The sequence below is a fragment of the Microchirus variegatus genome, assembly GCF_963457635.1.
Source record: "Microchirus variegatus genome assembly, chromosome: 2".
NCBI lineage: Eukaryota > Metazoa > Chordata > Actinopteri > Pleuronectiformes > Soleidae > Microchirus > Microchirus variegatus.
In genome coordinates this window covers 26594473-26666561 of record NC_139803.1, presented here as the reverse complement: position 1 = coordinate 26666561, position 72089 = coordinate 26594473, and the positions used below count along the sequence as shown (strand labels likewise).

Here is a 72089-nt window from a genome sequence, read left to right as displayed (position 1 = left end):
TATATGTGTATGTTGATAAGATGCTGGGGGTGGCTGGGGTGATGTTGACCATGGCAAATGCCTTTTAGACCCTGGGGTTGTACCCCAGTTTGTGATTACACGCTCATCAGAGTCCAAAGCAGCGCTAATTCACATGATGTGCTCTTGGACTGCGGGTTGCCAGTTCGGCACAGTCCTATAGCCTTGTCATGTCAGGCGAAGCCAGTTTCCCCGGGCTTCATATTTATTAGCCATGATGTGTGTGAGCTGCCGTGCGGCGTGATCAGCCGAGCGAAAGCGCAGCGGACGTAAACCATGCTTGACGTGGCCATCTCATGTGGAAGCCAAAAGTAAATAAAATTCCGGCAGGAAGTGAAATGTACAATCATTGCCTGGGAACTGAGTCAGCCCATTTTAGGATTCATTCAAACCTAAGTGAGCACCTGCTAAAACTCTTAACTGAGCTAAAGTCCAGTTAACCATTCCTTGGTGGTTAAGAATTGACTCGAGGAATGTGCCTGATCGATCTACTGCAGCAGCTACGTTAGAATAGACCTACATTCGGTAACTTAGACCATCGCAGGCTGTGCCTGGAAATCCACCACTTTCCTCCTCCCTCCATTTCTAAATGTCAATCTCTTCTATATCTCCCTCATACAGAAATGCTGCCCTTCAGCATGACTGAATTCTCTCCGGGAGAGATGTGAAAAGACACAAGGAAATTCACTGCTATCAATAGAAAAGTCTCCTGTGTTATTACAACACTGCGCGCACTCGAGTACAGGCTATAACTTAATCTTCGTGAGCAAATGGTGTTTGGGGCCTGGGAAAGAAAGGTAATTTGCAAGTCAGAACAGTCACTTTATTAGAGGACTTGAAACGAGGTTACTTGATATCGAAGAAGTCTAAAAAATCTTGTCTCTCAGCTATCTTGTATGAAGACCGTGCATGACTTAAAATAGCCAGCGGAGTGGCCAATCATAATACTTTATTTTGAGAATGTAATTTTCTCATGCCTTGCCAGTAATTAACCTCCACACAATAAGGTATTGGAAGCACCACAGACACAATTCCAGCCCCCACAGTTTGTTTAAAAGACCAGGCTACATGATAGGCTGTGTGTAACAGGGGAATGAGGAAGAAGGGGAAAAAAGGAGCCAAGATTCGACTTTATCTTCCGCAGTGAGTCTTTTCTTTTGCATTCTCTGACTGGTTTTATTCAAAACTGCTGTTTCTTCACTTCTGCTGAATTGGGTTTTGTTCCTGGCTAATTCCAGCTCGTCTCAGTCCGGGGCTCGTGGGAACTGCCGCGATCGCTTACAATCACTTCAGTCAAACACCTGGGAGATAATTGGCTGGGCTTCGGTCAAACTTGTTTTTTCCCCCCTCTGTCTCTTTCCCTGAGTCTTGACAATAGAGACAAAGCGCATAGGCACAAAAAAGATCAGAATCACTAAATCCATTCCCAGACAAGGCACTGTATAGATGGCCTGAGAGCCAAATTGCCTTGCCCTAGTCTGGGCCAACTCGATGAGAAAATGGTTGAGGGAACAGTTGTGGTTTCTAGCTTGGCTGTCCCCAAAGAGATGCAGTGTTGGAGGACATAACAGTGAAAAACACATCAACAAATGTATTGTCTTTTTCATACCTTAACAAACGCTCCCAGACCTCAATTCCCAAACACACCAAAATTAAACCGCAATCTTTTTGCAACCTGCCATTGGCTGAGGAACAAAGCATTTCCCGTTTTCCCTTTATTTAACCTCATTTACACTATAACACAGTAGGTGTAATTACGTTTGTGTTAAGCAGTGGTACAGCTAGGTTAATGGGGCCCTTTTGTATCTTTGTCATGTATCATTTAATTTATTACCATAAGAACTTAAATGTCACTGGTTGTCAAGGTTGAAAAGTCACATTTTCTTAGATTTAAAAACATTAAGTATGGAAATGAAATGTCCAAAATGTGAGGTTTTTCTGTGCCTGAGATGTTAAAGGGGGAGATTGAGTTAAAGCACTGAAGCCTTTTAAGTACCAGTTCCAGTTGACACCATGTGACAAGGTTTGAAGCGTCTGTTGTTTAGTTTAGTTCCCACTTTAAATGATAGGAGTTGTTAAATGGTCAGTTTTTTTATGTCAGTGATTAAAGAAGCTGCACGGGGAGTTTAAATGCTCGGTGTCTGCTGATGCCAAAAATTAAGGCAGTTGAAATGTTGGCTGATAATAAGTTGGGGGGCTGCATGCACGAACATCAGCAGCATCTCTCATCCCTGAATAACTACAGCCTTGGTGATAATTGGCCACTTCAGTTACCTCGCAGTAATACCATGCTTAGCATTCCCAAATTAGATGGCCTGCACTTCTATTCGGGAAAGAAAAGAAACAAGCTAATAATTTTTGAATTAGTGCATGGCAGCAGCAGGAGCAGCCATTAAAATCACACTGCTATTAGTCATTATACAGTAGTTACACTTTACAGTTTCACTGTTAAACCTAATTGTGTCCTGGTCTCATTATCCATGCATGGTTTTTATTATGAAACAATTCTGCAGTGTGGTCTTATCAGTGCAAACAACTTCATGTTGAAATTCATGTAGTGGACTCGCTAATCTTATTCAAGGTCAGATCCATTATAAATAATATTCATAAAAAAAAGGGAACCTTGTAAACAAAAGTGGACCGAGTTGACTTCTTATCTTGCACTTGGCAGCGTCGTAGTTCTCATACATATAGAACATGATTTATCTTCCGTACCATGTGGCCACCTCCTGATGAGAAATCACATTTTAGCATGGAGGTGGTTATATCCCTGCCCTGTTTACTCCAGCTGCCTGTGGGGCAGAGGGTAAATTGAAGGTAATTATTATTAGGGTATGGAAATGCTGACAGCTTTACATAGCCAAGCCTAGCACACTCATAAAAGTGGCTCACAAGAGAGCATGGTGACAGAGTAACTCCCACCTGTTTATATCGGGAGAGGGACTCCAGCATGGAGTGACTTCACTTTGTTTGGTAGATCTCTGTCGTCCTCGTACATCTGTTCTTTCTCGTCTTTGGACTTTAATGCTACTTTAAGGACAGTGTATCCTTCAATAACAAGCGTGGCCTCATTATCCGTTTATGTAGCTCTTATCCCTTGTGGCTTGGCATGAACACGAGAAAATAATTGCTTATATGACCAGTGTTGCATGACATAACAATGCTCCGACGTTATCAATCCTCAACCCCCTACGATTGCTGTTTTCACAAACGGACTTCCGGATTGAAAAGCGAAGTCCAGGATGTAGGACAGAAATAGTAGTTTGAGTTTGTTGTTTGCAATAAGAACTCGGATTGAATGAAAGTCTCTGGAAAGATTGATCTACTATTTAAATTATAATGTCAGTAAATATTTTCCTGTAGAGTCAATGGTCTCAATTGCTAGTTTCAGGTCTTCTTTGATAGAATATGATGTCAGATTTGGAAATAAAGCATGGCACATATGATCGGACACCAGTGTGATTGACAGTTGGTATCATCTAGTCGGAGCTAGAGGTGAACTTTAGGTTTCCAAAGGGAACATGGCACCGGTGAGATTGCAAATCTTGAGGCTTCACAATGTTGGTTTGTTTTGCACCCATCAGACTTAATGTATTTTTATATGCAGTCTCTGGGGCCACACGTTTGGTGTGGTGGTTAGCACTCTTGCCTTTGCAGCAAGAAGACCTGGGTTCACACCTCTCATCGAAGAGGCTTCTTCAGTTCAGTTTTCTTGGTCTATGGCATTGACCATAAACCAATACCGCTGTCCATAAAATGCTCTGTAGATAAAGTTTAGCAACCTCTCACCCCAGACAATAGCAGAAGAAATGTTGCTATGGGATGAGACGATGCAAGCTGTTCTGCCTGTCCCTTTGAGCAATAATCAAAGTGAGCTCATGTGATCTCTCCCCGTCGTAACCTACTCGGCTTGCAATTGAAAGCAAACATTTATGACTTGCATCTTAGCACTTATCCTTTAACCCCTTGTTACAAGAAGTTCATACAGCAGACATAATGATGTCATGACCGATGCCATTATTGCATGTCCTCCACCTTGTACTGCACTGACAATGCATTGCATACTATGTTGATTGGGTCACCTGTGTTGGATTCTCTTCTCACATCTCATTATTAAAAAAAAAAATTTATAAAAAAATCAATCTATGAATTAATTTATATTGTTTGCCCCCATATGGTCCTTTAAATATAGGTTTGTACCATGATATCCTCATTTTCTTTCTGTCTATATGAGGGAGATATCTTGAAATAAGGGTTGAGATGATTATCTGCAACACAGGTGATGGAACATTAAGTGACTTCCTTTGCATTATCATTTCATTTCAGCTCCCAGTTTGCATCTATCTCAGAGCTATTGACTGCATCCTGGCTCTTCTCATGCAGCCAGGGGCTTTAGCTACTGGAGGAATTTTCTTTTTTTCGCTTTTCTGGCCCTTTATGCTTGACTGGGCCTTGAAGAAACCAAACGTACCTGCCTTAATTGCCGTGTTTTATAGACTGTACACAAGGCTACCCTCACTAAATACAGCATGCTTAGATTAATGGGAGCGTTCAGCGTTAGTGCATTTTTAATGAGGACTGGAGGCTGCAAGACTACTTTTCTATATGACGAGGCACATTTTTCCCTTCGTTTGTGACACTGGCACGATACATCGAGGCGCCCCAGTGCCTGCCAGCTGGTATCCGCTGTGAAACCAGGAGAATACTGGTGTGCCCGGTAAAGTACATCCCACCCAGCAGTGTCAAGCAAACACACACACACACACGACTCCGTGTTTGATGAAATTTTGTGCACGAGGAATTGCGGCTTGACGCGCAATGAGATGTAAATACCCACATGCACGGACACACCCAGTCACACAAATATACACACATACAGAGACTGCACCGTACACATGAACGGTTTTTGGTATTTTTCCATGTTCGCACACAAGGGTGCACCTGTTGTCCCTGCTAACACACACACACACACACAATTATTCAGAGCTTATCAAAGAAAAACAAGAGTTTACAGCGTGATATATTACAGGATCAGGGTGTGACCTCGATTTACATTTGCATGTGGAGTGCAATGAAACACAGAGCGTGGAAACGCCAGAGAAGATAACCCCAAACATTCACTCTAAATATATGCCGGGATCCCATTTCCTCTTACCGAATTAATGCTTTAATCTCTCCCTGTTTGTTGCACATCTGTGCGTGTGTGTGTGTGTGTGAATGAAACATTGGGAGGCAGGGTTTGGGAGATTATATTTCTCAGCAGCCACTGTTTTAGTAGTTCGTTTTGGAATGAAAGAATTTGCCGCCGAAGTCCAGCGCCGGAGAAAATGCACCTTTTTGCCATTTCAATCTTTCCTCGATTCAAAGTCACACCAATAGTCCCCATCAGTTCTGCTGTCTTTGCATTTCCCCCCCACAAAGAAATAGCTAGTATTCTTTAATAGAAGATTACCTTCAAATACAAGCTTAAAAGATTAGGCGCTTTCATATATGTCTTTGAGGTCCATTATTCGATGCAGTTTCTTGAACATCAGTCCTCTCTGTCACTTCCCCATCTCTTCTTCTCCTTTAGGTGTTCACTCATTTATCTGTGTATCTTTAAATCACTTTTTTTTTTTTAATCTTTTCAAACATTCACCTGCTCACATTGTGCGACAAAACTCTTTCTTTTTGCCAGGTTCTGATGTCAAATTGGTGACTACTGCATCTTTGATCCTGCAGCTCCGACAGACCATATTCATAAATTATTCTGTTCTCAAATGAAAACTGAAGCGCGTGCTGCAGAAAATTCTTCTTTTTTTTTTTTTTCCTCCCCTCACTGCCGTCCTGCCACCTGACTCCTTGGTTTATGAATTATTTTGACGATTGGTAATGATGTCCTGTGTTGGTAGGCCATTACAGAAGAGGAACTTAATTCGCCCATTGTTAATTAATTGCTTCATTCTTGGCGGGAGTAATAAAACTGCTATTAAGTAAAATACCTCTATCATTAACCTAACTTTGTTAATATGGGTATCAGTGGGGCTCAATAAACAAAAGCTGTAGTGCCTACCGCCGCACAGGGGTAATTAAAAATGCACTGTCATTAATTATGTTGGATGGAAGATTGTCCAATGAGTTGGAGTCTTGTTGACTATTCACTTTCCGAGCAAAAGCCCCCATCAGGTGCTCAGTGAGAACAGTGAGTTTTTATTAGGCCAGGACGTCCTGCTGTTTATCTGCAGTGCACGAGTCTGCACACATAAACCAAATATATCCTGTTGTTACGCGAAATGATGTACTTTCTGTTCTTTTTAGCAGATTTTTTTTTTTTTTACTACCCTGCAACAGCACATTTGCCTTTTTAATTGCACAACGCCGCAGTTGGAAGGGGTCTGAAATGTGCTGCTATCTCTGTTGTTGATGCTTCACTGTTTAGTCATATCACCACATAACGTCTCTCGCCCTCCGACTTCAATCCGATGAAAGGGAGGAATTGTGCCAACTGCAATAAAATGTGTTTGGTCAAGACGCCATAAAGCAATCGTCAGGTTAAACATCGGCTTGTATAAACAGACATGTTGGTACCACAGGTAGAAAGCCTGCATGGTATTTGCAACACCTGTTGGAATTTGGAATTGGGTACTTTTCCTCAGAGGCATGACGCACACTTCAAATGCAGGTGTTTGATTACTTTAAGAAAAGGAAATGAAGATAACAAAGTCCCCTATGTTTGTACTGGTGAACAAAAGTAATCGGTAAAACATACGGTCTCATCTCTAACGTCAGTAAACACATGCTTTCGGGACGCTGCACTAAAAAGATGTCACATTTGACCTTGCTTTTGCTCATTTGAAAGCCTTATAGCCTCGATTTTAAAGGTGCCATATGTAAGAATGTGGCCAAAAACGGTTACTACATTCAAATTAAAAATACCGAGGTCTTTTAGGTTTCGTTTTTTGACGAAACTGGCAACCCGTGGTTGCTCGGCAGCTGAGACTCTACTGACTGCAATGATTGGTAGACGGCGATAGGTGGCGCCACATGCTAAAACATGATTTCAAAACATAAACATGATTTGCAGTCTGCAAAATATTTTTTTTAATGCAAATATTTTGACTGTACTGTTGTTGTTGGTGAGTTCAGTTTGTTATATGAGCATTATTCCTGAGTCTCTGTGACATATTAGGAGGATTTTATGGCCAATTGCTTTAGATTTATTACATAATGCACCTTTAAAGAGATTTTTCAAAAATGAATATGATATCCACTAATCCAATAATCCACAATTTCAATAATATTACCAGCAAAAATACAACACATCTTCCAAACAAAACAAGCAAGCTCAACACATTTAAAATGAAGAGTTAATCTTATATAAACCTTAATTAGACATAGATTTAATGTTCATAACTTCACCTCAGATTCTGCCGCGTGCAGGCAAATAAATACAAGACGCATAAATGTAATATCAAAAGAAAAAGAAATAGCAGCAGTTGCTCAAATCGTATCCATCCATTTATTTGTTTCCAGTGTCCCAGTGTTGGGTGCACACATTTCCAATTCCTAAGTATTAACCTCTTGAGTACAAGTGATGGAAAATAAAACAAACCAACTCCTTGGATACCTGACTGCACCCTGTAAAACATTTTTAATTCATTAATGTGTGTGTTTTTTTCGTGCAGAATCGAATCTCACACTCTGCGAAACACGCCAGAAAAAGTCAAGTGAATTGCCACGAGAGGCCCCTTTGTTGCGTCAGTGAATTGAGAAGAGGTTTGAGCAATATTGTCAGTGAAGATATTAGCTGGAGAGATATTCTTGTTTATGAGACAGCTATGACAGCAATCACTCGCACCAGGAACAGGCCTTTAGATTAACATTGCCGGGGTTATGTATCTTTGAGCTCAATATTTTCTTCTCTTTCACTATCTCCTTCATCCCCTTGCCGCTCCCTCCACCCCATTTCTGTTTTTTTTTCCCTGCCTGTCTCCATCTTGTCACATTTCTGAAAAACTGGCGGCACAGGCGTGAAATTGATGTGATGAAAAACAACTGGGGATATCTCTATGAGCCATTTGCTTTGCCGTGATGGCCACGCTCTCTCCTCCCAGCGTGGCTCTTGGCTTTCTGTTGCAATTGAAGGGTGGGTGGGGGCATATACAGCAAATTAGCCAGCAGCTATCTGAGGTTAGCAGCCAAGTGCATCACTGACCTTGCTCCTCGCCACGCTCACCCCCTTCGTGGAACCCGGTGTTGGTCCAGACTTTGGTGTCAGGGATGCTGCATGGGCTGTGTTTGTTTATCATTTTAAAAAATTCCCTCAAAACTATTTGGGGAACACATTTGCTTTGACACACCTTTAATAATCCTGAAATAACTGGATTTTATAGAGAAGAGGCAGTGTGGGCTTGGCATACCTAATGTTGCTTCTAATTCAAAAATCCATTTATACTGACAAATGGCTGCAGTTACAGATATGAAGTAATAATAAATAGTCTTGTGTCTTGTGTTTTGCGTTGGAGCTTAGATAGAGTATCATCCAAAAGCCTGCCGGTGGATTTCTCTTTTTTTATTTTTTATCCCAGACATCGCTAACAACAGAGGAAATATAAGGTGCAAGGGCAAATAAGAAAATTCTCTCCTCAGTTATGCTCATCTTAACATCTCCCACATGAGCCATGAAATCAGGCTCTGACTTATCCTGGAGCTTCACGTTTACACGGCGAGATAAGAGCAGTTCAGACCTATTGTTGCAGTCAGCATGACCCTAAACATGAAAGGGCATCTTGGCCATCTCCTATTGTGTGCAGCGACAGTATATATTGAGCGGCATAAACCCATCCTTTTGTGTGAAGTGAAAAGAGAGGGCCCACTTAATTAAGAGGGTGAGAATGCACGGCTTTTCCTGCGCGCATAAATAAATGCTCAGGAAAAGTAACCGTGTCATCCCTGATGTGGATAAATGAATAAGTTGCTGAATGCGAGCCGCAGTAAGTAGGTTAGCATGTAAATAAATGAATAAGTGAGCAAATTAGTGTTTAAGTGTATTAGCATGTAAATAAATGAATAAGTAATTAAAATGTGAGTTTTCAAGGTGAATAAAGACGTTAAAGGAAGCAAGAGTGTCAGAGGAAGTTATTAAAATAAAAGCAAGCCTTTGAGGACACAGTTGTTCAAGCATTGCTTGTTGTGCGGCGGCACAATTAGTACATCTGGCTCGGGCATGTCATATTTCCTCATGTACAGATGACATGCCAATTACTCCTTAATTACACGCGTCATCTGGACCAAAGTGCCCAGTGCCAGCACTGATTAATCTAGTTTATTGTGGCAGCGATGACAGTCCCAGTGGACGCGGAGCAGCACAACAAGGGTCACGGAGAAAGCGGCACGGACAGAATAGCCGGGGCAAGGGTTGAGTGATTGAAAGGCCGTCTCTCTGACTGTTCGTTTTTTCCCCGAGCTTTTAACCGCCGTTGATCTGATATCACAGAAAATAAGCAGTGGAAATGGTTTTTATTGTTTTCCAGACAGTGGAATTCGGCCTGAGGCGTGAAAAAAAAAAAAATTGTGCCTAGTCACTAGGAAAAGCCAACATTGTTGCTCAGCACAATCCGCAACGCGCTTACACGCGCGTTTACAGCGATGGGCGGCTGCCAAGTCGTCTGAATATCAGGTCCGCTTAAAATCACACACATCAAAACCAATTACTTCCTGTCATCTTTGAATCTGCATCTCATCACCCTCCACGACTGCTAACAAGAGGAGGGGGGGGGGGAGAGCATTTGCAAGACGATTTCAGTGTGCAGTGAGGTCATGCTGACAGAGGGAAGGATCTATGTGTGTATATGTGTGTGAAAATCTAGACCTTCCTGTAAATGAATACGTTGCACATGCACGCCCGATACCCATCGTAAGCAGGAAGATCTCAGACCGTGACCGGAATATGCGGGGGTAAGGTTGGGGGGGGGGGGGGGGGGGTGGAGATGTGGTAACCATTAGATTAACACTAAAGATATGTGGTAGAAGCGGCGACTGGGAGTCGAGCGCGGGGACTTGGTTCATCCCCAGCGAAGATGTGGTTTATCTGGAGATGGAACAGCGATGTAGCACAGTGAGGTGCTTTGCTCATCTCCCCGCGGTCTGACCCTTTGTGAAAGCCCACATTTCCTGTCCCCCAATCAGTCCTCCTTGTACTTGCACCTTCCTCTCCTCCTTTCCCTATCTGCCTCTAATTCATGCCCTGTCTTTGTCCAACTCTTTCCATCAGCTCTCAGTGGCTCACTCCCTCTTGCTTTTGTTACTCCATGTCACACTCTCACTCAGCATTAGCTCCATCTCCATCCATCTGCTCCTTTTGTCTCTTTTTTTTTTTTTTGCTCTTTTTCACGAGGTTGCCTTGGCAAAAAATGGGTATTGACTGTGCCTTCTCTTTCCTCTCATCCCTGTTCTGCTTTTTTCCCCCTCATCACTGTGTATTCCAGCAGTACATGCTCCTTTTAGGAGGTGAAGGGAAAAGTAGTAGAAATGCACCATGTAAGGGGAAAAAAAAAAGGTGATGATACAATCAGTTTTATTGTGTCGTAAGGTTTTTTTTTTGTTTTTTTTTTTCAGGCTCATGGTTATACGCCCCGTATGCAGGCTGTATGAAAGAATTGCATTTCGCATGCATTTTCTCTCTCTCTCTCTCTCTCATTCCCTCTTTCCTTCTCTTTTCATTGCTCAAAATAATTAGGCTCCAGTCTGGACTCAGAGGTGTAACGTTTCTGCTTCCACATTACAGGAGTAAAATAAGGAGAAGGGGGGGTAAAAAAAAAAAAAACCTGGTTGTGCTGCTCCAGAAATTTTTACCTATGTACCACCACCACCTTCCTCCCTCTCCCTCTCCGCCTCTCCCTCAGTGATGCAGTTTTAACGTGGAGTTCCACAAGGCACAGTGCACTTCAGCTGACCTAATTCTTCCCTGGCACTCCTCCCGTGCTAAGAGTACATAAGGACTGGCGCTGTCGAGGCATTCACCCCTGCCTCTCTATTATTTTAGAAATCAAGCAACATCTGTTGTGCTCTGGGCTCACGCTCGTGACTCGCAGCGGGTTTTCAGCAGTTTGCAGTTTTGAAGCTGCACCTAAATTTGTCTGTAGCCATGATGAGATATCGTTATTGTAAAGTTTTGTTGCATGTATATATGAACGCGGAGTTACACATCCATGATTCTATTCTATATTATTCTGTCTCTGTTTTATTTGTACAGAAATAAGGGTTCCAAAAGGGCCCTTCTGCAAGGGCTGAGGTTCTACCTGGAACCATTTGCTTCTGAAAAACCCTTTACCGAAGAAAGGGTTTTTCAAGGGTTCTTGGTAACACTAATGGTTCCAGTAAAAACCATTTTGATCCAGAGAACCCTTTAAAACCCCTTTCCTGACTAAAGGGTTTTAAAAGGGTTCTTGGTGGAACCTTTATAAAAAGGTTCTACCTGGAGCCATAAAGGGACAAGCCGAAGAACCTTATGGTTCTACTTAGCACTTTTATTTCTATATGCCGCTTCCTATAACTGACCGAGGGAGCGTTTGTGTGTATACAGTAGCAGATCAGGGGTGGGTGGGGCCAAGTAGCATTTATAGCATCAAACTGCTGAACAACCAGGTTTTACCAGAGTAGGAGAATTAATTTCTGAAACGTTTCATGAACGCTTCCTTTTCTTTGCAGTCGTCTCACTTCACCAGCACAATGTTGTCGTTGCCTCCATCTTTCTTGACCAACCAAATCACTTCCTGTGCACTGCTTTGGAATGCCGCCCGCAATCACTACTATACTGTACCGAGATCAATTGTATGAACTAATTTGACAATTGTGTGAATGAGCATAACGGATCGCAGCGGGTCTGAACAATCCTCCATCTGACCTCGTAATTTCGGTTGGATAATGACAATATAGATAGAACTTCTGCAGCTTAAATAAATGTCTTTGCTTTTACAGACCATATATTTTCATTTACCAAGTTAAAAGTTTAAATAAAACCCCCCAAAGTGTCTGACTGGATATTGGGCATGACAACAAGGGCTGTTTTTGTGCACTTTCATTAAAATATTTTACTATCTCCTCCGCACAAATGCATCTCATTTCCTCCAGTTACATTGCCGGGCATGTGGCATCTGTTGGAATTTTACAGCAATTTCAAAGTTTGGGTTTGTAGCATTTAAAGCACAGGCAAGTCTTGTTTATGTCGGTGTGTTTGCCACCCAAACCCTCATGGTCCATAAATTTTAATATTCCTTGTGAGTGCTATACCCAAGCAAAACACAAAGTGCCTCACAAGTCCCCTGCCCAGAGCGCTAGTTTAGCACGGTTCTACACCAAGACGCATTACACACAAGGCCTGCGCACACTCTTTCCACATGCATCTTGCATGACTCACTGGTGATTTTAAACAAGCCCAATAACAACCCTAACAACACAGTGCTCCTCTGGGAGACGCTAACGTGCATCACCATGTGACCGTGATATTATTCCGCTTTTTCCCCAGCTACTCTAAAACAGAGCTGGAGCAGAGGAAGGGAGGGTGGAGCTGTCGTGTGTTACGCCCCAGGCTCCTTTTTGTGTTTACCAGCCCCTGCATGAGACTGATGCTATTTTCACTTCCAAGGCTCCGCCATGGCTAACTGGCCCTAGCCTCCTCCATGCCATTTGCCTTAATAATGTGGGCCGGACTCTCTGCGGGGAGAGAAGCCGCCATCCTGAGAGTGGCTAAATGACACAGTGGAGTTCATTGATGGAAAGGATTACACGGTCGCACGCAGGGCAGAAAGGCATCGGGTCCTCTGAAGGGCACTACAAACAGAAGTGATGTAAAATCTTCACAGGGGGGGACAATGCACTCGCTTACTGTATGTCGAAGGGCGGACATTGGCATAATTTTTGGTGTCACACTGTTTATCTCGTTGCCAATAACTTTAGAGCCTACGGAGGCCGATTAAATGTATAGTCTGTGTGTGATGTGACTGATACGTGACGGATAGAAATATAGATCATTTAAAAAAAATAATTAATTAAATGCACGGTATGTCTTTTCTGCCACAACAATCACAATATACCTTGTTGAGTGATGCAGTGTGGAGTCATGGGAATCGTTGCCTTTATGGGGTGCTTAGCTGAATTTGATTTGACTTTGATACAAATGTCAGTATAAAATTGAATTAATTATAAATGTGTTGTTTACACCAAATCAGTGTCACTCTTGTTTCTTTTAACCTTAGAGGGCAGTGAAATCACAAAACTGTCCTAATATTTATTTGCGCTTTTGTAAAGTGAAACACTAAGTGTGGTCACAATGAACTAATTAAATAATTAAAAAAAACACTTTGAAGGGGACATATTTTGCAAAATCAACTTTTTAATCATTTAAATCCTTATATTTGTGACTCTAGAGGCCCTATAAGTCAGCACATTGTGAAAAAAGAGGGGACACTCATGTTTTTGAGATAAAACACGCGATGTTGACTTCTGTGCTCACTGGGACGTCACAATTTACTAAATTCCTTGAATTGTTTTCTCGCAGAGCTCCGCTTTGTCCGCAAAATGCAGGCAAGTGCTGGCGAGGGTATCCAAAAACCAGAAGTCCATGAAAAGTTCTATTCTTGGCTCCACAGTGCAGCACAGAGTCCTACACAAACTTCCAGCCTCAGAGGATTTATCTGTCCAGTGGATACATGTTATATATGATGGCAATGTGCCTGCTAGAGCCTGCAAATGATCACTTTTCCAAATGCTAACTGCTGTTAGCTCCCAGTAGAATCTGTGGCTGATGTAAATTTCCTTAAGTTTTGTTTCACTTTTTTTAAGGTGGACCTTAAGATTCTACTAATCAGAGCGTTCTGAACAGGGCTGTTTTGGCAGGGTGATTGAACTGCTGTGGTGCTTCATCCTTATGGTATTTTGACCAAAGCATGTTCATTAGGACACCAGGGAACTAGTTAAACTTGGGGAAATAGGGTATAATATGACCCCTTTAATGACTTTGATTTTTAAAACTTTCGCTATTTACACGGAAAAAAACACAAAATAGTTCACTTATGCATATATTTATATATATTCCTACCTCAATCGACGGGGTTTGCAGTGGAGGTGATAGTGGGGATGGTTAAAGCGGATGATGTCATTAAAAGGTGATTTAAAGAGTGTTTTTAGCTGAAGTAAGTATACTCAACTCACACAGCAGAAATCTTGTATATTTTTTAAGGGCAAGCGAGTTCTATGATGTCATTAGTTCATGAAAGGACACATCTAAAGCCGTCGTCTGAGATAATATGACACTGAATGAGAAGCCTTTATTTTCACTCTGTATCCATTTACATTTCCTGTAGCCAGTTCTGTATGGCATTACATCCTATGTTATTGTAGAGCATTTGACTATTGTGAAATGTGACCACTTCCTCCTTTGTGCCCTAACAAGGCGAAAACAATATGACTTATCAAGTGGAAAAATGACCCATGCGCCAAAGATCTGAGTGCACATCAAATGACGAGCAGGAGCACGGAGCATAAGCTACCTTTTTAACCGTTCTGAACAATACATGAATAGATGTAGCACTCTGTTTTACCTCTGCCCTCAATTAATTCTTCTGAATCCAGCCACCATGTATTAAAATGGCCAGATGCTAGGATAGATTCTGTTGGGAGCAATGACATGCAACAAAGTGATATGAATCATCCCCCCACACTGCCGCAGCACACTCTCAGAGGGCCGGTGACACAATTTATGGGAACGGAAAACAAGACACAGCCACTTAAGTGTGGATGGACTGTCAAAATGGAGACATTAACAAATAAAAGATTATGCTCAATTACAATATGTAACTATAATATCATGAGAAATCCAGCTCTGAACAGGAATGTGCATGTCAGATTTAATCTGAGAACAGGAATGCAAATGGGAGATTCTGTGCCGTGAGTCAGGCTATGTTGAATATTCACACAAAGATAATTATCTGTGGATTAGTCCCATTTTGCCATTTTGTCTTTAAGAACTCCACTTGTCAGCTAACCCTTGGGAGAAATTGTTTAATCATTAAGGCTCTTTGCTTTCTGAGAACTGCCAGCAGCGCAACCCCCGATTCTTCCAAGTGCAGTAGTAGTTTGTCTGCACATGAAACAGGCCATGTTCTTCCCAGAGAGGTTGACACACAGCACCGTTTTTTGTTTTTTTTGGGAGTTGTGAACCATTTAGCAATTAACCAGGGTTCACACTTAATTATTTTTTGGGGGGGGTATTTGAATGATTATTAGAGTATATCCGTTGCCAATGTGAAGCCCTGCAGCTCACGATATTCAATTCCTCAGAGAGGGTTTTGCAGAAGTCCATCAAATGACAACATGCTATGCATCAAACGGGTGTGAGCAACTTTTCACACTTCAGCCTATAGATTCAATCGCCTCGAGATGTGCTATCTATATGAGCGCGTAATGCAGGAGCAGTGTGAAAACAAGACCCAGGGCCAGTCTCGGGAGCAGAATGATCGAACACCCAGTGCTGTCGCCCCCCCCCCCCCCCCCCCTCGAGCTGGCAGTACTTTGGCCTAAATATCTCCTCTGATGTGGGCTACTAAACACTACCTATTCCTCATTCTGCAACAGTGTGTGACAGTCTCCCCACATGTTCAACCTGTTCATTATCACCCAGCTCTCTGTGACTGAGGCAAAAGCTGCGGCATTTCATAGAAACATGGGTTTCTCAATCCTGGTCCTGGAGACCCCACTGCCCTGCGTGTTTTTTTGATGTTTCCCTGCTCCGACACATCTGAATCAAATGGCTCTGCAAAAGCCTTAACCAGGTTTGTTAAAGCATGTTGAGTAACCCTTTTATAGAACATCTATCCCCCCCCCCCCCCCTTTTGATTCATGTATCTTCAAATCTCTACCACTGCATGCATAAATAAATATCCGGCCTTTAGCAAGAACGTGCTTGAAGAAAATAAGAATCAAAGGCCATTCAAGAACATTGTGTCTATATTTAGCTGCCGTTGTCTTAATTGGCATGAAGAGCACAATCAGATAATGCCTTTGACTGTGCCACTTCAGGAGAGGGGGAAAATATAACCAGCGTGTATTCTTGTTCTTCCTCCTTTTTTTGCGTGCACGTCGAGCGTGTCCATTACAGCGGCGTTACTGAACTTGTGAGACCTGTAAGTGCTCCATCTGCAGTTTTCCTACGTCCGTTGAGCGCATAAACACCATGCACGCAGAACAGGGAGACGTCGCTTCGACCAATACCTTCTCATCACAGGCGCGTACAACTCCCTGTTGTCTCTGTGCGTGCGTGCGTCTGTGTGTGTGTGTGTGTTTTTTTTTTTTTTTATATCTCTGCCGCAGTCACAAAGACAGCTTCCACCAGGCTCCATGTCACTCCCATGTCGCCCCTATATTACGGTCTCTGTAGTACTGGTCCATCTGGGCTCTGTGAGGTCACTGCACACGCCACCTGCTCCGATCAGGTTTCGCCGTGCCTTCTGGGTAGAATCTCTGGGCATGCATAGAGAGGCAGATGTATAGATTTAGTGGTACAAATGGCCTCAGATACGTAGGATTTCTTACCGCACGCACTGTGTGCTGGCCTGAATACGGATTGTCTCGAACGTTTTGATTTAAAAATATTCAATCATTTTCTGAGTTCCGTCCCCCCTCAGGCATTCCTTTTACAATTAGGGCTGCGGTTAAACCTCATACAACAATGTTATGATAATTTACACGTAATAGTATTGGTGTTTAATTTGTTATCTGGGGATAGAATGAAAGAGAATTCCTCCAGCAGTGTAGTGTGTCTGCCAGTCCAACCAACTGAAGAACCACTTTGTTTGAAATGTCCACAAAGCTTTTGTTTTCATTTTTTCTGGCGTAGTGTTGCCTATACACGTCCTGTTGACACTGTATACATGCCTGCTACTGCCACCTGTCCCCCCTTTTTTATTGCCTCCCGAATGGACAAAGAAACACTTAGCAGAAGACTGGATTACCTTTCTTTGATATTCTACACGTCAGACATTAGGATTTGAAGTTACGGTCATTAGTGGGGTTAATACAGGAAGGCACAAAAACAATCGAGAGTAACCGTCTTTTGGAAAAGGAAGGATATAATTAGCGATGTAGCAGTCTGTGGTTAGAAGAGAGGTAAACCTGTAATTACACAAGCGATTCTTTAAATGTGATTGACACCCACTTGCCCTTATACATTCCTTTTTTTTAAATTATTATAACAAAACTCCAAGATGATGAGATGATAGACAGTAATTGCGTGACAAATTATGAAGAAGAGCAATGATCCTGAAAGCTGCTTTTCTTATATATGTTCCTGGTATTTTCTAGTTACTGAAACTACAACTTTAGATTTATTCATGAACAAGGTTTCATGATGCAGAGAAAACGCTATTTGTAGAATATATCTATATTTGATAGTAAGATGTGTGATAATGTGTGTCTATAAGGGGATTTGCTGTAGATGTGGCTTTAAAATGGGCATATTTCTTGCAGTGCATGGAGACAGGCTTTTTTACTATGTGCGCAGCCAGACTCCGCCTGCTCAGTGCGCGTCACTGGTGAGTAGTGTGGACGCGGAGTCACTCCCCTGCCTACTTTTAATAGCTTTGTCATGTGATGGAAAGCAGTTGTAAGACAGGTGCCCTCGGTTCATTCTCGGCGAGGGGCAGCAGTTGCCTGTGTGAGAGCGAGTGGGAAACGTGTGTGGATTTCTTTTTTACTTGATTTCTTCCCCCCTTTTTTCTTTTTTTTTTTTCCTTTTCTTTTTTCTTTTTCGGACCGTCATTCAGTGGCTGGATGGCGTGGGACAGGTGTAACCAGGACTCGGTGTGGAGAGAATTAGAGGTGAGCGCATGTAAAAAAAAAAAAACCAAAACCAAAAAAAAAGCCGACTTGTTTCATCTCTCTAGCCCTGTGGACTTTCTTTTTCCTCGCTGGAACGATGGACAGCACTGGTCATTGATTTCCCACATAAGTCGACACTCTCTTCTCCTCTGCTGCTGCTGGTACTGACAGTTTGCGTGTGCGCGTCTTGCTGCATGGACGCTGCTGAAGGATGCGGCGGATATACAACAACGGGGGATATATGACAAGTGGAGGGAATGTGCGGAATCTCAGTTTTCACTTCAGTTAAAGATGTAGTTGTTGGTAACGTGTGTCCGGGACCGTTGCTCTCATCCTCATATAGGATCTCTGTTCAGTCCGGAGCGAGTGTGTTTTGCAAGCCCGGCGGATCATTCTCTTCCAGTCGCTGACTGTACGCGGTCCGGTGCGGAGAAGGTTTTCTTGCCGAAATGTCTCAAAGTCAGGTATTTTTTTTCGCTGACGCATGACGATCATAATCCCTTTTCGTGTGCAGGGGCGGGATAAGCGCATGTTATTTATTAGGAGGAAAGAGCAAAGGTTGTGGCCACAACTGAGAGCCGCTATCTGGCGTTGCGCAGGAGGATACTATCATAATAGTATCGGTGCTGGTCTGCGTGCCAACATCCCGGCGCACCGCATCCAGACTATAGATGCTTCTGCGCAGTTTCATGCATTCGTGCGCTCACATTCGCTCCCTCGTCTTATTTTCTTTTATATGCATTTGCAGTTTAAAAGATTTAAATGCATGCAGATTAAAAGATTAATGGGTTAAATATTCTTGTTCTGGAGTCAACCTGACTCTACTTGGGTATTTGTCTTGCACACGGGAGCTCAGCAATGCTCTAGGGACATTTTCACACCAACTCCATGATGTGGCGATAGTCTGGCTGCACATTATAGTAAGCCTACATGTGCGTATCCGTCGCTGCGTGATGAGATTACGAAAAAGAAAACAAATGTTTTTACTTAACTGTTTGTACCACTTAATCCATGCGTCCGTGCGCGTCTTTACAACAAAGGGTTTTGTGCACCACGTTTTGCGTTTAATGTAATGAATGTGCAAAAAAAAACAACAACAGCAAATAAAATCCGAACAGTTGTCAACAGCGCTTCCTCTAACAATCTCCTGCTGCGTTTTGTGTGTGTGCCATGCGTGCGTAAATCACTGGGGCGCTGTGCTGTGGTGCGCCCTGATTGTCTCTCTGTGGCTGTGCCATTTCATTAGTTCACCAACAAGTCCATAAGATAATTGGACGCAGCCTCAGAACGTCCCAACAGATCTGTTTCATGCAGCGCCTCGTCAGAGTGGATCACCGCAGGAGGGAGAGACGCAGTGTCTGTGTTGCTGTTCCGACATGACGGACTTGTCACATCATACTTTTAAGTCATCGTGTGTTTGTGTTACGCGTTGTTTTTTTTTCTTCTTCCGTGGATGAGTGAACCGTGACACGAGAGTCGGGGTGGGTTTCCTTCTTGGCACAGCATCAGTCCCCCCCAGATTTGTCCTGGGCCGAACCCGACCCCCTCCCACTTAGTCCGCGGGCCAAATGCCTCCTGGCTTCGCCCGAGGATATCCACCTTAAATCCTACACCCTGGCCACGCACTCTACTAGCGTTCATACATCGACAGAGGTGCCTTCAACAAATTTGGAAGCGTGCGGCTTATTAGACACCAGCAATAAAGCTGTTCTCTTAGGCTTGGATTTGCATGTGCACCGGCAGGCACAGAGTGTAAACATGCCCGGAGTCTGTGGGTTTTGCTTTTAATGGTCCCTGCTCAAAGTTGGGCCACCAAACATGCCTGTAATTTCTGTTGCAGATTTGCTTGCACGTTGATCATGGAAATAGATGTTTGTGTCATGAGTATGACATAAAAAAAACAGGGTTTTATGTGATCCAGCTAAATCAGGTGAGGTGTGTAAATCTGTTGCCTCTCTTACATCACCAAATTCCCTGCTTGATTTAGAGTCCGGAGGCTCTCACTGTCTTGCAGCCAGATCAGAGCTGATGATTTGTGCGTGTGTGTGTGTCATTGGGGGGGTGAAAGAAGGAACAGCTGCCACACACAGTACACATTGGCTAGATTATGTAAAAGTGGTTGGTGAATAACAAAATGTCAACAGGCTGCATTAAGCAGCACAAAAGCCAGCAGCGGTACTGACAGTGCTGGAGGGGGGGGGAGAGAGGGAGTGACGGGCGAGAGGACAAAGTGCATTAAAGGTTACACAGAAGAAGCAGAGTGGAAACAGTTTGCAGGTTTTCACATTGCAATGCGAGGCCAAAGGCATTCTGTTAATAATCATTTTGAATAATCGCTGGGTGAGAAATAAAGGATGTGGAACACATATCCGATGTAATCAAATCTGCTGCCGTTTTAAGTAGCTTCGGCTTGAACGAGTTAACTGCTTGTTCTACAAGTGTATTACGGCTTTTAAAAGGACTTTTGACTTGTGTCCAGGTTTTGACTCAGACACAGCAGACGCTTAAGTGTCCGTTGTGCATGTGAATGAGGCGAATTATCTGTCTGACCGCCACTTGTCTTCTCTGTCTCCATGCAGTGCGCTGCCTTGGTTGGTGAAGACCAGCCCCTCTGCCCAGACCTCCCTGAACTGGACCTCTCAGAGCTGGATGTCAGTGACTTAGATGCAGACAGCTTCCTGGGCGGCCTCAAATGGTACAGTGACCAATCGGAGATCATTTCCACTCAGTATGGCAACGAGGCGTCCAATCTATTTGAGGTAAGTAGGTTTTTTGTTTAAAAGGGTTTCCTTGAATTCATGCATTACGTGACAAGACGCTGTTTATAAGCATTATCGTATGGGGGCGATTTCACAAACGCATTCATGAATTCAGAAAAACTACAACCGTTTGCCAGTTTGCAAACATACTTTTACATTGCTCCGCAGTTCAAAAGAGGAGATAACATGAGAAAAGATAAGCCCAGGAGAACCTTGGTCCCCTCGGTGAGATCGTGGATGCGACACGAGGCTCCCTTATCAAAACTCTGTGCATTTATTTCAGCACAGAGTCACTAATGCGGCACACATCTAAAAGAACACTCCAGCAGTAAACTCAGCACATGCCAGCTCTATTGCAAAACCCTTCTCAAAGGTTGGAGTGTAAAACTTTTTTTCTAATCTTTGCCCCCGCAATCCAGTTTTCTCTCTCTCTCTCTCTCTTTATTTCCTCCTATCCGTCTCTTTCTGACCCTTTCTTTCTGCTCTCACCCAGTGACAAACGAAGTCCACAGAGGGTGATGATCTGGCCGAGGCCATAAAGCCATCGGTCTGGGGACTGAGTTCCAGTCCCCAGTTCATTATAAGCCTTTATCAGTGGCAGAGATAGACAAGAAAGACTGAGATTGGATGCTTTCGCCTCGCCTCAGGAGGAAAAACCCTGTCTGAGAAGGCTGTGTGTGTGTGTGTGTGTGTATTAGTGTGTGTATGTTTGTGTGCCTCTGGCCCTGTCATGTCGTCACGTTTTCAGGGTCTTGGCTCTGTGTGTGTGTGTGTGTGTGTCTCCTCAGTGGTCTTGCAGGCAGCAGTTGATAACAGTCTGAATTCTTTCCACATTTAACCTCACCAACACTGCCACCAGTTCTTTTTTTTTTTTTGCAGCGTCTCTTTATATCAGCACACATTCTACCTCTTTGGACCACCCCAACACACACACACACACACACACACACACAAAAGGGGGTTGGGGAGCCTTTAAGTACTCGCTGGTGTGACCGAGGCTCCTCTGTTGTCTGAGAGTGATATGGCTTGAAGCCAGCGAATGGCTCTGGGGATGGATAAAAATACCAATGAAAGTGTAGGCATGTGCCTGTGTCTGTGTACGTGAAACATGATGGAAGTTAGCACCCACTGAGAACCGTAATGAGGGGACTGAGCTCGGCACAAGGAGCCATGCGTTACGCGTTCAGTATAGGAATCAGCATCTATCTGCGCGCCGTGCATACCTGAGCGAGTTTGCATCTGCACCGGTACAAAACATCGCGGGTGATGTTTTCACCCCCTCGACAAACCACCACTGATTGTGTTATGCTCGGGATATGGAAAGGCTTCCGTTCATCATATGGCAGGACCCAGCTAATCCTACTTAATCTGACAGGGGGAAAGTTTGCTGCGCGGCAAGGATCAGAGGGTGAGGGCTGTAGCTCTGCTTCCTGTAACCCTCTGCTTGGCCTGCACACCGAGCAAGAGGAGCGTTCAATAAAAAAAGTTGAAGATTAAAGGACGCGTTAATAACTGGCCAGATTTACAGCCTGTGAGCGTATTCTTTGTTGTTGTGTGTGCGTCCACTTAACAAATCAGTGTGTGTGTGTGTGTGTGTGAGCAGGTAGTGGATTATTAAAGCTGCTCTGAGTAACATGTGTAACAGCTGGGTGCAGCTGTCACACAGAGGGGGCCCTTCTTTTTAATCTCCCCATCAAACAACACGCTCTTGGGAAGTTTGAACCAGCTTGCATTAGTTCCACTCTACCGTTGAAATGATTTGCGGCTCCGACGAAAAGACAAACACGCACCTTTTTCTTGTTTTTCTTGTACCCCGGCGCTTTTATCCAGATTACAGTTCCATGTGACAGGTGCTATAGCAAATAAATAAACAGAGTTGGAATTGGTTATAAAGTAAGGTTGGGACCGGAAACTATTGCTGTCACATCGGAGAAAATCTTATTCGGGCTTTAAGGGAGCAATGGAAATAGTTCACATGCTCAAATCGTAATCAAGAGTGTGTGTTTCTGTCTGTGTATGTGTGTGTGTGTGTGTATGGAGGGGTTTGTGGGTCTGTTCCTTAAGCAGCAAACAATCTTTGATCACAAGCTGTCCCCTGGCTGGCCTTTTGCTCCATTCCCTGCCACTGTCCCTGACATGAAATGTGGAGAATGACACACACACACACACACACACAATAATACAAATAACAGCTATTGCTCCTGGCACCGTGTGGTTGACACCTCTTCAAAATGGCCCGACTGCGAAAGTCTATTTTGGGTTGCAGTCGTTAAGGGCTGGCTACTCCGATGAGTTCCCAGTGTACTGCCAAAGATAACAGCACCAACGTGTGACCCAGTGTCCTTTTAACCACAGGTCCCCGCTCAGGTTACATGTCAAGCGTCAACCAGTTGATTGATGGAGACGCGTCTCATTGGTCTCGGGTTTATTTGGATTGCGGTGGCTCGTGCTCGGGGGCCGCGTGGCGCGTCACATGTTTCGAAGATAAGCGCATTTGCATTTGTTGCAGGGCTGTGTGATGTCGACATTATGCAAGACTACTTCGTACAGCGTTGACCTCCTGACATATTATTATAGATGATGAATGGACAGGTCGGGGAGGGGTGGGGGGGACAGGGACACGGGTTTGATAAAGTGAAAACAAAGGACGGTGCAAGGACAGACAGACAGAAAAGACCAGACAACATGACAGACAGAGGGACAGATGGCATAGTGAAAGAGACAAACATTTAAACCAGTGGACGCTTGGACGTGTGCCATCCACTTTAAAGCCCATGGATTGGAAATAAAAGGTTGTGGGCTTTGCAGGTAGTAAAATAAGATGCCAAGGCTTAAAGCATCACTCTGATATTAGAGACGTGCTGTAAGTGTATGCACGTGAGCATACATACTGTATGTGTTATGTCTTTATAATACTCAAGCGAGGATTCAGTGTGTGCTTACATCAGTCCTCCAAAGGCATTATATGGTGTTTTGTTTTGCTTGGATGTGCCTTTTTGGACAGATGCTCAGGTGCTTGTTCTTGACTAAAGGCAGATTAGATTGTCTGGGTCATCTTAGGCAGGCTTTGATAAAAAAAAACAAAAAACATGTTGTGATAAAATAAATGAATGTTTCCCTCGTGCAGCTCTTTCTTCTCCCCGCACACACACACAAGCGTAGATTATCTCAAACACTTGTTGTGGGGGCGATAGTCCCTCCCGTGAGCTGAGACAGGAGTGCGCGCACGAACGCAGACCCTGTGAGAGGAACTGTCACGCCCACACACACACACACACACAAGTGCACAAACACACAGACAGCAGAGGCCCTTATTGTCCCTGTTCTGACTCCCTGCTGAATACTGGTTACGTTTATTTTGCAAATTTATGCTGACATTTGAGAGTACACCACCCGTACCAGTTCACCGCTCCACCAAAGGGTGTAGGAATTATCATATCCCACTGTATAATATGATTTTCTCAAGTGAGGACTTATTAGAATACACCATACTTTCCTTATCTCAAGCTCCCTACTGTTTTTCTTTTTTACTTCATGGATACACTGTTTGCACTGTCTCCTGGAAGAAATCCTCCATCACTGTCAAACCAAAGGAAAACAGCATTTTCAGAGCAGCAACTATGCTGTTTCATGGTACACAAATGAGAGCGAGTGTGGACAAGCTTGCACAGACGTATGGTAGAGAGATGCAGGCTTAGGCTGTCCAGGCCTGTGTCATCTCGGAGCGTCTGTCAGATCCACTCCACAACAAGAGCCCACAAACCACTGTCAAACAACACTGTGGGCTGTGCCGTCCTTTTCTGTCTTGCTCTTCCTTCTGTCTTTTTTTTTTTTTTTTTTTTTTTCTTTTGCTCCTCCCAAGGCGAAGCATTTGTTCTTGGCTAATGGGAAGTTGAAGCTGCAGCAGCTAAACAAATATATTCTGGCCTCCCAACAGTCGCCTCTGGAAAGAGAGGTGGCAAGGAGGAAGGGAGCAAGTAGGGATGAAAAAAAAATAAAAGGATGGGGGAGCGGGGGGATGGATATGTAAAAAAAAAAAAAAAAGATAGTTCCCTCAGGTTATGTTCTGTAAAAGAGGAAGGGAACATCTTTTGGTCTGGTGGTGACTTTCATACTCCCTAAACACACATACGTAAGCAGACAAAGTACTGTTCCCATGACTTCCGAGGACATTGCGTTGACTTACATCTCATCAGCATGTATATTTTCTTAAAGGGCATCTTAAAACCTGCCTGTCCATACAATGTGTATAAAAATGAACGTGTTCTTCTGGTTTTGATATTTGTCAGTTTTTGAAAGTGAACATTTGCCGACGTCGCTTGCAACCAGGCACCTGTTGGACAATGCCAGCTGTTTCCACTAAAGTGCCATGCTTTGGGCTTTACTATTTTCTTATACTGTCTGGGCTTGACTTTTGAGGACTACAGCCACTTTCAAACACAGTCAATTAATGATTTCCGTCATGAGGACTTGGTTTTTTCGTCCCCCATAGGGAGGAAACTTCCTATAATCCATTTAGGTCCCTGCAATGTGAGTAATACCTCGATCGCAGATGCATACACACACTTACACACCAAGCCCATATTCCCAGTAGGCTGCTGCTGCTGATTGAGGCATGGTTTGGTGTTCCAGCCCCAGCTGATCCCCTGCCCCCAGTGGATATCCTTCTCTCTCCTGACAGCGGAGCCACCAATGTGCTCCGTGTGCATGTACATCTCTTGTGTAATTGAGACACCCCGTACAAGGATCAGATAGTGGTCTTTTCTGTCTCGACACAACACATCATCTCTTTCTCTTTGGTGTTTGTGTGTGTGTTTGGTGGAAATGGCTATTTTTAGTACCTGGGGTAATCTCCACTAAGAGCTTTTAATGGCTGTTTCACTTTAACCTGGCCAAAAACACTAAGCCAATAATCCACCATCAAACTCAACTTTTTGCCACACATAAAACGCACTGCAACATTTTGCCACGCTGTCAAGCGATAAGACCGTTAGCGTTCTCTCTGTGGTTGGAGGAAGGCATAAATATCACACTATTATCCATTTTCTCTTATGCAAAGAGAAATCTGAGAGAAAGTTGTGTTTGCATACAGAGATGCAGGAATGAGCGGATCAGAGGGAGAGGTGCATGAAAGAGTGAAGATAAACGCCAGTTTGAGAAAAAACAGTGTGAACATGAAAGAACAGAGAGAGGGAAGAGGATGAAGGCAGAGAGGTCTTCAATCAGTGAGTGTTTTGATTCATGGAGAATCAGTTTTGAGTGACGGGCTCCTTCCTCTCCCCCAGGTAATGCAAATCGATCCCAGTTGCGTGTATGTCCACGTGTCTTTGTGTTATTGTTTAACTGTTAAATAGCAAAAGTTCACCAAACTTTCAAAGATTCGGTAAAAGAGAAAACCGTGTTGACCTTTTGCCGAGCAAATGTGTGGTGCAGAACTCGGCAATAGCTGTTGACGCGTGGTGGTGTTTCGTAGCTCCTTCCATTTACCGTTCCTCGTAATTTTTGCTTCCTGCACGACATTGTAGTTTTCTCATCAGTCCACGCATAACTGCTATCAGGTATATCGACTTTTTCTGCTACTTCTCGTATCTACCTGATGCACCAACTTTTCCAAGCGTAAAAACTTTAATTCGGTATTTCAAGACCTTTCAAATGTTCTGGTTCCATTCAGGTGTTTTTTATGGCTGATGGAAACCCACGTATTGAAACTGCAAATCAAATAGATGGAGTAATAGCATGTATAACTCAAGGTATAGCTGGTAGATATTTAAGAATGACTCGGGTTTTGCTGCCGTATCTGTTTTAAATATTTAAATATTTAAGTGTGTCCTTTTGACCACACCCTGCACCTCACCTCTGTTGTGCTGGTGTACATTTTCAAGTGAACTCTGATTAGCTACTAGTTTAATAATAGATTTGGTGGGGTTTTTTTTGCATATGAACTATGCTAACTAACTATGATTCAGTGAATCAAGTGCATTTGTATATTTGATTAGCGTTTGCCCTTTAGGTAAGTTGGTCAGTTTATTTTTTACACTTCTTAGTCCATGTGCTCTGCAGACCTGTACTGTACATGCAAAGGACTAGTTTTCCCTAGTCGAGAGTCTATTTATAAGAGCTTTGTCATCCATGCAGAAAAAAAAGCCCATTCTCACTAAGCTTTATGATGTGCACTGCATGCATATAGCTCCAGCTTATTTCCCCCCTGAAGCATTTAAGTCTGCACAGGCCTCAAATAGTTCAAGAGGCTCTCTTAGGCTCTGCTGATGCATGAGTGAGTGGATGCTTGGATGACTCACTTGCTGCCCAGTCAGTAGCTTCTGAGTCTTAATCTGAAAGCAGAAGCTCTCTACAGACATTTGATCACTGGAGATAGAGTCCTTCCAATCACATTTTTTGTAAAACAAAATCTTACTTTGGATATATATATATATATATATATATATATATATATATATATATATATATGTGTGTACCCAAAGTAAGAAGGGATTGGAACATAATTCAAATGTTAGACCAAACCTCCAGAAGTGCTTGATTTAAACATCTTTATCTTCCATTGAAGTGTAAAATATTGCCTGAGCAGGTATTTCCAGAATTTTTGAAACCCATTTGAAGCCATTACCACCATTCCCATTGCCAGTGTTTTTTTTCCGCCTCTGCGTCACCTGTGTGTGACCTCACAGTCTTATAAATATGAATAAATAAGTGATGTTGAGTCTCAAGTTTTAAAGCATAAGCAACATAACAAACCCTTCGCAATGTTGGCACAAATAGAGCAGATGGATATGAAATGAATGTGTTCACCCGGGTCTTGCGTTCCCACAGATGCTGATGCTGATGCTGTGTGATATCCATTGTAAATCTGTGCATATATATGCTGTCAACAGCTCTTGTGAATCAGACCATTACTGTTGTCGTCCAAACCTCTTTTCACCTGGCTGTGGGCATTGCTGCGTAATACGTCAATGGGCAGATTGAGGAAGGGCTTTCAAGTGTCGGGGGAGCTTGCCATTGAGTGGTCAATGGTCACCGATCATTCTGCAGATCATTGGCAGACATTGCATAGTCAAGTAGTGCGTTCAGGTGTGGTTGTTATGTTCAGCTCGACGTAGGCTTTGAAAATGTCCAGACACCATGATCAGTATTCCACAGAAAAAAAGATCTGAAATTAAGATGAAATACGGTTCAGCATTCAATATTGATGCTACAAAGAAAGGCCCAGAGAGTTCCTATCCTTTCTTGTAGCATCCCTGCTCTCTCGTCAATGAGTTGGTATCGACTTAAACGCACAGTTTCTTTGATGTGTTGTTGTTTCTTTACTTGCAAAGATAGGCTCGTCGCTATGCTGTTACCCATCACACAACCTGCAAAGGCTTGTGAAGTCCTCCCCCAGTGTTTGGCCACTGCCGGCACATACAGTACACGTATGGCACAGTGTGCAGGATTAAAAAAAAAACACCAACTCTGCTCTGATAACATGTTCACAAAGTCATGACATGGATAAGAGTCACACAGCCTGCTACCAGTAGTGTCAAGGCACCCACCCGTGCACACAGAAGTCAAGGTAAAAGATAATGAGTTTATTTAGTAATCAGCAAATAGCTTTTACCCACTGGGTAAGTGGTGAAGCCTGCGAGGCCTCGATAAGATCGTTTGCTTTCAGGTGTTTCCCTGTCGCACCACGTCTGGCATTGAGAGAAAATTGAATAGGGTGACCTTCTTTGCTGCAGAATCAAATTGACTGCATTTCCCCCCCAAAAGATTCGGCCTTTTCAATTATCATAAATTTGTGATATTGCATCCTCTGTCATACACACAAACATGTGCAGGCAAAGAGAAACACTGAAAAGCTCCATATCTTGTCCACTGTTCCCTGGCCCCCTTTGCATTGGCATCTTTCCGAGGAAGACATTACTGTGACAAATGAAAATTCAACGAAACCTCAATGGGCTTGGCAGGCCCTAAAAGGTCAAGAGCTGGGTGCATGTGTATGTGTGTGTGTGTGTGCGTGCATGTGTGATTGTAAGTACATAAAGGTGGTGTCAGTGGAGGATAACAACATTGAGTCAGCTGTGCAAAAAGTAAGAGCGTCTGCTCTGTTCTGCTTCCCTCGCAAATCTATGTAAATGTCAAAACCAAAGTGACCTGCCCTCCTCCATGAGTGCAATTCTTTTATGGACAGCTACACTTGACTGCTGATGGCATCCCATCGCCAAGAAATGTGACATTGCCTGTTTCAGCAAGATCAGAAAACAATCTCCATGCCTCCTTTTTCTGTCTCTTCCTGTGCACAGTTGGTCCCTTTCCATGTGTGCCTACAACACATTATCAGCACTGTGACGGTATGTTGAAAGGACCCTTGCTTAGTGGTGCACATTCAGAGCTGCCGACTTAAGCAAATAGCTATTTGCATACCATTAGGCAAAAAAAAAAAAAAGAAAGCAGAGGAAAGCACCATTTCTCATCCCATCTCTGCATCTTGCTGAATATTCTTTATGTGAGGCTCCAAATCCCAGTTTTTCTCGCCCTCCTGCTGTGGCCGTCAGAGCAAGTCAGAGGCAGAGCAATCACAGCAATCAGTGTTTTCTCGTGCCAAGCCGATTGGGAAGTCGCTGCCAAAAACAAAAGAGTGAGTGTCCAGTCATTACGATGGTGTTGTGTGATTCTGTGGTGTTAGCAAATGATTGCTTCGTCCATCTGTTGGACGACTGGAGGAGGAAAACAACAGCAGCCTATGGCCTGACTGTAGATTGGGAGGCTCCATCAGGACACACTGATCCCCCCCCTTCCCCTCCCCCCTGTGAAGCTTGTTTGGATAGCGCTTTGAGAATTTGTGCGAGTTCATTCAACACAAGCCTGTGTGTACTACATGTTGTGTTTGGATGGAAGTTAATGAGATTACTTTAATAGAGCAGTCATTGGTTTACATTGTCAACCCTGGCTGTTGTTTGATCATCGGGCTCCTTGGCAAATCTCTCTAGTCGTGTGTGCTTTGGTGGTGTCGTGGAGGGCTGAACTATTTGGGTAAAATATCAAATTGCTATTTAATTAGATCATTAGATTTTATGTACATCACCATCAAAGCATGTGTGTGATTGTGTGTGTGTGTTCTCCAGTTTCCTCCCACAGTTCCAAAAACACGTGGAGGTTAATTAGACAGTCCGATTGCTCATACTGTAGATGTGGGTTTGGCACCAGCAGCCCCAAATGTGAAGGATAAAGCAGTGGATTATGGATGGATCCCCGTCAAAATATGCACTATACTGTAGTTCAAGTGTTTGAATGTTCGAATGTAGAATGTGAGCCTTCATAATTGCATCATCTCAAATTGTGATTTTGATTTTAAAACAATTCACCCCGCGGCCCTACCTGACTGTATGATTTCATTTTTTGGACCATTAGTTTGGACTGACAGGGCCTTGTGGCAGCCTTGGCTAATGTCAGCAGATGTAGTGGTAGCTCTAGGTGGTTCGTTTCAAGCAGTGGTTTACTGGTCAAACGATTATTTTTTTTCCCACAGAGAACTACTGTTAACGTCCCTCGAGTAGGTGTCTCAATTTGATCAAATTTCTTGTAACAACATTTCTCCCTTCTTCACTCCCAGATATCTTCTTCTCTCTCCTTACCGAACCAGCTCATCTGATTGGGCTCTAACAGTCTCAAATGGTTCCCAGGGGAAGCATCATCTCTGTACACACACACGCACATCCTGGTCCTCATTGATAGGTCGAACCCGTTTTTCTTGCTGATTTATAACTCGGGTAGCCTTATAAAAGGAAACAGACATCTGGCACGTAAACAGTCACCACCGCTTACACTTCACTCTGAGAGTTTCCCTTTTTTTGAATTGAGGCACAAAAAGTGAATTCCTGCCAGGATCAAGGCGACTAAAATCAGCTGCTTGGTGCTCAGACTGAACGATATGTTCTGCATTTAGATTTTGCAACAAGTCAACACTCATGATATATATAGTGATTTTGTATTATGGTGATAAAAACATACTGGTACATACTTTTTGATGAAAAACCCTACATTTATTCTCACTAAATTGTTTACTTGGGAAAGTGTGAAGGAAAACTAGAGCTAACAAGAGCTTTTATTTTGCTGCTATATGCTACAAAGCCAGACGCAGCCCTGAGCCCACTGAAGGTTTAAATTTAGTTTAGTCAGACTGTGCCACCGCTGCCTCACACACACACACAAACACAGACTCACACAGGGAGTTAACAGTGTTATGTATGGTTTTGTTGCTCTGAAAAGGCCATAATCACCTTCTCTACATCTCAGTAAGCTCATACTAAATGACCAGACGTCTCTAGCGGCTGCCGTGATTTGTCTCTCGGCCGTGCATCCTACCTTACCCTCCCCGCCTCTCGTTCTTCCCTCCTTCCCTGCTGCCATATGCTGTGCCTGTGTGACCGGCCGACGTGTCAGGCCTGACTAACACCTTAACAGCAAGACTGACTTTGATTTATTTCCTCTGAAATCTGGGGGCTTCGGGTAATAACACAGAATGACATTATTTGTTTATCAAATCCAAGGCTGCTTTTCTTGGCAGAGTCGAGATGTGGCGACTTGATACCACCCCCCACCCCCCCCTCCAATTCTCCACACACACTTATACCCCCACACATTTTCTGATTGTACCATGATTGTGCCATTATTAGAAGGTCTGACTTGCTTAACCTCATCCAAGGGAAGGCTTTTGATATTTGACAGAGCAGAGAGCGGACAAAAAAAAAGGCAAGACTGAGATTAGGAAACGCAATCAAATTGTCACAGCACATATTTAACCCCACAGTGCAATTTAGGGACCAATTTATTTGAATATTTTCTCACTGAAGAGAGACCGAAGGAGTAAAGTAACAACAAACAGTTTTTTAAATACCAGCTTACCAATTTTAATGGAGATATTATATCTTCCCTTTCAATTGACGATAACAGCTGGGCTGTTAATCTGCTTGAACCTCATTTTGATGATATTCAGTGATCAGTTCTATCATTTTCACAACATTTTGTTCCTTTTAGCATGTAAATGACACATTGCCCCAAAAAAGCTTGTTAAAATTTGATCAGGAGCTTGAAATCCTCAAGAAGCAATTAGCAGATTTAATGCGGCTATTTGTTCCAGTGTTCAGAAGTGAGTGTTTGTTTAAACCGGCACCTTCACCTTCCGTTATCAGCTGTGTGAATAGTATCTCCTGGAACACAATGCTGCGCTATGGAACTCAATAAAAAGTCTTAAAGGCAAGGGCAATCTCAAAGACAGCCTGCCTGATAACAAAAGGGGCCCTCACTTGATAATGAACAACTGGAATTGTCTTTCTTTTCTCTGACATGGGGAAGCTGGGGCGAAGGAAAGGAGATGGAAGCTCGACCAGCATTTGCCAGCATGTTTTATGGCTAATTGAAGCATTTGGAATAAAGCAGGCTCAAAATGGCACCCTTTAGAATTGGAGCGGGGTTAATATATTGTGATCCCACAATTAGCCCAGGATTGTTAAGATCTCTTTAATTCGGTGAGGTCCATTAAGCGGGATGGGCAAGAAAGTGTTCCCTGCCGAGACGATTTTTCTCTCTTCTCTCTTTGTGCTTCCTGCCCTCTTTTCCTCCCAGCAGCTGCTCCACTAATCAATATAAGTGGACATGGCAATAAGCAGGTTGCCAGGTTATCCCGCTGTCATCCCCCTTTGTGTGTCATATTTCCTGAAGTCCACCTACATGGAGACTTTGTTTATAAATATACAAGTGGCGAGTGAGTCAGTGGTAGCAGATTGACTTTTTGGTATGGAGTCCCTCAGTTGGCACAGAAAAGCTCATCCACCTGTACTCGGGTAATAGATCATGCTTTCTGCAGAGCAAAAATGATCACTGAGGTTGGCTCTTTACCCCAGTTTCTCAAATACCCACTTGGCCTATGAGTGCCTGCACTAGAGCCATAGCAGTGGATGCAACATAATCGTCACGACTCAGAGTTGGACAAGTGTCTCTTTCAGAATACTAGAGTTCCTTCTGGGTTATCTTCGGGGACACGGTGTGCCTGTGGGAGCTTGCCAAATGGTTAAGGTTTTTTTTGAAACAAGTTTGAAATCCCTACATTTGAGCTTGCCATATTCTCCTATTCCCCCCCCAATCCTTTCCTAACCATAACATAATGAAGCTTGTGTCACACAGAAAGTATTGCCTTGAACTAAATCTCGAGAGGTGAAAAGAACCACACCTCAATACAGCAGTGCTTAGTTGGTAAATTTGGACCGAAATACACTTCTGACATATTTAAGACTCATTTGTGGTCATCTCAAATGACCGTACACGTTTGCGTTATGCTTAGAAAAGGCTCCAGATTTATCAGCGGTTAATACCTCCCCACTTAATGCTCAGGTAATAACTTGGGATGGTGGAAAATGGTGAACATTTCCAGGGTTCCAGCACAGTGGATGTGAAGCTCCTTGCAAGTAATTAAACAGCATGCCACCTCATACAGCGCAATTTCCTGTGAAGAATTTGCTTGCCAGTACAGCATGGCCCCAGTCTATGTCGTGTTATCTCTGTGAAATATGTCCACGTTATCATTTATTTATTTTTTTATTTTTTAATAATGACTGATTGCTCATGTTGTTCGATGAAAATCTACTCAATAAGCATCAGATTGACGTATTCCTCTTTATTAGGCGGCTAACTAAATGTCCAAGATATCCGTCTCTTCCATTACTGATAGTAGGAGGTGGGGAAAGAATTAAAGAGGCCATTATGCCATTGATGAATCCACAATTGTGCCGTCCACGGTGTGTAATTGTGTAAAAACAGTGGGGTAGACGGACACAATTTTTGCGCTTATGGCATTCTGGATCTAGAGATACAAAGAATGGTGGCCACCTCAGCATAATTATGACCACACTCCGTTGCCGAGTGATGATAATCCTGCCGCGCGCATAAAGGGATTTGTTGTTGTCGGGCTGGCCACAGAGCATCCCACTGTGACGACACTGCTTATCTTTCCGCTGCCTTCTTCTCCCCCCTGAGAATTTACGGCCATGGAACTTAAACTTCCTGTTGTCACCTGTCACAAGTCGTCACTTGTTTGTGCAAAACGCACAGCCGTGCGCACGCACTTTGTCACGAGAGCAGGCGTGCCTTTCACTCTTAATATCTGTCTGCTGTTCACTTCTCACCTGCACAGTTATAATCCCACAGTAAACCTCCCAGGTCGACAGCTGGCAGCTCATATCTCTCTCATTCCCCCTCAATCTTCACTTTCCATCTCTACATGTTCATCGCTATGTCTCTTCATTTCTCCGTCACGCACACACATCAAGCATTAAACAGCCAGCTGCAGCAAGAAAACAACTCCAAGTCAGAAAGGAGCTGCATGGCAAGAACAAGCTGTATTTTTGTTCCAAACTTCCCTCCCATTGGGAACATTCGGTGTCATGCCATTTCTAATATATCACACTTTGTTAGCATTAGCTGATGGTAATTCTCCTCATCTGAAGATTGATTGCAAGCATCTTGTCAGCAAACTGATTTTTCATAAGCAAGGGGGGCGTCCACTTCTGCTCATTAATTTTCCTTTTCCCGTCATCCAGCACCCAAATCCATTCCTGTCCTCTGTGGACACTCACTAGCTCTGGGGCTTTCAGAGGGGAGATATAATTTTTGATCCAGTGAACTACGTGTTTAAAATATGAGTGACAGGCTTGACTCAATTTGACACTAACAGAATAGAGCCAGTTCATCTGCAAAAAAAATCTAAAAATATTACCACTGTATTAGAAGTAAAAGCATCTCCCCCAGACTAATATGTCCTATTTTGTCTCTGTCTCCCTGTTTTTCTGTCTCTGTCTTCTCCCTTTTCACCCTCCTAAGAAGATAGATGAAGAAAATGAGGCCAACTTGCTGGCAGTGCTTACAGAGACCCTGGACAGCATCCCGGTGGATGAGGACGGATTGCCTTCATTTGAGGCCCTGGCAGATGGGGACGTGACCAATGCCAGTGACCGGAGCTGTCCCTCCTCCCCTGACGGCTCACCGCGCACCCCAGAGCCTGAGGAGACTTCTCTGGTATGACCAAAAGCTCCTCCTTTTCATTATAATCTCAAGCAACACTCAAAAAGCTGAGACCTGACCTCCATCTTTGACCACACTGTGTGTATTTTTAACCAGTTCATGCCAAACAAGACTGGCACATTTTGACTTCTGTATTTGGCAACGCCTGATCCGCACTCTGCCACATTTGCCTCTATGTACTTACTGGCTCCGTTCAGAATAACAGCCACATTGTTCCGATCAGATTCAAATGTGATCACTTCGGCTGCATTTACACTGCATGGTGCAAGTGACCCAAATCTGATCTTTTCCTCCATGACAGTGTAAGCAAGAAAGAACACATGGATTCAGGTATTGTCAAATTCAGGCCTCATTCGAATGCCGAAATAAATCAGATATGAATCAGATACGAATCAGATCTGTGCATTTGTGTCTACAATGTAAGCGAACAGATCAGATTATTCCCCTGTTGATGTGACTGGCAAATCACATAAATACATGTGTACACTATCTCAAATCAATGGACTTTAAGCAAGTTCACTTCTGTTTTGCAGCCTATTAACCATTTTCAGGTCAGTAACCAAGCTCACGCTGTGGTTTTTGTCCCCAAGAGTTAACCAAAGCAGGCCGTCAAAAAAAAGAAAAAAACGATATTGGTCACAAAAATTGGATTTGGTTCCTTCAGAGATCAGCTTTGATGGTTCACACACATAACCACACGTGTTTTGCATCTGCCCTCATACCTTTTTGCAAGCATCATCAACAATAGAACATGTAATATTTGTGTATGCATTATATACTAGGTAGAATTTTTTTGTCACGATGACGTGGTGTATGGCCATATTTTAATATATGTCCTAATCTATGATTGCAAAAATTGGGTTTGAGTCACTTGGTAATCATAATGTAGCCTATATATGTGTCGTGAGAGCATGCAGGGATGCAGATGTTGGGTGGAGGGAAGTTAATGGGATGGATCAGTGTGTATGCTACTCACTACTAATTATGTAATGTATTATGGCACCAGTTCAATGATATGGATGCTGTGGTGGGACACGCTATGGTTGACACACTGCCACTGGCCCAGAAATCAAGCTGGTATAATGGAAATATGGGTGGAAAATTCTCATCTCATCTACTCTCAGAGGGCATGATCTAATCCTCTGTGCTCATAAACAAAACAACAACAAAAAAAACTTACTTTTGTGCTACCTTTATAATTTTTTTTTACATGTTCTGTTATGTTCTGTTCTAGTCAATTTTATTCCATGCCGGTCCATGCTCGTGTGTGTTTATTCAATCACATTTGAGAAGACTGATTGTGTGTACATAAAAACATGATGAAAAAAAAAAAAAAAACCTTGACTTGTTCGGTCACGTGTTGAAAAAATGTCATCTTTTAGCTGCGTTGGTGATTCTTTCTTCTCTGACCGCAGTCCCAATGTTGTCTGTTTTGTACGCTTACAAAGCACAGGTTGTCTAATTGAAAGCGAATGGTAATTTGCATAACCCACGCTAGCTTCCCTCCCCCTCCTTCACCGCTTTCTCTTGTTCTGTTTGGGTCCATTTGCAGCTGAAGAAGCTCCTTCTGGCTCCCGCAAACTCCCAGCTCAGCTATAATCAATACACAGGTGGCAAGGCACAGAACCATGCAGCCAGCAGCAACCACCGGATCAGACCACCACCTGCCGTCGTCAAGGTAGGGACACACGCACACACACACACACACACACACACACACACACACAAACAAATACATGCACTGCCTTGCTGCTTATTTCACTCATGTACACACATTTGTTTTTGTTAGCATTTGTTTATTTCACTCTCTCTGGATTCTTGCTCTCCTTCCCTCTCATACTTTTCTTGTTTTGGTGGCCGCCTTTAGAAAATGTTAGACTACTGCTCTAGTCTGCTCTCCCCGGGGGACATCCCATAATGAAAACAGGCTGATTGCTGTTGGGCTTTCCAGACGATGCATCGGCACCATTGTCTCATTAGCTCCACCATTTATCCCACATTGGTTTGCTGCCTGTTGGAAAATAAACAGCGACAGTCACTCTTATGGTGAGATTGATGCTGTGCGATGACAAGATCAAAACATTAGACTCGATGCTCGCGTTATTTACATCTCAAAAGGGCCTCTCTTTTTTTTTTCAAGTTAGTCGAGGTTTAATTAAGACATTTAGTGCTTATAGCAATCGATCATTTGATCTTGTCCTGGAAAAATCTGGCTTTCCCCAGTGTTTAAAATCCTCAGGATGTGAGGGGAAAAAAAGCATCTTGATGATGATGTTGTGTGATAAACAAACACAGCACAGACATAGATTTGTGTGATGCACATATCGTGTTTGCATGTGGAGTGCCACACAGTCTTCCTCGCAGAGCCTATTTTCATAACGTGCCTTTGAGCCATCCATTTCTGGAGCACAGCGAATGAGGACTCCCGGAGGACATGGTGAGCGTACAGAGTGCTCGGAGGGCCACGCAATTAAGATGATGGGCGGACCGCACTCCCACCATCTCCTCCCAGACAGTCGGGCAACCACTGTGCTCAGGCTGTCTGAGTCACTCCACAGCCTCCCCCCTGGCTCCGTCTCTGTATTTGTTTTGGTGCCAAATAAAGCACAAAAGTTTTCACAATTAGGTGAGCTGCACTGCACTGCTAACGGTGAGGAAACATGTTATTTAAAGCTGCAGTGTGTGACTTTTTGTGATGATTTTTCTTGTAGATGATTATTTATGTTATTCTGCCTGTTTGGTCTTTGTGAACAGAGACAATGCAACTTTATATATATGTATGCTGCGTCCTTTACCTTGTAAAGGTTCTGTCAAGCAATGCTATCAGACCTGACCGAGGGAGAATTTGTGTGTATACAGTGGCAGCACAGGGGTGGGCGGGGCATGACACCCTAACCCTAGTGTCGCTGCCATCTCAGAGCTTACTGAAAGGATGACTCTAGGTCAGTACTCTGAACCACTCTCTCAACATTTGTTTTGGTATCGCACTGCCTCATGTTTCAGAGAACTGAGGATAATTCCTCAACCTTAAGTTCACTGTTGTAGTTGTTATGCTCCCTTCTATCAGTTGTGATATAAAATGCATCACTCTGTGTCACCACAGTCACAAAGCGCTGTTCAGCTGAGAAGCACAGAGAGCACAGAGAGTCATGTGGAGCTGATAGATTTAATCATCATTGTGTGAACTCATATGACAATGGTTTGACTGTAGCAGACTATGCAAGTTAATATATTTCTCTGTGTTATGCAGACGGAGAGCCCCTGGAATGGCAAAGCAAGAGGGGGTTCCAGCTTACAGAACCGCCCGGTGAGGCGGCCTTGCACTGAGCTGCTGAAATACCTAACGGCCACCGATGACATCCTGCTCCACACCAAAGCCAGTGACGCCAAGAGCACGTGGGGTGGTGCCAGCGGCAGAGACAAGAGTGGCCTGGGTCTCGGCGCCTCGTCCTCCTCCTCTTCGCCGTCCTCGTCCTCCACCTCCTCATTTTCCTCCCTCTCCTCCACCTCCTCATCTTCCTCCACCACCTCCAAGAAGAAGTCAGCTGTGTCGTCTCAACAGCAGCAGCAGCAGCAGCAGCAGCAGCCGCATCACCAGCGAGGTGAGAGCCAGGCTGCAGCCAAGTGTAGTGTGGCTGGTGTTGGGGCTGGGAAGTGGCAGCATTGCACTCACGATGGCGGTATTGAGGAGTCGGAAGGTGCTTCTATCTCTGTCAGCCACAGAACCTCCACCTGCGGCCATGCCTGCCCCAAACTGGAGCGCGGGCCGCCCAGTCAAGAAGGAAGGCCGCCAGGCGATGCGAGCCGCCTGGCCGCTGCTAGGTTTATTAGGTATATGCATTCTTATTCCCTCCCTCCCAGAGAGGTGAGTCACAGCTGTGAGCATTGCCGAGAGGCTGTGGGCACCACTCAGGCTAGAGAGGGATCTGGCAGACAAGGCCGTAGCAAGAATAGTGGTGCTAGCCGTGCGCCACGTAGGCACATCAGAGTGACTATTAAGAAAAGAGATGAGAAGCCAGGGCACCCCTTACTTAGCAAGCTGCTCACCTCCAAACAGAGACCTGTGCAGTATTTGGTCCACCATTCACAACCTAAGATCACTCCTTTGCCCGTCACTCAGGGCAAATTGACAGGTAAGAGGTACGAGAGTAAATCCCGGGCTGGTTCAAAGGTGGAGGTGGAAAAGTTCAGAGGTACCACTGATCTTAAAAACTGTGCAGCAAATCAGGATAAGGAGGCGGACATGGTGCCCATGTTGTCACCTCTTGCCTTAGACTTGGAGAGCTGGGTTAGCCAGTCAGATCCAGGCCTAGACATTGGCTTTGGACTAGAACTGGATTGGCCAATCCAGGGGGGCTTTGGGGAGGATGTTGACCATGATGATGATTATGATGGTGTTGATGGTGTTGATGATGATGACCATGTCAGGAGCAGCCCCACAGCAGGGCTCTCACAGGGCCCAGCAAGCCCACTCTTCCCAGATACTAGAAATGCAGAGCCCACCCCTCCCTGCATCATACAAGGGCAAGGGAACCCACACAGGCAGGCGCTCAGCGAGCACCCCGACGACCAGGGCCACCCGTTGTTAGGTAATCATGACTGCATCCCCCCCACTGGCCTTATCTTTGCTCTCTCTTCTCCCTCTCCTGCTCTAACCACTTCCCAGTTTGACTTCACAACTAACCCCTATTCTAATTCGAATCTAACAGTCATTCTGAGGGCATAAACAACAACAATGACAGCCTGCTCGCCAGTGTTTTTCGGTAGAGGAATCCTTTAAATCCTTTACAGTGAAGTTAAAATAAAGAAGGGGGTGGGAAAAGGGGTGAGCCTTGTCTTGCTACTGTACGTCTTGTTTTCATAAAGTCGACCCTTGAACCATCTTTTGCTGACTGAGCTGAGTGTGCTGACCATGTACATTTCAACTCAGAGCCCGGGTGCTGCTCTTTAGCGTTGTGCTACTAAAGCCACAATTCCTTAGCTGGAGCACAAGATGGCCAGAGCCTCGGGCAACTGCACAAGCTTCCTTGACTCTCCTTTCTTCCTTCCTTCCCCCCCCCCCTTCCTCTGCTGTTGGTGCATGCCATAATGACTTAATTGTCCAGGGAGGGGCTCACCCACTGTCATGTGTCTTTGTTTGTGGCATTGTCTCTTTTACGTCTTTATTCCATTTCAGTCTATTTGTTGTCCAAAGCAGGGTATGTCTGTGTCTAGACACCTGTGAAACATGTACCATCACTTCATCCTGCCTCACAGAGTGAACAGTCCTATCCTAAGAGAATAAAAAGTCAAAGCGGGGTCAATCTAATAACACATGCTTTGTACATTAGTGTCCATAGAAAAACCTAACCATGGATGGATGTTTTATTTTTAGTGATATTTTCATTAAATGGGCAAGTTTGAGATTATAGTTGCAGAATGTGGACCTTTTCTCTTCTGCCATGAGTGTTATACCTAGATCAATAATTACCCATGCTCCTTTGTGTTCTGCAGCCAAACCAACCACCTTGCCACTTCCTTTGACCCCAGAGTCTCCAAAGTAAGTGTGAGAAGTTTTTCCACATTATTCTAGGCAAAAAGCAACAGCAAACTACAGAAAAACAGTCCAAGAAGACTATGTAGACTACCATCCAAGTTGAGGCATTTTTGTGACTCATTTCCATTTCTTAGATCACAAATCTCTTGAAGTCTTGTTTTAATGTGAGAAGTAAAATGCTGCCACTTTCTTTTTGTCTTCCAGTGACCACAAGGGATCACCGTTTGAGAACAAAACCATTGAACGCACATTAAGTGTGGAGATCGCTGGAACCCCAGGTAAGAACACACTGATTGTTTAAAACACATGCGCTGGTGTTGTGAAAAAAAAAAGATTATTCTGTGGAAAAAGCCCCTCTCGTGCAGTTAGTAATGGGTTAACTCTGGCATTTCCAACATCTTGATAGTTCCATCACAGTTTAAAGTTCAAGGTGAAGGCATAGGAGAACATTTATGTGCCTGAGTATTGATTAGGCTTTCCAATCTCTTCAGGGTTTATTAGCAAACCCCCTCCCATCCTCCACCATCTCCTGTCCCCTCTTAGTGAAGCATTAATATGCCTTTCTTCTTCCTCTATCAGATCCTAATGCTCTCTGACTGACAGCTTACTTAGCCTACACATCTTAGGGAAAATGAAATGGCATTGTTTTAATGGGTTTTTGTGATGTAATTTAGTTTTGCTTGCATGATCTGTGCCTCCTCCTCCTCCTCCCCCCCTTTAAGTCCTTAACCATGCATGCATTTAAATCATTTTGTGAGTCATTTTCCTGTGCTAAGGATGCTGGCTTGTAAATTGAGTCAGTGTGAGTTTTGACATTATCCCTTTTGTGTTATTAAGTTATAATTAATCGCAAGACAAGTAATAAGATAATCTCACAGAAAGCTGCATTTTTCTTTTGCGGTGGAGGGGGTTAACTATTTTACACTGTGTTGAAATTGTGTCAGTAATTACTGCCTCCTCCCTTAGATTAATCATCTTTGAGCAATAAAAACAAAATGGCTCCAATACCATGTGACATTGCACCGGTCTCTCTGGGTATTCATTTACTAACGAAGGAAATGCCCCCCCCCCCCCCCGCATCTTCTGCTAAGTGTGGGCTGGAAAATTGATAAATATCAGACCCAAGGGGGTTTCGCTCTATCCCTCTGACCTTGGTCGAAGTGCTGTTTAACACTTTTGTGTAGCTAAGCTTCAGGGGTCAAAGGGGATGCTTTCTGAGACCTAAAGAAGGGAAAGAGCACGGCTGCTTAAGCTCTGGGGCAATCAAGCACAGTTAATATTTCTTCTTGTTTTACTGCATGTGGGCGAGTCTGGTGACCTGTGGCCGAATCTAGGCGTCCGTTCTGTTTCGCCGCATCCGTGTTTACAAGGACGGTCAAATGAAGTCCTTCACCTGCCTTCACCATCCTGCACAAATGTAGGTTTGAATATTAGCAGGGAAAAGTCCATTAGTCCCAGAACGCTCCAGGTTACTGAGCCCCTTTCCGATTCAGGGATTAACTTTTCAGTCCTGTGCTCCATGAGACAGATGGATGAATGGTAGATCCCAGTAAGCGGAGGAGAAAGCATTTAAGGTCGGAAGTTAACGTGTCCTTTGCAGATTTAGCGTAACATTCCACTTGACTAGGTATTATCTTGGTGTTAATGAAAACTAGATGGAAGATAGCCAAGTGGGCGGTTCCATACTCCACTTTCAAGGTGGAACTTTCCATGAACTGTTGCCAATTTTATGACGTTATTAAGAGTTGTAGTAATAGTGGTTACTGTTTCATAAAACAATCGATTAATTATGTGTTTCATCTTGTACTGAATCAAATAATTGTCATACTACATAATCCTATCTTATGAACCATTGGTTGCCTTTTTTGACTCTTCACAGAGAGGTACAGTGTAGCTACAACAGGCAGTCCGACCCCTAGGGATCTGACTGTTCAGGCCTAATCTCTGCCAAGCTAATAGATTTACCCTGTGTTGCCGTGTTGTCTTTAATTACTGCATCTCATGACACTGGGGTGGTCTTTGTGTTGCTATTTGCACAGCTTACTCGTGGATCAACTCTTTAAGCCCCGAACTGTTATTCGCTTCGTGGTCTCCTCACAAGTTGCGGGCAGACGAGCAAAAAAAAAATATTATAAAATGCTCCTCTTTCGTTCTGTTTTGCTCACTTTGCCTCATCATTTTCTCCCTGGTGGGTACACGATTGCTGTTTGTGTCTGTGGATCATCCATCACGAGCAAGATTGACTGAGAGGCCCATATTTATCTAATTCTGATTTATTTCACCTCCACCGCTAATGGCTCCTAGTTTATGACCCCACGCGCACATTGTTTTGGACAGATGGTGCTTCATTGGGGAAACAGAAGTTCCTCAGGCATTGTGCAGCAGTCCCCCCCCCCCCTTTCCGTAGCTCATTTCATTGGCATAATGTGCACGTCTATATGTCTGTATCCCCAGAATTGAGAAGAAGGGAGAGCAATAAGTGAGATATTGGGGATTAGATGGGAGCAGGGGCTTTCAATCTTTCTTACTAACACATCCATATAATAAGTAGGATGATTATTTGTAAGATCAGGAATTCCAAACACAGCAAGTGGTTTCAGAAGCGTGCACATATACTATGTATTAAATTCCCCACCTCTCTTTGTCAAGCTCTCTTCCTAGTGCCTACTCCAGCACTGGATTTGATACTAATAGCTGTCATTTGGTGCAATTCACAAGCAAGAAAAGAGCGATGTGCATTATAAGAAAGGCAAAGAGGAGGAGAGAGCGTAGGTGTTTCAAAGTGCCTGAGTTTGACTCCAGTGAGAGACTGTCAGTGACAAGTGTGTGTGGGGGGCACATTTGTTCTGCAACAAGACAGAAACAGGAAAAGATGCCAAGGGAATGACGACAGGAAGGAAGAAACTGAGACTGATCTCTGGAAGATGGCAGACGGGAAGAAAGAAAAGGGGGGAAAGTATGAGACGAAAGGAGAGGAGGAGAGTGAGAATGAGAATAATGGCGGCGGCTGTTTGTGTGAGTGCATTAACAATGCTATAAAGTGGGCTCATCTCAGGACTTCCCATATAACTGCCATCTGTCTGGTTGTAAATCTGTAGAAGGCAGGGGAAGAGATGGAGGGCACGAACAGTAGGGACATGCCATCGGAGATGAATGACAACCCATTCGCCTGTACTTCCTGTGGTTCCATGACATAGCAGACATTTCGCCACGGCAAGACATGCTAACATGTACATTAAGCATAATTGACATAAGGTATCTTCCTACATTGTTTTAGACAGATGGCGCAGGAACATTTTGAAACAAGCATGGCATCATGTCAGTGAATGTTAATTCAGACAGATAAAAAAAAAAGGCTTTGGTTTTATTCAGATGAATTGGCTGCTGTCCAGTACAGACATTTATGTGAGGTAGGCAGAGATATGATGTGTCCTTGTTTTTTAAAATGTATTTTCTTTTTCCATTGGATGCATTACATTTGTCCTCTATGCAATTGTGTGTTGTGGTTTTTCTTTTCAAGAAAAAGGGATATTTCCAAGGTCAGAGAGGAATGTGGTGGCAATTCATCCGTATTACAGCACGGCCATATTAAGTTACACCAAGCATTACATTAATCTGTCAAGATTGCAATAAAATAGAGATCAGGATTAGGCCAAGTGAAAGTGAATATTTTAATCAGGCATGTATCTGTGTCCACTGTCCATAAACTGACCCGGGAATTTATAGATGAGTTTGTGGGGGGGTTATTTGGAGTGGTTTGCATTATGATACCATTTTCGTTTTACAGCACCCCCCGCCCCCTTCACCAACCACTGTTTCTTCCTCCTTCTGTAGGTCTGACACCACCTACCACGCCCCCACACAAAGCCAGTCAAGAGAATCCTTTCAAAGCATCGCTCAAAACCAAGTTGTCTTCATGTTCCTCCTCGGCCTTGGCATGCAAAAGAGCCAGGTTGACCGAGTTGGGCCCCAGCGCTCTGGCTCCGGCCTCAGGTGCCTCAGGCGGGGGCCCCAACAGGAAGGGTCCTGAACAGACTGAGCTTTACGCCCAGCTGAGCAAAGCGTCCACCAACCTCCCTTACCCCGCCACCCAACGCACAGTGGCGGGCAGTCTTGAGGGGCATCGCAGTACTAGCAACAATAAGCGGGTGGCGCCCCGTGGCTACAGTGACCATGATTATTGCCAAGCATCGGCTAGTGCTAGGAAGAATGGGGGCGCAGCCACTGTTACCGTGGCTACAACAGCGGAAATGACAGTCACCTCAGGTGCCACTGCTGCTCCCATGCCTGCTACATGCGCAGCGGAGGACAGTCGTGTGGAATGTAAGGACTCAGCCATGCCGCCATCCTCTTCATCATCTTCATCTTCTCGCTCTCCATCATCCACTTCATCTGGTCCTTTGGTTAAGCAGCAGAATTTTGCCTCTGTGGGTGGAGAAGCGGTTCGGGTCCAGGGGAAGCAGACACTTAGACAAACCACTGAGATTCCCTCACAAGAGGCATCTACTGACAGGGACCAACGTCACCTCTCTGCCATCAGCCGGAAGCTACTATGCGACCAAGAAATCAGAGCAGAACTCAACAAGCACTTTGGTTACCCCTTGAAAGCCCTCTATAGTAAGGGTGGTCAGGAGAGAGGAGCAGACAGCAAAGCAAACAAGGCTGCAGCCCTTCAGTCTCCTGAGGATGACTTCTCCTCCAAGAGGCAGTCTGGCTCCAGCTACCTGCATCCAGGGTTCCTGCCCTTTCACGATGAGCTTGAGCTGGGTGAGGGCCGTGAGAGTCGTTTCCTCTACCCATGGGAGGGCACTCCTCTGGACCTTCTTTTTGACTGCCCTCCATGCTCCCCCTCCTGTTCCCCACCATCTCGAGGCTCTGTCTCCCCACCTTCCTCTCTCCTCCTCTCGCCCGGCAGGCCTTTCTACTGGACCAGCAGCGGGTCCCGCTCACGTTCTCGCTCCCACTCTGGCTCCCGAAGCTCCTCCTCACATTACCGCAGGCGCTCCCTCTCCAGCTCACCGGACAGACGTCCCTCCTCCTGGTAATAAATCTCTCTAACACACACACACACACACACACACACACACACAGACACAAACACACAGACTCTTTTGGCTGACTGAACCTTAGCTGCTCCCCACCCATGCAGTTACAACAGGGCTTGGAACAAGCAGGGGGTCTAACTTCGGAGTGTAAAACAGGCCTGATCAGTCGATCACAGCTGATGTCAGACAGGATAGAGCCTGTGGACTCCTGCTAGTCTTAGCTTTCCCTGGACTAAAGGCAGAATAGATTTGGCAAGACTACATCCACTACAACATTCAAGTTTTAACACAACACCTTTGGTACATTTATGTCTGGCGTCCATACTACTCTGGAGTTTTTGGCCCTGTTTATACCCCTATTAATAGGTATGATCCAATTATAAGTGCACAGCTCTAAGAACACCAGTTCCCACTGGGGTTCTGATGGGGTTTTGGAGGGAATCAATGCACTACACACAGCTCTTCAGCGAAATAAGAATGTACTCCAGTAATAAAAAGGAAAATCAATTTGTGGCAATCATTGCAGATGTAGTGACAGACCGCAAAGAAATAAATGTATAGGAAGTTGTAATATTGTTGGTTTATAATGAGACGCCCTGAGTGGGCGGTCCTTCAGTGTGCTCACATTTGCTGTGCAGAAAGAATGTTGCCATGTTCGCATTCCTAATTGCATCTTGGGTGCATTTATGTATTTGTACCTGTCGATTTATTATTGGATCACATGAGACGGATGCAGAGCCCCTTTCACAGCTTATAAATACTGTTTGTTGGTCATAGCTCGTTTGAGACTCTTCTAAAAATGTGAACGCCTTCCTTTGTGATGATTTTTTGTCTTTGTGCAGTTAAATTCTTCTATCAACACGTACTGTGTTTACAGCCAATGCATTTGAATGGTCATGTCTTACATTGCCATTTCCTGTGGTATGGACAGAGATGATTTCTGATACAGAACTGAAAGACTCATCTGGATGGAGATTGTTTTCCATGACGTAATTTGACACAAATCCAAAATGATCTGCATGTGTTATGCTCACCAAAGTCTGCCTATAAAACCAGATGGCACTTTCATTTCTCCAAACTGAAGCAGTACAACTTTTTATCTCAAAGAGGGGAGTTGTTGCAGTATATTTGAGAGTCTTCCTAACACTCGGACCCCTTCCTGATTCGCACCCTTGCACACTCGCATTTTTCATTTGATGCTTGGGTTTTGTTTTAAGCAGCAGCTGTTGTTTTTTTTTTTTTTTACTGAGTGACAAACCCTCCTCTTTTACATCCCAGGAGATGAAAGCCAATTCCAGGCGGTCGGAATGTTGTCTTGAAACCCTTCTCAAAAGAGACTCCTATCATCATAGCACTGTGTGAGAACTACATTTCCCATGTTTACTTTTGATCAAAGCCGAGGGGGTTTATGTTGGGTGTTTTCTTTTGGTGGGGTTTTGGTGGTTGAAGAACAGAGGCAAACCATTACTGAGAAAGGATCTAAGTAAATTCAGTTTGTCAGTAGTTGTTCATTGAGTGCCTCAGTTCAGGACTCCTCTGCAGTGACTCAGTTTGTTTGCCTGATTATTTAAAGGTCACTTTGCTCTACAGAGCCAATAGAACCACTTTATTCCACCATCTTGCCCTCAAAAGTATTTTGTAATGTTCGCAAGGCATTCAATCTGAATCTAAAACTGAATAGCTATCAAAAAATACCGGAAAGAGACTTTAGTTTTGAAAGTGACAAAAGAAAGGAGCTTGAATATCTGTCTGTAGATAGATAGATTCAGAATTCCTCCCCTCTGTTTGAGTTTCACAGTGCAAAATCCCAGAACTTTGCAAACTGGTATTGCTTTGCTTCACTGAACTGAGCGTCCCTAACTGCTCTCCCTCCATTATTCAGGTCTTCCTTCTTCAGCAGCACCTCAATAATTAAGCATCAAGCTTAAGGAGCACAGGGTACAAGCTCCACAGTCATGCCACCAGGGCCCAACATTGCTGACCATTCCCTCATACAACATAGATAGCAGGTGCATGTATATGCTTGCTCAGGAGTGTAAAAATATCTGCATAAAATGATGCATATACCTCCTGTGGTCATGGGTTAGATTATCAGGACAAAGTGAGACGACAGAATGCTTTCATCTGGTTATTCCGTATCAAAATGTCTGCAAGTGTGTGTTTTATTCATTTTTAATTTTTAATTTCATTTTTTTTTTTCTGATGTGTGAAGTGAACAGGTGTTAAAAATAAAAAAATGATGCCTCTGTTTCCTCAGGTCTCGTCACAACACAGATTCAAGCACTATTCGTTCCCGGACTCACAAGAGCCCCCACCCTCAGTCTCGATCTCCTCTCAGCCGCAGGCCAAGGTGATTATTATTATTATTTTTATTTATTTATTATTATTTATAAAACATTTTAAAGGCGCCATATGTAAGAATGTGGCCAAAAACAGTTACTACACTCAAATTTTAAAATACAGAGGTCTTTTAGGTTTCGTTTTCTCCACCATTGTAGCTCAGACATAACTGGCAACCCAGGGTTAATGCCTGTCTGTCATTCACTATTGTTTACTCAGGACAAATCGGACTTTTGGAGAAGGTGCCTATTGAAAAGCGCTTGATAGCCCTGATAGCAAGGATATACAGTTCAGTCATTTGACAAAACTTTCGGCCAAATTTGAATTCATTCATTCATTGTCTACCTCTTTATCCTCTGTATGAGGGTCGCTGGAGCAGCTGACATAGTTGAACAACCATTCTTTCTCATGTTCACACCTACGGTCAATGTTTGTGTCCAGTTAACCTCTGCATGTTTTTGGACTGTTGGAGCAAACAGACAAACCCCATATAATAGTTTTTTTTTTTTTATATATCAGTGAAAAGAGAATCCCAAGTCATACTGGTGTGCATTCAAACTTCTCGACTTAGCTCCTAGCTGTATAATGATGCTTATTCAACTTAGAGCGTCTGTAGTTTTCCGTGAGCCATTGCAGAGAGACTGTTTCATATGCAGAGAAGTACTGTTTGCACTGTGCAGCAGGAAGAGAGTGAGTGAGAGACAGAGGGAGAAAGACTGACACCATCTCAGCTCTCTCGGAGCTGATTTGGCATCCACGTGCCTAATGACACCCAACAAGCGCAAGAGTCGCTCATCAGTCGAAAAAAAAAAAACTTAACGGACGCATATTTGTGCTCGTCTTGGGTGGGGGGGGGAGAAAGTTGCAACTTCCCTTTCTTGATGAAGCCCTAACTAAGCAGAAAGTAATGACATGTGAAGTTGTGCTGACAGTTGCAGCTGCCTGGCTCCCCGACCGCGCTGCTCGCCGGCACTCCCGCGGGCCTGTCCCACAGCCTGTATAATCATATCAGTGGCGGGGAGACGTCTTATTAACATGCCCGTTTCCTTTCCTTTGCATCCCACCTCAACCATCAGTGGTGATATAACGGGGTTCCTTGGTGAATATCAGCAGTTGTTTTCCATCAGAAGCATAAAACAGGAAAGGTGATAGCAGAGGACGAGCAGTGGCTAAGACGTCAACCTATGTCTCGTCATCTTCCGCAGGTACGACAGCTACGAGGAGTACCAGCACGAGAGGCTGAAGAGGGAGGAGTACCGCCGGGACTACGAAAAGCGGGAATTCGAAAGAGCCGAGCAGAGAGAGAGGCAAAGGCAGAAAGCAATAGTGAGTCAATGAACACAACTGCCACGACATTTCCTTCTATGTTTTTTTTTTTCCTGCTTCCGCTGATAAAAGACAATCCCTGCTGTACATGTACAAAGTCCTGCACACCACCCATACATTCCTCAGTCGCTACGTCTCCAAGTGTCTCTCCCTCTGAAAGAATACATTCAAAGTGAGTTACTGAATGATTCAGGCGATAGACTCTTCCTCTTTATCTCCAGGTTGTGTATTTTTAACGTCTCTGTCATCCGGAAATGCTGTCGGATCTTATTAATCACACCGCAGCGCTCGGATAAAAAAAATGTTTAAATAGTGGAAAAAACGGAAATGAGGAGAACGAGACAGGTAAAAAAAAAAAGGACGGAGAAGGAAATGGCGACTGAGCTCTCTTTCTTTTTTCTTATTTTTAAAAAATGCAGCCCGACGCAGCTAAACATCATATTTCCCCTGCGTATCGCCACTCTGTTTGTCTCGGTGTCAAATTACTCAGGTTTTCCGTGAGGTAAACGCCACTGCCACCCCGTTGATAAAGCACACATTAAACGACGCAGTAATGCAAACGTGGCTCGGCATGCATACTGTTTTTTTTTTTTTTGATAGAGGGACAATCAATTAAGAACAGCAGACCCCAAGCTGTCAAACAAGCTTTGGAAAGCAAGGGATGTGAACGCTCGTGTTTGTCTTTGTCTCTCTCACTTTTTCTTTTTTTTTTTACTTTCCTCATTCTCTCTCTCACTCACTCGCACTCCCACACACACACTCGCAGCCCTCGGGGTGCCATCAAGAAACGGCCGCCTATTTATCAGTTGTCAGCAACTAAACCCCTAATTCAGCATTTACTTTTTTTTTTTTTTGTCTCAAACAGTATGTAAGCATTAAAGAGAGTGGAACAAGCATAAATAACTGTAACCTGTAGTTAAATTTTTATTTTTCTCAGCAACTCTGTAGAAGTCACACGGGGGCAAAGGTGAAAATTGAGTGCAGCGCGAGGCGGCTGATTTACATATACAGTATCGTACGACTACCCCCAAGACAGAGATCGGAATTTCAGCAAGACCCTCAGTGGACTTGCCCCAGTAATGGCAAATAAATGAATGAATAAATAAATAACAGTGGTGATACACCATAGCCCCAGGCCTGTGCTGTATTATATGATTAGCAGATGCAATTAAACTACTCACAAGCTATAATTGCAGCCTGGTGCACTTTGTTCTTAAATTATTCTGCTTTGACCTCCTCGTCCTCTGTGGTTCAAGGAAATCCACTTTTTTCCTTGCCCTGTGGCTCACTGCTGCTGTAAAGACATTCATATCTTTACAATATTAACAGACTCCCCGGGTTAACAGTAGGGCTGTGTTTGACTCAAAAGATGTAACAAAATCAACTTGCTATTTTAATATATGACTGAGTCAAGTCACAGCTTTATTTTTAAACATAACAAAGAAGAAGCAGCAGCAGCAGCAGCCCCAAACTGAGGACATGGTGTCATTTGATTAAAAAAAACATCCTGCCTCTGGTTGATGAGTGGCAGAGAGAGTTATTGTGGTGCCAAAGGCAGATTAAAGGCACTTCCCAAACTGCAACACTATCCGATAAGAGGACGCGAGCTGGACCAGTCAGAGAGGGACAAGACATGAGCATCAAGACCAATTCATTAGGGCTCTAAACGCTCTCCTCTTTTAATCTCCTTTTATTTTCTTCACTTTTTTTATCATCAGGAGGAGAGACGGGTGGTGTACGTTGGGCGACTGCGGTCCAACTGCACCCGGACGGAGCTGAAGCGCCGCTTTGAAGCGTTTGGCGAAATTGAAGACTGTGCAGTGAACCTGAGGGACGATGGGTAAGTTCTGAGGACGTTCTGTGCGTTAGTGTGTTTGTGTGCACACATTTATTTCAGTGTCATATTTACATATAACGGTTCGAAAAAAACATGCAATGGATGAATGCATGTATGAATGATCGTGGTGGTCGGAGGGGCCATTTGGGGCCGTTTGGCGGCCACGCTTCCGTCAGTCTGCTCCAGAGCAGCAGCACGTATTGACTCAAGTGTTGTACTTAGTTACTTTATAAATCCTATCCGTTACTGAGTAAAAATAAAACTTCAGCACAATGAAGACCTACAGGGGGAAAATATACACCAGAACCAGACGAATGATGATGTGATTAGCACCAGCACTGGCACGTGAACATAGAGGGCACGCGCCAAAAGGGACGTAATATCCTGTGTCGTGCCGGCACGTGAGCTCCAAAATGTTTTGGATTTCTGACCCCTTGTCATATTTCTAATACCCTCACACCCCACGCAAGGTAACTAGGTAACTTTTACTTCAAGTACATTTCAAATGAACTACTTTTTACTTCTACTTGAGTAATATTTCATCAAGTATTGGTACTTTTACTTGAGTACAATATTTAAGTACTTTTTCCACCTCTGGCTACACGTAGCTTATCACCACCAGTAAGAATGTGTCAATAATAATGGGTAATTTGTAAAGCGCTTTGGGCATCTAGAAAAACGCTCTAGATGTAATGAATAATAATAATAATAACCGTAGTTTCAGTCCGACCTCTTGTGCTGTAAGTGCTGAACTTAAAGCTACTGTACGTAACTTCCACATCTTTTGTGAACAGAGACGATGTGACATTATTTGTTTGCTCATTCGACTATAACAAGGTGACAATTGTGTATATTTAAAAGCTAAGCCCCTACACTTTTTATGAACTAAGATTACAGCAGAGCTTTTTTTTATTGTTATTATTCTGAGTGCGTCTCTTGATTCATCTATTTGTAGCCCTTAAGCGCCCCGAAGATATACATTTATTGATTCTCCTTTGCATATAAATAGCATAATCGTCATCTATGACAAGGCCTCCTCCTGTTTAGTTATTGTTGCCCCACAGCAACGCTCTGACGCATCACATTTTCTATTCTCGAAACAGGGACAATTTTGGCTTCATCACGTACCGCTACACTTGTGACGCCTTTGCCGCCCTTGAGAACGGACACACCTTACGCAGGTCGAACGAGCCTCAGTTCGAGTTGTGCTTCGGCGGACAAAAGCAGTTCTGCAAATCGCATTACACAGACTTGGGTAAGTGCAGCTTTGTTGTTCTCCGTGTACCCCCCCCCCCCCCCCCCCCGCAGTCTTGCAGCACACTGTACACTCTGAGGACTGTCAATGAAAAGAGGGAAAGCAGGGAGATTGAGTAATGCTTCCACATTAAAGGAAACCTATCTCTGTGTTGGTGAAATTCTTCCACTCTTGTACCATGTCCACCAGGCATTTGTGCCTCGAAAAGGGCGAAGCGAGTTCAGAGGTCAGTCAGTGAGCAGACAGAGAATCGAGCTTCATTTCCTCACTGGTTTTATCTTCAGGAATATGAGGCAGACTCCATTACTCATGTGGACGCTGGACGCTCGCTTCTGCTGGGTTGATATGAAAGCCAAGGCATTAGGGAGAAAGATAGCACTTGTGAAAAGCATATGTGCATGTGTGCAGAAGGTGTGTTCTCGTATGTGTTGTGTGGGGGGGCGTGGGAATCACTTTAAGAAGTATGGAGAGGGAGGAGGGGAAAAAAAGGTAGAGGAAATAAGAAGATGAGGTTAGGAATAAGAAGGTTAAGTCCCAGCATCTCCTCCTCCTCCTCCTCCCCGTAGAGCGAAGTTCCATCTGTTGCCAGCTGTTGCCGTGTTGAAATGTGGTCGAGCCTTGATGTGTCACATAGGGGCCACTCATTTACTGAGAGGGAGGGGGGCCCTCCGTGTGCACACCGACTTTGACAAGCCCGGTCATCGTGGCAGTGAGGCAGAATTCATTTTCTGTGAGGTTTTGCACATACGGTGTTTTGCCGATGCATGTGCAGCGTCTTTAACGGTCAGATACACAAATCTCAGAGGAAACTGTACTCAAATAAAAACAGCTCAAGGCTGAATGACGCATTTCATAAATAATGCAAGATATCTGTGAAATCACTGCTTTTTCCCCCCCCTCTGGCAACTCTCTCCTTTGTAAAAAATGTGAATAAAAAGAAGGGCCCACTAGTTTCACAGTGATAAATGTGGCGATAATTGAGCAGCCGTAGAGAACTTTATAAGATACAACAGATATCGACTCTTGCGCCTACGCGTATTTAACAGCTGAAATGTGAGGTCGGGATTCTCCGAGGTACAGCTGCAAAAGAGTCGAGGGGTTACTTGAGGAGAAAAGAGCACTTTCTTCAATGAATGAAGTGGTTACTATGCAGAAAACATGATGAGGAATTGACACGCAGAGAAACAGTTGCTAATCCTAAAGCCTTCAGGCCAGACATTATGCCGAGATTGACTAATCAGTCTAGTGAAACGGAAAGGCCTTCATTCGACTGACTCTTTGTCAGGAACAAGCTATTTTGGTCGTCCCCGTGCTGATAGCACAGGATAAAGAGATTGAGAGGGAAGGAGAATCTTATAACAGTGTTGTGTGAAAACCTCTTCCCCCTCCCCCCTGTCTTCTCAATCTTGCAGACCCTTTCTTGCTTCTTCTTCTTTTTTTTTTGTTTTTGGAGACATGTCCATTAGTTTTAAGTAGAGCACCAGGGTATTTTTCATCCCCCCAAGGTGCACAGTCTGACGCAATCTAGCCGTCGGCCATCGCATTAGATCATGGCCGCCGTTTCCTCGCCGCCGCGGTCATTTCCATTTCTCAGAGCTGGTTGAGTTTGCTGCTGGGCCCTTTGGGGGGCCCATTTGTGAAGCTGTCTGTTGGCAGAGATAAGATACTCTCTATGTATTATCAGGTTGATCAGGAAAAGTAGGACATGGATATGTTTTCTCATTTGTGGCCGAATAAAATAAAATATAAACACTACCATGGCATGAATTCCTTGGTAGCCTGTAATATTAATGTAATGTTATTACTTTGTCCAGTAACAAGAGTAGTGTAATGGATTACAATTTACAAGACAGTAATAATATTGCAATTACGAGGCAAATTACCACTTTTTTTTAATGTTGTTTTGGTACCTTAATATGAAATGTATGCATGACAGGTCACATAGGAAGGAATATGCACGAAGCAGTTTGGAGTTTTTGCTGTGAGAGGATTCTGCATACAGGTAGTTTTTCATTAGTAGTCGAGTAATATTACCTTTGACAGCATAATATGTCATAAATAACTCACTACACTTTTTGATTAACTTGACAAAATCTGGTTAATTGATGAGACATAGGCAGTTGTCATAGATGCTGGAAAAGCAACCTTTCCACTTAAGAGATGTAGACGAGCAGCTGCTTAGTAGAACAACCAATAGGATTGCCTTCTCTCTCCTTCTCTGAATTGCCCTGTGATTGGTTAAAGTCTCCCTTTAAAGGCCAGAATTTCCCATGGCTGTAAACACAGATGTGTAGTTGTTAAGGGTTATTATGAAATTATTGCTCAGTAATGCCAAAAAAAAAAACAGTTTGAGTTCATGAACTATTATCTTTAAAGATGCAGTGCAGCTTTTGGTCTCCATGAACAGAGACAATGTGATTATTTATACAGTATGATGCATCTTCATGTGCAAACAGGCTCTGTGAAGCAATACTATCAGACCTGACTGAAGGAGCAGGATAGGGGTGGACGGGGTCAAGAAGTGTTTATTCTGCCAAACTTCTGAACAACCAAGTCTTTTTATTGGCACTTCTTTGGCCCCATCCCATTTCTCCCCCTTAAAATGTCCACTTGGTTTGAAGTGCCCTCAACCGTAAATTCACCTCGTTGAGGGAAGTCGCTTCCCTATGGAATTGGGACACCACTTTATGCAAATTAGTGTAGTGAACGTAACGAACATGCTAACCTACGTCACATGTTGACAATTCTACCTTTGGAGCAAGCTAGTTGGCTAGTTAGCTAGCTGCTTTCATAAATCCTCAGTTATTTTCTGACATTAGTGTTCAAAGCTCAACGGTCCTTTGGATGTATATCAAGCCAACATATTCCAACACATTTTGACATTGTAACATGCTTATTTGCGAAAATATACTTACAAAGAAATAGTTCCTCTTGTGGCCGCCATCTTTTTTGAATAAAAGCAGCCGGCTCGCTGAATTCGCAAAGCATCATGGGTAATTTGTTTTCGTTTTAAGCCCGCATCAGAGCTCACTACATTTTGAGGGTTGATTATAAGGGCAAAATCGCATTCCTCCTTGCTCCCCCCTACATGAGAACGCGCAAAATTTATGGTTGGGGCAAAAATTTAGGGTTAGGGGAGGTATTGGGACAGGGCCTTTGTGTCTCGCTTTACTAGCACGGTGCTGCGTTTGCCACCGCTGGGTTTAAGTTGACAGTGAATAGTAAGATGAAGCTCTGGTTTTCTGTGCATTCTCAAATCGAATCATCTCGCCCCTTTTCAGATTCCCATTCGGACGACTTTGATCCAGCCTCTACCAAAAGCAAGTATGACTCCATGGATTTTGACAGCTTGCTGAGGGAGGCCCAGCGCAGCCTGAGAAGGTAACCAGTTCAGTCGCACCTGCTGTCTGTCACAAAGAGGGACGTCTTATACCTCACTGTTGTTCCTCGCCCCCTCCTTTGACGACGAGACTACCAGAAGTTTTACACTCTATGTCATAGAGTATATGAGAATAAGTCTATAGACCTATATCAATAGAAATGAATATATCAAGAATAAAGTTTACATGAATATAGCTGCTGAAGAGCTGGAAAGAGACAGTGCATTGTGGGAAAAGCCAATGAACCCTCAGAACCTGGTGCACGTGTTTGGTGCACTCTACTGCTGTACAACCACGAGTGATAGAAGATTAAAAAAGACATTTTTTTTCTCCTTCCTCTCCAAGTACGACAATGCCCACGATTATTTTGGGTGAAAACATGCAGCTTGTTCAGCCAGATTAGTTTTTCTTCTTCCTCTTCTCTGTTTTGCTGTTGATTTTTTTCTTTTTTGTTTTTCAAATCTGGTGTTTGGATCTGGTGTTACATTACAAACAAGAGTATCGGGGGAATTGTCTTTTGGAGGTGAGATTCTCAAGGTAACGTCGTCTACATTTTTCTGGAGAAATGTAGCGTAAGTGTATTTACAAATACTACTAAAAAGGAATATTTTTATTTTGTGTACATATCGGATAAAGTTCTTTATTTGTTACAGCTATGCACTGTAAAATGCAGCCTTTTTTAAAAATAAGGAGAAATTTTCTTAATTCAGAATGTCGATCTGTAGCCGTTACAATACTGTAAAACATATTGTACACCTACGTGATGTTTCGAAGACATGATATGATTGTAAAAAAAAAAAAAAAAAAAAGAAACGAGAGAGGAAAAAATACGTGTCCAGTTGCTCATTTTGAGGGAGCATGTGAACAAACGTCCTTTTTTTAAGTTATTTTGCTGAGGGGAAAAAAAAGAACCGTCAACCATGTATAGTTTTCTCTGTTTATAATGTTTCTCAATCAGTGTTTTTGCTTATACAACCAGTCTAAGATGCATTTTTAACGTGTTTTTTCATGATTGTAAAAAAAAAAAAAAAACAGTTCCCCATTTTTTTTATCAATTATTTCTGAAGCAATCAGTATATATACAGATCTATATCTCAGTTTGATTTTTCTTGCTTTGTATGCTTTTTTTTTAAAGAAAAATGATCCTCAGTGAGAGAGAGAGAGAGAATACACTTCACTCAAATCTTTTTTCAAATCATTACAAACACATATTTATCTATTTATTTTAATATTTGAATCGAAAGAAAAAAACATATTTATGGGCTCCATTTCACGTGGCGTACCTCATGAAATTGACTATTTATGTCGTCTGATTCTGATTTGTTGTTATTTAAACGTGTAATCACTAGACAGGGTGTACAATAAACGGTGTTGGTGGGGATGATACAACCTTCTATGCCTTTCTGAAACAATCAGAACATTCAGCTAATCACTCCAGCAGCCAACCCCTCATCATATTTGTGATTTTTTGTCTCCGCTGTCCAGCACATCGCTGGTTGTCCTTCACACACACACACACACACACACACACACACACACATACACTCACATGCAGAACATGAAGCAATAAAAATGATTTTGCAGGAATTTTTCTTTTGTTGTGCCGCCGTAAAAACACACACACATTGTCCTCCGCTCCGCTCACGCTCGATTATGTGAATGCCAAACGAAAGTTTACAATTTCCTTTTCCTGACTTTTTTAAAGATCTTGTATTTGATGTAAATGATGCTACTAATATTCACATTACAAGAGAATTCATAATTATATTATTAATAATAACAGTGATAATAATAATAATAATAATAACAATGATAATAATATAAATAAATGAAAGAAAAGGCTCTATAAAAAGCAATAAATTATTTTTCAGAGTTGTATTTTAGCGCTCCTACTGTTGTGTGATATTTTGGACTTGACCCATTACCCAGGCGCTGGTAGCTATAGGATTCCTGTGATTCGCCATTTCAGTCGCCATGACCATCACCGCTTGAATTCCCCCGCGTTCCTCTTCCCCCATTCTCGTCCTCCTGCTCTTCCCTTTAAGGTGCAATTGGCTCGATGTGATTGTCGTGCACGCGTTACCACGTGACTTCTCGTTTGTGTCCGTTGTGTAGCGTGCGGCCGTTACGGGACGACAGTCAGGTACAGTGTGCACCGCTTTGGATACCTGCCTCTCAGCTGTCTTAACTGGCAGATTTTAAATGACATTCTATAAGCCTGAGAGGGGGGGATGGACGGACGGACATGCCGTGCCGCTTTCCACTGGCGCCCACCCCCCGACCCCCCCCTCCCCGCACCTAACAGTCCCGATATCACATCGCCATTGACGTGACATAAAAGGTAACCTTGTGGCTTTCGGTTCAATTAAAAATCCCGTTTCTGGTGCGAGCCGAGTCATGACAGAAGCAGCTTCCATCACAACGGAGGGAGGGGGGATAAAAAAAAAAGCTTTCCTGATCACAGGCTTCCTTTCATGAACTTTGACTGTGGAGACAGGAAACAGCTAATTTCTATGATGCAATGAAGCAAAAATTGGTCAAGGGAAGGAATTAAAAACCTTTTTTTTATTATTTTTTTTACTCCATTATTTTTTACTTTTTTGCTGTCTGTATAGCGTTTGGGTAATGGTGTCGTGTCCCATTTGATAGATGTGGCTTTAATCATTGTAAAAAAAAAAAAATATTAATTATATATATATATATATATATATATGCTTTGTAAATTGCCTAGAGTAGCAATATATTATAACACCTTCTGGTTTTAAATTTCAACTGTGGCAGACTTTTTAATAATGTGACCTGTACTGAGGACTTTGCCACTGCTTAAACGTTTGTTGAGTAATCATATTTCTTTTGGAAGGACAAAATGTGTACTAGCAAATGTATCCGTGTATGCCTGAGTTGGTGATTTAAGGCAGGTCTTTGTGTGTGTGAATGTGTGTGTGCGTGCGTGTGTGTGTGTGCGTGTGTTTTGGGTGGGGGTTGGGGTTGGGGTTGGGGTTGGGGATGGTGGGTCGCTGTGGGTTGTTACCTGTTTGTGTCCTATCCACGTTGCCTTTCTGCCAAGTCCTTACCAATGCCTTTGTGGTTCTACCTATTGTACGACTTTCTTGTGAATTTTATTTTTTATGTGCAATTCTCATCAGCCTCACCATGCCAATAAAGGGAAATGTGTTTGAAAAAAAACAATCTTTTTAGTGGCTCCCCCTATTATCTTCTTTTCCTTGTGATGAATGTCCCTTGATCAAAGCACTGTTGTACCACTTTCGCTCAGCACCTCGAAAATGATTATGATTTATGCTCACTCTGATTACTATCAAGGAGACATCCTTGATTTTTTTTTTCTCTTTTCCCAAAAGTGATGTTGCTAATCTGGATTCACAATAAATCCACAATCCCCCCCCCCTCCCTGTGCTTGTATATCAAAGTGTTGAGTGAAAGCTGCGAGAAAATGACACAAGCCCATCCTTTCGGCACATCTGTCCCCCTCTGAAGATACTCCCCTAATAAAGAAACTGAGCTTAATTCGCGGGGCAGCTTCCCTCTTTGATATTCATATCACCTGGGAGAGAACACGAGTCTTTGTCTGTGTCCACAACTTGACTCCACACCATGAGTCTGCAAGTTAATTAAAAAGTTGAGGGGAACAATTTCATTAACACAATGGAGAGCTATAGTGAGTTGATGGCGTGCTTGATATTCAGTGGGGCTTTATAATGACTATAACAAACCACCTCCTCCCATTTTTTTTCCCTTTAAGCTACACACACACACACACACACACACACACACACACACACACACTTCTGAGCCTGGGAGCTGGGATCACACCAGGAGCTTCAACCACACTTTTTTTTTTTTTTTTTTTTTCAACTGGTGCAAAGAGAAATATGGGAAGAATGTGCATTAAACTTTAAGGTTGGGGGTCTGATTGTGTTTTTTATTAAGGCCGCTGTTTAGCCCCGGAGAAGAGAGCGGCTGGCTTTCATTTTGGCATGGCTGCCACATTACAGCGGGAGGTCTCCTGCTTGCCCTTTCCACTGAATGAAACTGTCCCTGGAAATCTCCTCGCTCCCTGTCGGCCTTTTTCTTCTCCCACCTCTCTCTTTCCATCAAGATAGGATTGCTTTTTTTTTTTTTTTTTTTTATCTGTTATGTGTCTTTTTTATTATTAACCAGCAGATAAGCAGCTATCTCCAGTCCAGTTAAACGTAAGTGGTAGCCTTGCAGATAATGGGGTTTGATGGGGCCGGGGCTCTCTGCGGGACAAACAACTGAGTTGTGCAGCTTTGTATTTTTTCTGGCATCGAACGGTGGCCGATGTGTTTGGATGCTGTCGAGTTCCTGAGCGCGGTACTATTCAACTATTCAAGTCTTTGTTTCCGGAGATGTGACGACAATGTGTAAATTGTTTGAATTTCGGTGGCCAATGCAGGAGATGGGAAAAAAACTGGCAGCTCTTCTGTGCGGACATCATTCTGTAACTGTATTTTTTTCCTCACCGTTCTGCTTGTCCATGTACAATGTTGGCAGGTCAGAGTGCGGAAAAAGTACTCTTGGATAATAAGATTAGATTACCTGAGACTAGTTAATTAAAGTCTATGGGGTGGAACATGAGCTACCGGTAATTTACTTCTTTTTTTTTTTTTTTATTACTCTCAGCACAACACAAGTTGCGTTAAGACTACAAATTTCCTGACACTGAGGGAAAAACATTTTGTCTCCTGTTCTGTGGTAATAATTAAAGTTTGGTGACACTGATTATTTCTGACTACAAGGCTGGCAGAGTGAGCAACAAATAAATCATAGTGTGTCAAAGACGACGACTAAATAACATCAGAGAAGTGACGCGTGTGATGCTGCGTCTCTGAGTTCATGCCTCCAGTGTCCCTTCAAGGCTTCTTTCTGCGCAATCCCCCAAAACTCCTTTTCACCTTCTGTCTTCCTCCTCCTCCTCCTCCTCGTTTCTCTTTGTCTTCCCTTTCTAGCTTTTTATTTTTAGAAAGCTGCGTGTGCAGCTTTTACTCTGTCAGCAGGCAGACGTCGGCACTTGTGCGGTGCTTAAAACAATTGAACGGTAATTGAACTTTAAAGTGGAGTAGCCGTCATGATATCGTGACTGTCATTTCTGCTGGGAACATGCTCCAATCAGGCCGCATATACAGACGTGAATGACTGGTGATATCATAAGCTTGCAGTGGTCACGTGACCTGATTGAGGCCATTTCTCATTTGATGTTAAAGGTCCCATATTATACCCTATTTCTCCATGTTAACATAGTTCCCTGGTGTCCTAATGAACATGTCTGTGACATGCTTTGGTCAAAATACCATAAGGATGAAGCACCACAGCAGTTCAATCACTCTGCCAAAACAGCCCTGTTCAGAACACTCTGTTTAGTAGTATCTCTTTAGGCCCACCTTTAAAAAAAAGTAAAGCAAAACTTAAGGGACAGGAAATGACATCAGCCACAGAGGCTACTGGGAGCTAACAGCAGTTAGCATTTGGAAAAGTGATCATTTGCAGGCTCTAGCAGGCACATTGCCTTCATATATAACATGTATCCACTGGACAGATAAATCCTCTGAGGCTGGAAGTTTGTGTAGAACTCTGTGCTGCACTGTGGAGCCAAGAATAGAACTTTTTCGTGGACTTCCGGTTTCTGGATACCGTTGCCCTCGCCAACACTCTCGCGTGTTTTACGAACAAAACGGGGCCCCACCAGACAACACGAGAATTCCAGGAATTTAGCGCATTGTGACGTCCCAGTGAACGGGGGAAGTCAACATCGCGTATTTTATCTCCTGTACTTAGACTGAGGAGGACCACAGAAACCTCTCCAGAGTCCCAAATATAAGGATTTAAATGATTAAAAAGTTGATTTTGCATAATATGGGACCTTTAAGAAAAGTAAACATCTCCTGCAGTGGTTTCTGGAGCCATCATCTTGAACATCCTTTAACATCTCTGAGAGCAGAACAAACCGGTCGATGTTGCTTGGCTTCCATCTATTCAAACACTTCTTTGTTAGCACAGTGACTGTTTCCCCCCCTCGCAAGCCCTCTATCGTATGCCACCTTATGGGAGAAGATAATGACAGTGCTATTAAAATCACAATCTCCCTATCCAGCATTCTAGTTTCAGCACTTTCTGCTGTTAAAGAGTAATGAGGAACAGAAGGACAGTATTCTTCTTCCCCCCAAACTATCAACTTTGGGGACTGAACGTATTCTTCGCTAGATAATTAATGGCTACAGACAAATGGTGGTTGATTGAGCGACTCATCCCTCTATTTTCAATCACCATCTGCTGTGTGTTGCTGGCAAAAAACAATGTTAATTACCTCGAGTGTGCCCAAGACGTGGCGTATTAATTAGAACAACAAAAAAGGGAAACCTAAAAGATTCCAGTGTGTGCATTGCGTGCGAGTGTGCGTTCATATAGATTTTGTTGATTGATTAGCCGAGATCCAGAAGGCAATCATTTGGTAATTTGGCCTTTTGATCAGTCACTAACAGATCCGTGTTGCTTTCATGCTCTTGCAATTACCTGCTTCCTGTGCCCCGGGGGCCATGCCAGGCCTTTAGGACCGCGAGGGGCTGGCAGCTCTGCCACACAGACGGGACGTCAACAGAAGGATGACTCTTCACAGTGACTGCAGGACAGCCGGCTGACAGACAAGCATTACGGCTCCGGATGCAGACACCTGGGCTTCTTTCTGTGTGTGATCACCTGAACGAAAAAAAAAAGGAAGACAGAGGCGAAGACGGATCGAGTCGACTTGACAAGGGTGCAGCGGCCATCTCTGGCCCAAAAGCTACATGGCGGCTCATGCTCGGCTCTCTCCGTGTCCTCAAAGCCAGATTACAAGTGCGCAGGTGGTGCGAGTGGATGCTGAAAGGCTCAACACCAAGGCACCGTTTGGTGTCAGCTGATGTTGAGAGTGTTATGTAAATGTGATGATGTGAGCAAGCGCGTCTTTGGTAATTATTTGGCAATCACGGAGTGACATCAATAACAATTAGCATAATTTCCACGACTTCAGTCCTTAATGACTTTTTTTCGAAATACCGACAAATCAAATCAAAACCATTTTCTTCATATAAATTGGTAATTTTTGGGCAATTAGGGACTAGATTATAAACATCATGTAGTGCAGATAAAAAGGGAGCATGAGACCTGAATTACAAAATGACTCATTTGGTCCAAAACCTTTTTGCTTTTGACCATTTGGAATAAAGTAGTAAAATAACCGAGTTATTTCCTCATCTGGGATTTGTTTCTTCCAGTGGCTTTAATAGGGAACACTGTTTTACAAACATTTTCTCTATTTCCCATCCAGCAAATAATCTCTTATCTTCTTATAACATTTGCAGCGACTGATCCTATCATCTGTGTGTTAACCACTGTCTGTGAATTTTTAAGTTGTATTCTTTTTTAATCTCTCAATTTGAGGAGATGGTTTTGAAACTTGTATGCATATAAAAATTGTAAGTACTCCTTTGGTTGCAAAATGAACGACCGTTTTGAAGCCCTGTTTAGTTTATGAAAGCATGGTTTTCACAGAAATCACCTGCAACCCGGCACCTATTGGATGATGCCAGCTGTCACTCACACTGGTGTCCACTCACATGTGCCGTACATTATTGCTTTCCTCTTAATAGGGACACAATTTACAGAATTTACATCATGTTCTATTAAAAAAGACCTGACTTGCTCCTCAGGCAAATGTTTATATTGACATGATACAAATCCAATGAGATGGAGGCAGATTTTCCACCAGTCCTGTTTGGACTCACCTTGCAAACTTGAAGACTTCATCCACTTTTTCGAGACTTCTGCTTAGAAAGAGAGAAAAGCCGAGTGCTCACACCTTATCTTTGCTTTCATTCCCACTGCCTCCTCCCCTCCCTCTCTCTTTCTTTTTCCTGTTTTTTTTTTTTTTTTTTTGCAGAGTGGTCTTGGTGGATTGCAGCATTATATCTAAATCCATTTCCCAGACACTTTGACCTCACGCAAAGCTACTTACTCGAACACGAGCTGCACGTGAGAGCATCCTCTCCCTCTTTCTCAGACCCCAGCTTGAACCTGTCAGACAACAAGCTATCACAACACGGCACATAAACACGTTATTGTTGGTTTGCTTGTACTATTCATGTCAATGCACAGTCGGCAGCAAATGGCACTGTAATGAAATCATTCATTCTCGCCATGGTACTCTCCTGTCCATTAGACTAACAATGTTCTGTAACCATCCTGTATTGCCACCCCCCCCCCCCCCCCTCGACTCTTAAAATCATGAATGTGAGAAGCAAGAAAAATTGGAAACATCTGCCCTTTGGTGCCCTTGAGCAAGGGACTGTTGTTCCAAAGAGGCTATAGTTCAACTGTTCCCGTGAACTGACCATCATACTGTAAGGAGTGTAAAATATAGCAGATGTAATTGTTTGGAAGTGCAGATACACCTTCAGTGACATTAACGCTCCGTTTTTGAAATCTAACATTTTCATCTCATGATGTCATTGTCTTTGTAAAGTGACTTAAAGTGAGTCATATTCTTTATCCGAGGAACCGTGTGCCAGTTGGCTCAATGTTAAGATTATGTTTTCATTTAATCAGTACATCATGTTAATAAATGACTGAATAACTGATATGAAAAGGGTTGCAGCTTGTGGCAAACTGACCAAACACTAAACCATCATGGCTACTGTTTTTATTCTGTCACTGGTAACATGTAGCCTGAAATAATAAAACATAATTTAAAAAAAATGCTTTTTTCAAAGGTTCCACTGCTGAACTCCAAACCTAAAAAATGACGACTGTATCTTTGCTCCTCTGACATATAAATCTGGAGCAAGTCAAGAGCGTCTTTATTTAGCATTAGCATGCTACTATTTTGCGGCTAACTTGGCGAACCTGTTTCCAAAGGTAAGCTAGCGAGGCTACGATTAGCATTAGCGTAGCTAGCTGTTTGCTAGCTCTAGCTCTACAAGACGTATTTGATTTGCGCTGTGCCTAATGAGGCTGCACAGTGTTTGTACTATGTTAGCCTTTTCGTTCCTTCATCAATCATGTATTACCATAACTGAAACATCTTCTTCAGGAGTAGTATCAAATCAAATCAATGCAATGTCCCACCAAATTAATAACTCATTATCACCATATATCCACTTAATCCTTGTTTTCTGGGCACCATTACATTTCAAATGCCAATGTTACGCCAAGTATTACAAACACATTTTTGTAACGGAACTTTCGTTTGGGTTTGTGACTGCCAAAAAATGTGTTGTCCTGACTGTAGTGCATTAAAATGCACAGACAGTCAAGCTATAATTACTGGGGAAAATACCCCATGCCTTAATCCACATGGTAATAAAGCAATTAAAGTGATGCTTCTTGGACTTGGTAATCTTCTGTGACAAGGCTTACAATTCAATTAACCTCGTTTTAGCACTTTGTTTCAACTTCCAGTTTGGCTAATTTGCTTTAAACTTACTTCAGTTGTTATAATTATGCTTTAAGACATGTCCAATTGCTGAATTATCAGTTATGTATGTCAGTAAAAAACATTGATTTTCAGCCAACGGCCTCTGCTCCTATCCGGCAGGATGCCTGAAGGGAATTGTGGACATAATGATAGCCTTGTCATTTCTTAAAATGTTGGGGTTTATTGATTGCTACATAAGTGCTTGACTTGTTGCGCTGATATATAGTGAACTGAAATGTCGCAGTGCTGCAAAACCGGCAGCAGCATTTAAGTCAGAAACCACCCGGAATTAAATATTTTCGGAATACAAATTGTCTGTAAATTTGGCGCACGTGTCCACCTGATACAATTTTACGAACATCTCACAGTACAACCAGAGCTGCACTCCTCCTGACATCTACCAAAGCCAGCCACGGATCTACCCCCCATTTAATCACTCCTTTCTTGTTCTGTTTCTGAGCTCGTGCTGGCCGTGACATATTGAGCAGGCAAACTTTCCATGTTCTCTCAGAGAAGGTCATTGGGCCAGTCCCAATCTAGCCTCTGAAAGTGAGCCAAGATTTCCACTGCTGTCGTTCAGATTAGTATTAGACGTGAGTGCCTTTCCTAAGCAAATCAGACAGTGTGAAGGACAGAACCATTCTTCCATTCAAGCACGCCTGTTTCTTGTTAAAGACAGAGAGGGCAATAAGTTGGAGGACAAAGAGAAGTTTGTGGGGAAGTCTTCACATTTTATGAAAGCTTTTTTTCTTCTCTTGTCATGGATCATGCTGTCAATTTCCTTCCAATCAGTGAGGGGGGGTTTATGCCAGTCATCATGCTGATTGGTTGTTCCAATCACCACTTCCTGGTTTGAGTTATCACTTGTTTGCCGGTGAAAATGCTCTCTTTTGAAATTGCTCGAAATGGATAGAAACAGGGCTCACGGTGGTTAGCACTGCTGCTAAGGTTCTGTAAAAGTAAAACTAAACTTAAGGGACAGGAAATGACATCAGCCACGGAGGCTACTGGGAGCTAACAGCAGTTAGCATTTGGAAAAGTGATCATTTGCAGGCTCTAGCAGGCACATTGCCGTCATAACATGTATCCGACTGGACAGATAAATCCTCTGAGGCTGGAAGTTTGTGTAGGACTCTGTGCTGCACAACTTTTTGCGTAATTCTGGTTTTTCGGATACCGTTGCTCTCGCCACCACTCTTGCGTGTTTTACGGACAAAGCGGAGCTCCGCGAGACAACAATTCCAGGAATTTAGCGCCTTGTGACGTCCCAAGGAGCGCGGAAGTCAACATCGCGTGTTTTATCTCCTGTACTTAGACTGAGGAGGACCACAAAAACATGAGTGAGTCATCTTTTTTCACACTTTGGCGACTGGTCGGGCCTCCAGAGTCCCAAATATAAGGATTTAAATGATTGCATAATATGATATGGGACCTTTAAAATATTTCAAATAGATGGTGCACATTACTTTTTGTGGACAATCGGAGAACTCTATACGTGTCAAATGGTTTACTCTTATTATTATTTCACAATCAAATGTGATGCATATATATGCAGGTCATAGTCAGGTTACTTATTTTAACATCCATGTAAACAAGGAAAACTGAAAGTTCACATTGATTTTAATTGGATTGAAGGAAATTTGCACACGTAAACACAGCAACCAGAGGCGTCGTTGTCCCTATGGGAGTATAAAATTAAAGCTTTTAATCAATTCAGTGAAGTCTTCTCTCTGTGTTGATGGAGGTGTCGTCAGCACAATCACATGCTGGGATTTTTTTATTTTTTTATTTTTTATGGCTGACAGTGGCACACGTGGAATCGAACGCCGACACACGATACAAGGACATCGGGGTTTAACAGTCGCTGCTAAAGGACAATGTCAGGGGAAGACGCGGTGTTCTGCAGAGACACGTGATCACAGCACACTGTGTCTTCGCTGTGAATTTGACACCGCTTTTGGTTATAAGGGCAAACTGTAATACTGTAATTCAAGAGTTTTGTAGCGAGCGTTGAGCACATTTGGTGGTGGAGGGAATTGGTATCGACTCAAGCTCTGTAGATCTTGGAAGGACAAACGTGCACCTGGGCTCAATCAGCGCTGATTGGAGAGTGGCAGCACGCCCGCGTGCACACGGCACAGCTGACAGGACGCACACGGCAAAGGAAGAAGTGAGGATTCAAACTTCCAGCCTTCGCTTACTGCCGTTTCCCTTTCATAATTTGGTGTCTGAATCCACAAACAACACCTGTAAGTTGAGAACCAAGAAAAAAAAGTCCCCCAAGACCCCCCCCCCCCCCATCACACATTCACAGTACACACTTTTGCGGATTTTGTTTCTTGGCTTAATTTGAAGTAATTCAAGTGTCTTGTTGTTTGCTCTTGAATCACTATTTTCCCTGATTTGACCAACAGCCTCCTTATGTGTGTATTTGCTCTTGCAGGAATATACACTCATTCCTTAAATCCTAAGCAATAAAAAAAAAAAGATTGAGGACAAACTGATTTTTTTAGCTTTGTTCCGTGAATAAAATTCATGATGTTTTTATTGTCGCTATACCTTCGCCATAAGACAACATTTAGCCATATGTCACATCATATACATTTCTTGTTTAAACCCACAGGGTAGGAAATAAAGCAAATCAAGCATATGCACATTTTGTTTCATATAAAACCATAAACTTTCTGAGCTAAAGAATAAATGTTTCCCACTTTTTTTCTCCCCCCCACCACCCCCTGTCCATCGCAGACTCATTTAGATCCCTTGTCTCCTGACTTGTTGGCACGTCAAATGGATGCTTCAAGTTTTGGGATTATGTCAACGCCCTCAGCAGACGATTGCATTACACAAAGAGAGATGCCATCCTGGAGAGGCTCCACTCACTCCTAATGTGTGCATTCTGGCCATGGGCAACAACTTCACATCCAGTTCTATCACTGACACGGCAAACAAGGGATTCTGGAAGCTTTCCCAAAAGCTGTTTTGCATGACTTGTCAAAGGTAAACTCGAAACTTGACAAACTTCGAAAGGAAAATGCTTTGAAATGCTGTATATCACCTTATCAGGTGCTTTGGGCTAGCATGTTAACAAGCCCGTTCTTTGAATGTTCCCCCGCTACATGTCACATTTTTTAGAAGTTTCTGTTCTCGAGTTCAAACTCTGTTATCTGTTCTGTACGTGCTTGAACTGCTGAGAACCTGACACTCATTTCCACCCGTGTGAATCTCAGTGCAGCTTTACGAGCTCTTAATTTGCTTCCTCTTTTTTTTTTCTCCCTCCCTCATACAAGTCTCAGGAACTCCGAAATACATGTGCAGGCCAAACTAGGGCCAGAGCCTGGTACGCTGGACCATTAAAGGGCAGGTAAGTCCATACTCATGTACCCATTATGTTGCCTGTGTGTTTGTGAGCAGCATATTTCATGATGTAGATTATGGACCATGATTTTCTGTTGGTGATGGGGAATTTGAGTGGCTGTGGCACTGGATTCTCGCGATGCCTTGTCCAAGGATGTTATGTTTATGGCTGCATTTGTGCAGCACAACTGAAAAATTAAAAGGATGGATTTTGAAAATTTTTTTTTTTTTTAGATTAGATTTAGATATTTTTTCGTAGTACATTAGCACAAATGTGAGTTACATACTAAAAGACTGAAACTTAGATAAACATGATGTAGCTTTGTGGGACTTAATTTGGAGTCCTCTGGGGATATTTGTCTTAGTTTTCTGTTTCTGTTTTGCAGTTCATATTTCATTTGCTATGATTTAGGCCCCGTCCCATTTCTCTCCCTTAAAGGTGAAGTAAGTAGTTTATAGTGCCATCTAAGGGAGAGGCTGAAATTTACAACAAAGAACTGCTCCTCTGCTCACCCCCTCCCTTCCCTGAGCGCTACGGTATCCTCAGCCGGTCAAATGTCGTCCTCGTCGTCTTTCTCCGTGTCAGCAGATGAGGTTCGTGAGGTGAGGGAGAGGGCGAGCTACCACGGCCGTAGCAGACGAAGCAGAGAGAGAGGAGGCGGGACTTCCGCTACAAGTAAAGAGACGCTTGATTTGTTCTCTCGCGTTTGTCCTTACAGGCTCCGGTAGAAACATGGCGTCTCGCTGCTAACAGTGGCAATGCAACCGCGGCCCGCGACCATGTTATTTTACATGACTTTTTGAAACACTATGAAAATTAAACAAAAACTATTATACAGCGACTAGACAATGCAGGAGCACATAATATGTATAAAAAAGTGGATTTTGGGTCATATAAACCCATAAATACTACACAGTGTCCCTTTAAAATTTCCACTTGGTTGGGAGTGCCCTCAACTGTAAATTACCCTCGTTGAGGGAGGTAATTTGAATATTGTGGTGTCCCAATTCCATAGGGAGGCCACAATATGCAAATTAGCGTTGTGAACGTACCAAACGTGCTAACCTATGTCACATGTTGACAATTCTACCGGTGGAGCGTGCTACTACTCTTTCCAAGCACTCGCTAGCAAGCTAGTTAGCTAGCTGCTTTCGTAAATTGTCAGTTATTTTCTCACATTAGTGCTCAAAGCTCAATGGTCCTCTGGATGTATATCAAACCAACGTATTCCAACACATTTCGACGTTGTAACGTGCTTATTTGTTAATTGTTCCTCTGCAGATGTGGCCGCCATCTTTGTTTGAAAAAAAAAAAAATCAGCCGGCTCACTGAATTCGCAAAGCATCATGGGTAATTTCATCTTCCACTTTGTTTTAAGCCCGCATCAGAGCTAAACTACATTTTGAGGGTTGATAATAAGGGCAAAATCGCACTCCGCCTTGTTCCCCCCCTACACGAGAACGTGCAAAATTGAGGGTTAGAGGAGGTATTGGGACGGGGCCTAAGCCTTTGTTTCCTTGTCCTGTAGTTTGTTTCATGTAATTATGTGACACTATTTCACTTACAAATTCTATATACCCTGTATATATCTCCCCTTTGTTGCCATTCAGTGTTTTTGTTAGCATGTATAGCAGACTTGTTTTTCCTTATGCATGTTGCTCATGAGTCATTTTTGCATGTACCTTTTTTTTGGTATATTTTTGGGGTTATGCCTCTCTCTGATTGAATGTGTATAGGCTTACATCTTATTAATGAGTCAGATCATATGACACAACCGTTTATCACATGCAACGTCCTGTACATCTGTACATCTTTGTGTCCTTTCTTTGAATTTTAAAAGCACTGTTTTTTAAGAAGTTTAAAAAAATCAAACAAAAATGTAAAATTATCCGTATGCTTTTGAATGAAACTATTAAATATTATGGTCTTTATAACAAGAGTAATTAATGCAAATGAAAGGCTAATGTCAGCAACAATCTAGTGTTTTACTGAACAAGCTGCTTATTCTTGAATCCAAAATAATCTTAATTAATATACTATCGTTATGATGGTTTAATTGTTCACTTGTGCACAGGAAACAATATCCTTGTCACTGGGGTTGATTTTTAATCACACAATTAAACAAAGACTATTTAATTTGTTCCTCTGAACAGTTGATCACATTCAAAGTATAGTCTGGCTGTTTTAAAATATGCGCAAACATAAAATAAAAACTCTCCTGTGCTTTTGTGTTTTATGACAGGAACAAGGTGGAGCAGCTATCTTTTTTTTTTTTACCTGAAGCCCAGGAGTGAGCCCAACACAAGGTGAAAGCGGGAACAGAGAGGAATTTGGGCAACGTTTGGGACTTTGAATCGGGTAACGTAAATCATTCAGACAGCAGACACATTAACTGTGCATGAAGCTTGGTCTCTGGGCATTACCTGTTCAAATACTGACAAGAGGCTGTGTGTGTGTGTGTGTGTGTGTGTGTTTGTAAGTGTGTGTCTATAGTGAGGTTCAGAGGCAAACTGAGGAAGGGCATGGTGCGTTTCTTCCCGCGTGAATCGGGGAGAAAGGGAGGGACACACTTTGTGTGTGTTTTTTTGTGTGTAAGGACAGTGAGTCTGTGCTGAGGTGAGCCACACAGCGCCCTGACTCACTTCTTGTAGATGAAGTGCCGTTTGCTCAAAGCTATATCCCACCCCCACAGGGATAGACTATGTATTCCAACGCGCTGATGAAAAAGGATGAGGCTACAGCAGCACACACTCGGTCTTCCTCCTCCGTCACAGACTAACATCATTACAATTTCAGCTCCAGTGCCTTCTAACAAAACTTTGCATATTTACAATATGTGTGTGTTTGTGTGCGTGTAGCCACTATTGTCTTGTTAAATTTTTTTTACAATGGTTGCTGAGCGCCTTTGCATTCTGAATGCAATATTCTGCCTTAATATGCCCCATTATAATGCCTACAGATTCAGAGACTGCTGATACAGCACATTTCATGGCAGCACCACGTTCACCCCTGAAGAGCGCGAGGGGCTCACCTTTTGTTATTATTTTCGGAGGCACCAGTTCACGCTGACCTACTTTGGGGAGCATGCGATTGTTGCGGCACAAAGCACCGATGCAAATGAAATCTGTTGCTTTTTTCCGCCTGTTGGATTTTCCTGGCACATGATGCAACCGACTACATTGTCGCACACTTGCTGCCGTTTCATGGACACCGTCGCCTGTAAATGTGAAGTTACTCACTGGAATTCCTCATTATTCTGCATGTTGTTTTTGTTAGATTATTGAATCAGTGGCCTTCCATCATCAGCCTGGAAATCTGTGACAGCAGCAGCAGCCTACAAAACCTTACATAAACTTGTTCAGCATTGCAAATGACAGTGATCACACTGTGACTTCAGCTTGACACTCCACCGGCTTGACAGGTGGCTGTCAAAAATACCTGTCATTCTGTCAGCTGCACAGACTATAGCCACTACCATTGACTCCATGTTTTTTTTTTGTGTTTTTTTTTGCTGAGTAGTTGTGGTCTTGAGTGTTGTGCTGCGGCAACAAGAGATAAGGATACTGCTTCTTCCTCTTTTTATTTTTTTTTATAAATAATTTTGATGGGAATCACGTAGTGCTGGAGAGACTGTGACCCATACTGCGACAGATCTGTGATCAATATAAATTACCAATACTCTCAGGAAAAGTTTGTCTTTCCTACGAAAGACTTGTTGTTTCTTCTTTTAAACAACGAATCAGATGGAGAGTACGCAACCTTCGTCTGTGCATGTAAATTAAATCCCCTTTAAAGTCTCAAGCCACATGTATTTTTGCACGTGGG

At 43.2% G+C, this 72089-nt stretch overlaps 1 protein-coding gene across 2 annotated transcripts; it reads left to right on the top strand.

Annotated features, from left to right (window-relative positions):
• Nucleotides 1-17704: 17704 nt before the first annotated feature.
• ppargc1a (peroxisome proliferator-activated receptor gamma, coactivator 1 alpha) lies at nt 17705-58304 on the top strand. Of its 2 annotated transcripts, none has more exons than XM_083885777.1 (13): nt 17705-17871; nt 20451-20630; nt 34500-34694; nt 36253-36378; nt 37951-38302; nt 40194-40239; nt 40441-40514; nt 44071-45277; nt 47539-47631; nt 48827-48947; nt 50666-50787; nt 51888-52039; nt 55321-58304. In XM_083885777.1, exons 1-13 carry the CDS (start codon nt 17824-17826, stop codon nt 55422-55424), a joined length of 2820 nt encoding a protein of 939 aa, XP_083741903.1. In that variant the 5' UTR covers nt 17705-17823; the 3' UTR covers nt 55425-58304. The 2 variants fall into 2 exon arrangements, with proteins under 2 accessions (XP_083741903.1, XP_083741902.1); XM_083885776.1 differs by having other exon boundaries at nt 37951-39289.
• Nucleotides 58305-72089: the final 13785 nt, after the last annotated feature.

Bases quoted from the DNA above. Each gene is read 5' to 3' on its own strand.
- ppargc1a (XM_083885776.1), top strand. From the start codon at position 17,824: ATGGCGTGGGACAGGTGTAACCAGGACTCGGTGTGGAGAGAATTAGAG. The intron at 20,631-34,499 runs GTAAGTAGGTTT...CACCCTCCTAAG, and splicing joins AGGCGTCCAATCTATTTGAG to AAGATAGATGAAGAAAATGA. The intron at 45,278-47,538 runs GTAATAAATCTC...CTGTTTCCTCAG, and splicing joins GACAGACGTCCCTCCTCCTG to GTCTCGTCACAACACAGATT.